The sequence below is a fragment of the Labrus bergylta genome, chromosome 16 (genome assembly GCF_963930695.1).
Source record: "Labrus bergylta chromosome 16, fLabBer1.1, whole genome shotgun sequence".
NCBI lineage: Eukaryota > Metazoa > Chordata > Actinopteri > Labriformes > Labridae > Labrus > Labrus bergylta.
The window spans coordinates 4,780,215-4,852,303 of record NC_089210.1 but is presented as its reverse complement, the minus strand read 5'-3'; the positions used below and the strand labels follow the sequence as shown (position 1 = coordinate 4,852,303).

The following is a 72,089-nucleotide window of genomic DNA, read 5'->3' as shown; positions in this document are numbered from 1 at the left end:
GTTGAGGCCCTAAGTGTCAGGTAGAGTCACCAGCATGGTCTGTATAGACCAAGGCTCGCCAAGAGCCAGGTGCTGGTGGATCTATACTGGCACCGTCCTGCCAGTAAGACGTAGGGGACCCCCAAAGGTCCCCACTGTCAGGACAGGCTTCAATAAGAGTGTTTGAGCTCCCCACTCTCCTCTTTTGGAGCTGGATCTCTATCTTTCTCTCCCTCTTTCTCTCTATCACTCTTTCTTTTCCTCTCAAATCAATAAGCTCTGACTCATAGTGCAGACCCGTGTGAGCTGTCAGAGTACCACTCCCAAAGAGGAGAAGTGGAGCTCAAACACCTGGTTAGATCAGGTTCAGTGTCAGGTAGAGTCACCTCTATACTGGCACTGTCCTGTCAGTAGAAGGCGTAAGAGGGGACCCAGGTGGTCTCCTCTTTACGAGAAAGATATATGTATATATATATATATATATATATATATATAAATAATGGGGCTCTTGCGCCTTTTATGGAGAGAGAGGTCAGTGGATGGAGTTGGAAATCAGGGAGAGAGAGATTAGGGAATGACATGTTCCTTTAATGATGTCATTGAATACGTCATACAACTCTCAAACCGAGGTTTTAAAGAGTAACTAAACCCTAAACCACTTTTTTCAACTCTAAACCTCTGTATTTGAGTATTAAGTAATGTTCTGGATCAACTCAAGTCCAAATCTTGACATTTGAGTACAAAGTATTGAAATTCTAAATATTGTGTTATAAATGTGCATAGTGACTGCTCTTCCGTTTGAAAACATTCTCTGTGGAGTGAATGTGTTACACCCCTGTACAGCGTACTGTAAGGGGAGAAATAAAGAAGAAAGAAACAAACACGTTGTTGCTGGCTTTCATTCAATGGTGTAATGAATGACGCTCAGACAACACGCTCCCCCTGCTGGCGTAAAACCGGAAGTGTAAAACAATAACAAAAGCTTAAGACCAAACCAATCAATTACCGATATGCTTTTAAACTTAACCTTAGCAGCATGAATTAAGATTAAATTATAACTAGCTTTTTAGCATTTTTAAAGGATATACAACATTTTAGAAAGACACTAGTTTTAACATGTATTATTAATTTAACTTAGTGCACAATCTTATATCCATTACATACTCCCCTCCAAAACAAATGTCGTCCCGACATCACCAAAATTAACCATTACCACCTTTATCAAGTGCATGAAACAGCTTTCTAAACTATGCACTAGTTCACACCTTTAGCTTAATCACGTGAGCACTCAAATTTTGTTCAACAGTCCATGAGTAATTTTTATGTGTCTGCAAACTCTCTGCTCTTCAAAAGTCCATGAGAATGTTATATGTATGTGCAAGCACTCAGCTTTTTCAAAAGGTCCATGAGTGTATTAATCTGTACCAAGCATTCTGCTGTTAAACAGTCCATGAAGATATGAATTGTGTGAATGTTGTAGAAGCCTTGCTTCTTTTGCAAACAGTCCATCAATGTATGAAATGTGTATGTATGGAAGCACTTGGCTTTTCAAAAAGTCCATAAGTGTATGTATTGTGTATGAAAAAAAAAAAAAGCTGTTAGCTGTCTTAGCTGTTATCATTTAATGTCCAGGTGCAACAACTGTGTGATAGTTAAAGGGTTGTACCGGGATCATCCACGCGCCTGCTGCTTGCATTGCTCCATGGGACACTGGCAGGTACCAGAACATAGCATTACCTGGGGGCCCAGCGCTGTAACAAACTGGATGGCCCAGCTGATCATATGTGAAGACTTTTGGAGCTCTTCTCTCTCTGACTGGCCGCTGGTGTCCTTGCTCTGTTCCACTGTTGTTATCTGCTGGAGCAGTTGACATCGGTGCTTGCACTCTGTCTTCCAGGACAGATTCTCCGCGTGTTCCCTCATTACCTGATGTCTCCTCTTGCTCCATGACCTCCTCGTGTTGTGATGTCTCTTCTTCATTTAGTGTGTCATCTCTGAGATCAATCTCTTGCTGCATGTCTTGTAGCTGATGATCAACATGCTCTGTGGTTATCCTGAGTTCCCTGTTAGCATCCTCCCTATCTGTATTTACCTGTGGCTGAGTTACGAGAAGTGGCTGCTCCCGGGGCATGTAATAGTAACCACCATCATCATCATCACTTTCATCATCATCGTGTTGTTGTTCCTCTCTGATTCTTCTGTTGTGAGTGTTTGATTTTCTCTTTAACTGAGCTGGTTTCAGTTGGATCTCAAGCGGCAAGTGGTCACATGGCAACAGGAGATTACGGTGCAGAATTCTGCTTCCTCTGCCTTTTCCCTGCTCTGGCAGTACTTCATATATAGGCATATCTTTTCCCACCTGACGAATGACCTTGTGAATGCAATCTTCCCAGTGGTTCCGAAGTTTTCCTGTTCCGCCTCTGGGTGTCATATTTCTTACCAGAACACGGTCTCCTTCATGTAACACTGAACTTCTCACTTTGTTGTCATGGATTCGCTTGCTTCTCTCAGCACATTTCTTTGCATTTTCAGATGTGATCTTATATGCCTCTTGCATCTGTTGTTTCCATTTTCTCATATATTCTTGGTGATCAGGAGTACCTGTCTCCGGAGTCAAGCCGAACAGCAAATCAACATGCAGTCTTGGTGTCCTCCCGAACAGGAGATAGAAAGGAGAAAATCCTGTGACTTCACATCGAGTGCTGTTGTAAGAGTAAATCAGTTTTGGCAGTGACTCTTTCCAATTTGACTTCTGCCTTTCAGTGAGTGTCTTCAACATTTGCAGTAGCGTCCTATTCATCCTCTCGACTTGACCGTTACCCTCAGGCCGGTAAGGTGTCGTTCTTGAGCCCATTACACCACAGTTTTTCTTGAGCTGTGCCATCAACTGATTTTCAAATTCACCTCCCTGGTCGTGGTGAATCCTCAAAGGGAAACCAAACTTCAGTGCGTAATCATTGAAAATCTTGTCAGCACTGTTTTAGCAGATTTTGATGTTGTGGCATAAGCTTGTGCGAATCTTGTGTAATGGTCGACTATCACCAATATATATTCATATCCACCTGTACATTTATCCAGATGCAGAAAGTCAATGGATACTAACTCAAATGGCTGAGTCGTGACGATTGCTGTGAGAGGAGCTCTTGTTTCTCTGAAGGGTTTCTTCTGTTTGAGGCAGGAGCAGCTACGTAACACATAATGCTCTATGTCTCTCTGCATGTGTGGCCAGAAGAAACGATCTTGAACAAGTGACGTTGTGCGTTCCACACCTTGATGTCCCATTTCGTCGTGTAGTTGTCTCAATACAGTGTCTTTGAACTTTCCTGGCAACACGAGTTGTTTTCTGATTGCAGTTTTCCGGTGAAATATTCCATCTTCATCTATGCTGAGTTTCTCCCAGTCGCGGAGAAGACACTTACTCTGCGCACTCATTGACTTTAACTGTGGTCCCACAGGTCTCTTATCTGACTGTTTGCAGCAAATAACAGGGCCAATATTTTGATCCTCTCTTTGAGCTTGACATATAGTTCCTCTTGAAAAAGATGTAGATGTCTCATCATTCACTAATAAACACTCTACAGCCATTACTGAACATGTTGTCTTGAAATCTGTGGTTTCAACTGCTTGTACTGTAGCCTGTACCGAAGGAGAAGACATTTCTTCTGTACATTTCTGCATCATTGCCTCGATGTCGATCGGCATCCTTGAAAGTCCATCAGCATCGCAATTTTCTCTGCCTGGTCGGTATCTGATTGTTAGGTGAAAGTCGGCTAGTTCAGCAACCCACCTATATCCAGTGGCATTCAGCTTGGCTGTAGAAAACACATACGTTAATGGATTGTTGTCCGTATATACAGTGCAAGATGAGCCAATCAGGTAGTCCTGAAACCTTTCTGTCACCGCCCACTTCAAAGCGAGGAATTCCAACTTCCCTGAATGGAGGTGATAGTTTTTCTCTGCTTTGGTCAGGGTGCGAGATGCATACGCTATAACTCGTAGCTTCCCCTCCTGTTCTTGATATAACACAGCACCTAAACCTTGATTAGAAGCATCTGTGTGAAGGATGAATGATCCTCCTTGTCCTTGAGTTGTTTTCCTTCTGTTCTTTGGTTTCCCTTCCAGCAAGGCATACAGAGGTCCGGCTATGCGGGAGAAGTCTCTTATATACTGTCGATAGTAGCTCAGTAGTCCCATGACAGCTCTCAGCTCTCCCACAGTCTTTGGTTTCTTCTCCTTTAAAGCTCTGACAGCAAGCGTATCAGCAGGGTCCATTTTGCTGCCCTCTGCAGATACAATACGTCCTAAATAACGAACCTCACGCTTGAAGACTTCACACTTACTTGGTTTCAACTTTATCCCATGCTGACGTAGTCGCTGTAATACTGTTCTCACATCCTCAACATGGTCCTCAAATGATTTGCTAAAGACAAGCGTGTCATCCAGGTATGGTATGCAGATCTCATCACGCAGCCCTTCCAAACATTCTTCCATACATCGCTGGAAGGCAGCTGGGGCATTCATCAAACCGAAGGGTATTCGAATCCATTCATAAAGACCCCAAGGTGTCACAAAAGCTGTCATAGGTCTGCTTTCTTTAGCCATGAAGCCCTGATGGTAAGCTTTACCTTGATCTAAGAGAGAGAACCAGGAATTTCCACCCAGGCCATCCATGATGTCTTGCACTCTGGGAATCGGTTGGCGATCAGGAAGGGTTTTCTTGTTCACTTCACGGAAGTCAATACACAGCCGCAGAGTTCCATCTTTTTTTCGTACACAAACAACTGGTGATGCATACGGTGAGTTTGACTTCTCCACCCAGCCTTGTGCGATGAGGTCATGCAAGTAATCTTTCATCTCTCTGTAAAGTGGCTTAGGTACAGAGAGGTATGTTTTTGCGACAGGTTCAGTGTCTTTCAGAGATATGCTGAGTTGCAGTTTCTCTATGCAGCCGATATCATCATCTGTTTTTGAGAATGAAGCCGACTCCTCTCTCAACATCTGGTGAGATATCTCCTTCTCGGGTTCGCTGAGGTGGCTCAGATTCACAGGTGGGTCCCATAAATTGTCATTACTGTGTTTCTTTTCAACTCTGATGTGATTCATAGTTGCTGGAGGTGGAGGGCGGCAACCCTCTAGCATGGAAGCTGGATAAACTGCCTGAATCTGCTGCACAGTCCCAATCACAGTCCTTCCTGCCAGCACTATGTCATGGTCTGTAGGATTCTGTACACTAACAGTAATAGATGGTTTATTACCTTTTCCCACTTTTACAAGCGTGTCACAGAATTGAAGTCCCTCAGCCCAGCGTGGGTTCACATCTGGCTCAAAGATAAGTGTTGTATCTTCATCTGGTGCAGACACATTTACATGGCACTCAACTTTGACAGACATGTGTTTCGGTATGTTGATCCTGTCTTTTTTTGTCTTCACAACATATTCATGATTTTGCTCAACACTTACTTGCTGTACAAAGGCTTCTGCTTGGTTTGGCTTGAGATCAGGGAATGCTGCCCTCACTGCGTGACTGAGGCGTTCTCTGTTGTTAGAGCTGGACTGTTTTGATTCACTGTTTATAATGAGATCGATAACATTAGAGCCAATTATGGGACGAAACAGATTGTTACCTTTCATCACAAGTGTTGGAACTATAACTTCTGTGGTGACTGCTTCTCCTGGAGCTAGTCTGAAAGTAATCTCCACCCAGCCTGCATATGGTATATTCTCACCATTTGCTGCCACAATGTCAAGAGTATCTGCACTGTCCAGAATTTCAGAAATGTCTCTCAGTCTCAAGTCTGGTACGTGTTCTTGTTTCCATTGTTTATCCATTATTGTTACTTGGGAACCTGAGTCCCACAAAGCTTGAACTCTTTCATGTTGAATGTAACAGTCGATCACATATTTTTTTCCTACCAGAGGAGCCACTTTTGCTTGTTTTCTTCCTTTTGAGTGAGTGTTCACAGTCATACATGCAAATGGCACACATTTTTCTTGGTGCACAGCCCAACCATTAACTTGACATGACTTAGAACAGTAGAGTTCATTTTTACATGATGCACATTGTTTCAGTCTCATCTCTTCACCTTCTTTCCCACAGTGAGCACAGTGCTGGGACCTCTCTGTATGACTGGTCACTCCCTGTCCCGCGGGAGCGACCTTTCCCCGTTTAAAGGGTCACCTCCAACATGTCTTTGTCCTCTAGCTCGACAACCAGCCAGGAAATGCTCACTGCTGCCGCACCTGAAACAGTGTGTACAGTAGTCCTCAGCTCCCCGCTGTTGACAGCTAAAACATCTCCTCATACGTCTCTGATTTTGTGGTGGGAAGCTGCGCTGTGGGGCAAACTTTTGCTGATACTGTGCAGTCTCACCTCTCTGTCCGGGGCCAGGCGTGTACCAGTATCTCTGGGGCAATTCTTGCATCTGATGACCTGGGAACTGCTGAGCTGATGTGCCATCCAATCCTCTTGTTTGAGGCTGCTGATCTCTATACATGTACTGAGGCTGCTGCATAGACTCTCTTATCAGGGATACTTCGGCTTTAAGATCTTTCAGCAAAGTCATTTCAGACCTCATTTCTTCAAGCTGAGTCAATACAGCTGAGGGAATTTTACCTGAGTTCTGTTGAGTTGATGATTTTTCATTCTTTTCAACAGGAGCAGTGTTGGACTGGGCTGAGTGAATATTTATAGGACGTTGTTGTCCTAACAGCTTCCTTTTATTTTGGCTCTCCGTCTCATAAGCACATGCTGTGTTCATTCGCTCAAGTAACAGTTCATCAGAGATGTCAGTTTGTTCAAGGTATGGTCGAAGGTCACGTTTTATGTTATCATTTTGTAGCCCAGTTAACACAGTGTGAAGAAACATGTTCTGTACTAAACCTGGGTCATATTTGAGGCCTGACTCTGCTTCTTGTGAGGCAAACAAAATCTTTTGTCTGAGGTCAAAAGCACGAATGAGGAAGTTCTGCGGAGTTTCTTTGATGCCTTGAACTTCTGAGGTCAGCTGTTTGTAGAGTTCGGTTGCACTCTTTTCCTGGTAATGAGAACGAAGTATCCGTCTTAATGTGGGTAAGGTCAAGTTAGCTTTTCCCTCTAGGTAGCTACGAATTTGCATGCCAGGGGAGATTGCTTTTATCACGGCATCCACAATCTCAGATTCTGGAACTCCTTTGCTCAGGCCATGTTCGATTTGTCGAGCTAAACTTGAAAAAGTGAGTCTCTCCTTCTGTCCAGGCTCACCAATTTGACCAGATATTTTAAAGTCTTTATGCCAAGGTGGATGACAGTGAGATGCGCTCTGTGTAGATGTTCTGCTAGAAGCCTTGTTGTTGATATCTATATTTTCTTGATCATCTGTTTTCCCGTGCCCCTGTGTTGTCGTCAACTGAAGCTGCAGAGCCTCAATTTCTTTCACTAGCCTTTCCTCTTCTTGATTTCGTTCTCTTTGTTGCTCTGTTAATTGTGTTCCTTGGGCATTTATCTGTCCTGATTTATCTTTCTTTTCAGCTACCTGGAGCTCAGAAATTGTGTCTTGTAGATGTAGTAAGTCAGACATACCTTTGTCCTCCAGTTTCTCTAACTCCGCTCTCTGGATGTGGTTTGAAATGAGTGTGATGAGTGCTGCACGACCCTTGCCAGTGACATGCTCAAATTCTGGGCCTGCGATGAAGAGATTGTCACATAATTCCACCAAAATGGCTCTGGACAGCGCACACAATCCTCCTATTATTTCAAGCTGTAACTTCTCTAACTCTGTTGAATCCATCATTCAACAGAAGAGCTTAGGTGTCTGGGTTAAGTAGTGCCTTTGACCTTTGAGGAGTGGTAGTTGCCCTCCTAGTATGTTGTGATACCTCAGATTGCATGCACACTTTTCTCAGGTGTCGGGATACCACTGCAGCCGGTTCACCTCCTGCTCTCGATGTCTGGTAGATGTAAAAGGGCTGTACGATGCTCTGGGACATCAATCTCGAATAGACACTGGCCCAGGCAACACACAATCCCAGCGGTGCCTCCAAATGTTACACCCCTGTACAGCGTACTGTAAGGGGAGAAATAAAGAAGAAACAAACAAACATGTTGTTGCTGGCTTTCATTCAATGGTGTAATGAATGACGCTCAGACAACACGCTCCCCCTGCTGGCGTAAAACCGGAAGTGTAAAACAATAACAAAAGCTTAAGACCAAACCAATCAATTACCGATATGCTTTTAAACTTAACCTTAGCAGCATGAATTAACATTAAATTATAACTAGCTTTTTAGCATTTTTAAAGGATATACAACATTGTAGAAAGACAGTAGTTTTAACAAGTATTATTAATTTAACTTAGTGCACAATCTTATATCCATTACAACCTCTGTTGTCATGCCAACAGAGGCTAAAACTACAAGGTCCAAGAACAGTAGGCTATATCAGACTAACATTCAGAGGCTAAACATGAAGGCTTAAAGCCAAGGTCATGTTCATGGTAGCAAGATGATAAACCAAAACTTAAAACTCACAGGTTCATATTTTATATTATTTTAGTTAAGTTAACAAACTAAGGCTATAGTTTGAAGGTGTCAGGACATGTTATCATGCTAACAGGTTCAATGCAACAGTATTATACTGAGGCCAAAGCTAAAGAGGGGGGAAGGGGAGGTTAAATCATTTATTACACTCATGACATTAAACAATAAAAGTCCTAGAATGGAAAAGATCTCCGGATTTTTACAAATGTAATTCTATCAGGTGATCTCAGTCAGTGTCTTACTCGTCATGTAGGCTACATCAATATGCTAAATGCAGCTACAATGCCCAGGTATATCAGGATGTCAGTGTTCACTCTATATTTATTTGTGTGTTGCAGTGATGAACAGAAATTTTCAACTTTCATCTGAAAACAAGACGATGGGTGATGTGTGGAGCCGTGAGGAGCGTGAGAAGGCCGAACTGGACCGTTTAATGGAAAGTCTAAAGGATGGTCCAGATCTAGGAGTTAACAAGCACTTAGTGATGTACACCAGTCAGTCGTCTACAGACAACCTCAGACAACATTACGAAACCAGGAAAATGCAAGCGGCCGACTGCGCTGCAGACTGGATTAAGAACCTGGCAGAGAAGCTGGCCGCATTCACTAAGTCTGCTGATATAGCTGGACTTGGAGCACTGGCCATCGCCATCATCATTGACATGGTTTCATTCAGTCCGCCTGAGGAGAGCATTGAAGAGGCTCTGCGATCAGTGTTAGCAGAGGAGAAGACCTCCGAGGTCTGGGATCTGATCGACGAGTGTTTGAAGAGATTCACAATGCACTTTGAGAACAGAAACAAGCTGAGGAGCGACCTTGAGCGGATCGAAAGCCAGCTGAGTCTCGCTCTCACCAAGTTGAAGAACTCCATGGTGAGGGACGGGCACATTTTTAAAAAAATTATTATTATTATTATTATTATTATTATTTTTAATTCAGGTCTAATTACAGATTTTTTTCCTCAACTGTTTTTAGGTCCTTGCTTTAAATTACACATATATTTTTTATCCCTGCATGGGTTATGTACATTTCTTGTATAAGTCTATTTTAATTGCACAGTTTTAAGTTTGATTCATCTAGGGGTATTCTTTAAATCTTTTTTTAATATATATGTATGTGAGGGGGGGCGTCAGTTTTGTAGTTTAATTTGTAGCAAATGTTTCATGTCATGTCTTTGTAACCTGCTACTGGATGCTTTGAATTTCCCTCTGGATCAATAAAGTATCTCTCTATCTATCTATCTATCTATCTATCTATCTATCTATCTATCTATCTATCTATCTATCTATCTATCTATCTATCTATAGGGTTGTGTGAATCAAGTAGACCTAAGTCAATAGAAACACACTTTATACTTAATTAAAAAAAATGATCTTATATACAAATAACATCGCAATTTATCACGCTGTGTTTTGTGAAATTGTAATGGATCCTTTGCATTAGCAACAATTAGGCCTGCTGTTACCATAGCAACATGTAGACCTATTGCAAACATAAAGGTTCTGAATGATAGATTGAAGTGACATTTGTAAAAGAAGTTGACTTTGACAAAACGCTTGTTTTTAATGACTTAAAGTGCGATATACACTCCTCCAAATCAATACAGGCTTACACTGACGACTCAGAAAGTATTCATCCAGCTGTCTACTCTTCTCGCCTTTGCGCTTGCGCAGAGTGCAGTCGTGCTCAGCCCTTGGTCGCGGGCACAGCAGGGTTGAAATTTGAATTGTTTTTGTTTATTTAGAATCTTCAAGCTTAGTAACCATGGGAACACATGAAGACAACAGCGCGTTCGATCCGCGCTGTTCCTTTAATGACGTCATTGAATACGTCATACAACTCTCAAACCGAGGTTATGAATAGGACCCGTGTGAACAGTCAGAGTACCACTTCCAAAGAGGAAATGTGGAGCTCGCCGAGAGCCAGGTGCTGGTGGATCTCTACTGGCACCGTCATGCCAGTTGGGGACCCCCAAAGGTCCCCACTGTCAGGACAGGCTCCAGAGTGCTTGAGCTCTTGTCCTCTTTAGGAGCTGGATTTCTATCTTTCTCTCCCTCTCTCTCTCTATCACTCTTTCTTTTCCTCTCAAATCAATAAGCTCTGACTCATAGTGCAGTTTATTAACTGCTACACAAAATAAGTTCCATTTAGCTGGTTCATGAAATTCAGCATTTAACTTCAATTATTTTCTTTTACTTACTTGTGCTTCTTTTTTTTTTTTATGTATATATATTTATTTTGGGGTTTTTTCTGCCTTTGATGGAGAGATAGGACGGTGGATAGAGTTGGAAATCAGGGAGAGAGATTAGGGAATGACATGTGGGAAAGGAGCCACAGGTTGGATTTCATCCTGGGCCGCCCACTTGGAGGACCTTAGCCTCCATGGGGCGCGCCACTTTTTCTAAAATCAGCTTTGAAGGAGTATTTTTACTTGTATAGCTGGTTCATTTCATTCAGTCGTGTTAGTACTTTCAGCACCAACCCTGACATACATTTGATCCAAAAGGGCTCAGATGTAACTTATTTAGGGGTGTTTAATTAATTCCTTTAAAAGAGAACCCTCAGACAAATGATTAGCTTCAATTATACCCAATATCACTCACTGTGTAACATTAACTCTCTTATCACTTTAGCTCCTCTTTCCATATATTATATTATCAAATAATTAAAGATTTTTGCATTTGAGGTAGACTAATGCTCAGTATTTTTTCTGTGAGTAGGTCTATTACTGCTATAAGTATTGGGATTTTATGATATTTTGACCTTGAACAAAAAAATGTTCCAAATAAAGAAAATGAATCATCTTGAGTAAATTCAGTTTTTCACAAATATTATTATTTCTGCAGTCTTGTCTTTCTTCTATCCTGAAAAGCCTCAGTGTGCATCAACAACTGGTGCAGACATTTGAGCACAGTGACACACATGGAGGAGAACTCTGTTGTTTCTAAGACAGAAGAGCAAACACACAGTAAAAGAGGTGCAGACAGGTCCACAGATTCTACTTTTTGGTACCCATGAATAGACAGCAGGTGCTTGAGTGTTTTACTGTCCTTTTCATTTGTAACAATCACTGTTACCATAGCAACATATATTTCAAACAGAATTAGATATTGATGTGAAAGAAGCAAATGAGTGTTTTTATGACTTTAATTAAGTTACACAATAGTACACAAATAAATGTTATCAAACCTTCATCTCGCTTTGCGCGTGCGCAGAGTGCAGCCGGGTTTAAGTTTTGTAGTTTTGGATTGGGTGTGTGCATCTTGATGAATAGACGATCTGGTAACGTTGTATCTCCATTCATACAAAACGGGAGTGTTATCAGGAGTGTCATGGGCTTATTGTAGCCTATTTACAATTCAACATAAGAGACCTATTTGTTATTTTATTTATAATGATCCTATCTACCTTAGTAACCATGGATTCAAATACACCAAAATACAGCGGCACGTTCGATCCGCGCTGTTCCTTTAATGACGTCATTGAGTACGTCATAAAACTCTCAAACCGAGGTTATAGATAGGACCCGTGTGAGCAGTCAGAGTACCACTTCCAAAGAGGAGATGTGGAGCTCTATCACCTGGCTAGATCCAGGTTGAGGCCCTAAGTGTCAGGTAGAGTCACCAGCATGGTCTGTATAGACCAAGGCTCGCCAAGAGCCAGGTGCTGGTGGATCTATACTGGCACCGTCCTGCCAGTAAGACGTAGGGGACCCCCAAAGGTCCCCACTGTCAGGACAGGCTTCAATAAGAGTGTTTGAGCTCCCCACTCTCCTCTTTTGGAGCTGGATCTCTATCTTTCTCTCCCTCTTTCTCTCTATCACTCTTTCTTTCCCTCTCAAATCAATAAGCTCTGACTCATAGTGCAGACCCGTGTGAGCTGTCACAGTACCACTCCCAAAGAGGAGAAGTGGAGCTCAAACACCTGGTTAGATCAGGTTCAGTGTCAGGTAGAGTCACCTCTATACTGGCACTGTCCTGTCAGTAGAAGGCGTAAGAGGGGACCCAGGTGGTCTCCTCTTTACGAGAAAGAGAGAGAGAGAGAGAGAGAGAGAGAGATATATATATATATATATGAGTACAAAGTATTGAAATTCTAAATATTGTGTTATAAATGTGCATAGTGACTGCTCTTCCGTTTGAAAACATTCTCTGTGGAGTGAATGCCTACGTCAGCAAAACTATAAAATCCTCGTCACTTGACAAACAAGCAACTTAAACACCTTTAAGTTACTGAATGGCACAAAGAGATACAAAGCAGCTTGAGGAATCATTTTTAGACCTGTGAGGATGATACAAATGAAAGGTCATGGTGTTGTGATTACAGATGTAGACTAAAACTAAAGGGCTTCAGTAACCTACATATTATCATGGTAACCACGACACGCTAAAACTTGAGCTTTGAGGTCCCGGGGGGTTATCATGCAAACAGATGAGGCTGGTATAACATGAAGATATTCAAGACAGGCTCTGGCTCTATCATGATCCTATCACACTGATGCACAAAGGACCGTAGACGCGTTGTCATGCCAACAGAGGCTAAAACTACAAGGTCCCAGAACAGTAGGTTATATCAGACTAACATTCAGAGGCTAAACATGAAGGCTTAAAGCCAAGGTCATGTTCATGGTACCAAGATGATAAACCAAAACTTAAAACTCACAGGTTCATATTTTATATTATTCTAGTTAAGTTAACAAACTAAGGCTATAGTTTGAAGGTGTCAGGACATGTTATCATGCTAACAGGTTCAATGCAACAGTATTATACTGAGGCCAAAGCTAAAGAGGGGGGAAGGGGAGGTTAAATCATTTATTACACTCATGACATTAAACAATAAAAGTCCTAGAATGGAAAAGATCTCCGGATTTTTACAAATGTAATTCTATCAGGTGATCTCAGTCAGTGTCTTACTCGTCATGTAGGCTACATCAATATGCTAAATGCAGCTACAATGCCCAGGTATATCAGGATGTCAGTGTTCACTCTATATTTATTTGTGTGTTGCAGTGATAAACAGAAATTTTCAACTTTCATCTGAAAACAAGACGATGGGTGATGTGTGGAGCCGTGAGGAGCGTGAGAAGGCCGAACTGGACCGTTTTGTGAAAAAGCTAAAGGATGGTCCAGATCTAGGAGTTGAGAAGCACTTAGTGATGTACACCAGTCAGTCGTCTACAGACAACCTCAGACAACATTACGAAACCAGGAAAATGCAAGCGGCCGACTGCGCTGCAGACTGGATTAAGAACCTGGCAGAGAAGCTGGCCGCATTCACTAAGTCTGCTGATATAGCTGGACTTGGAGCACTGGCCATCGCCATCATCATTGACATGGTTTCATTCAGTCCGCCTGAGGAGAGCATTGAAGAGGCTCTGCGATCAGTGTTAGCAGAGGAGAAGACCTCCGAGGTCTGGGATCTGATCGACGAGTGTTTGAAGAGATTCACAATGCACTTTGAGAACAGAAACAAGCTGAGGAGCGACCTTGAGCGGATCGAAAGCCAGCTGAGTCTCGCTCTCACCAAGTTGAAGAACTCCATGGTGAGGGACGGGCACATTTTTTTAAAAATTATTATTATTATTATTATTATTTTTAATTCAGGTCTAATTACAGATTTTTTTCCTCAACTGTTTTTAGGTTCTTGCTTTAAATTACATATATATTTTTTATCCCTGCATGGGTTATGTACATTTCTTGTATAAGTCTATTTTTAATTGCACAGTTTTAAGTTTGATTCATCTAGGGGTATTCTTTAAATCTTTTTTTAATATATATGTATGTGAGGGGGGGCGTCAGTTTTGTAGTTTAATTTGTAACAAATGTTTCATGTCATGTCTTTGTAACCTGCTACTGGATGCTTTGAATTTCCCTCTGGATCAATAAAGTATCTATCTCTCTATCTCTCTATCTATCTATCTATCTATCTATCTATCTATCTATCTATCTATCTATCTATAGGGTTGTGTGAATCAAGTAGACCTAAGTCAATAGAAACACACTTTATACTTAATTTAAAAAAATTATCTTATATACAAATAACATCGCAATTTATCACGCTGTGTTTTGTGAAATTGTAATGGATCCTTTGCATTAGCAACAATTAGGCCTGCTGTTACCATAGCAACATGTAGACCTATTGCAAACATAAAGGTTCTGAATGATAGATTGAAGTGACATTTGTAAAAGAAGTTGACTTTGACAAAACGCTTGTTTTTAATGACTTAAAGTGCGATATACACTCCTCCAAATCAATACAGGCTTACACTGACGACTCAGAAAGTATTCATCCAGCTGTCTACTCTTCTCGCCTTTGCGCTTGCGCAGAGTGCGGTCGTGCTCAGCCCTTGGTCGCGGGCACAGCAGGGTTGAAATTTGAATTGTTTTTGTTTATTTAGAATCTTCAAGCTTAGTAACCATGGGAACACAAGAAGACAACAGCGCGTTCGATCCGCGCTGTTCCTTTAATGACGTCATTGAGTACGTCATAAAACTCTCAAACCGAGGTTATGAATAGGACCCGTGTGAACAGTCAGAGTACCACTTCCAAAGAGGAAATGTGGAGCTCGCCGAGAGCCAGGTGCTGGTGGATCTCTACTGGCACCGTCATGTCAGTTGGGGACCCCCAAAGGTCCCCACTGTCAGGCCAGGCTCCAGAGTGCTTGAGTTCTTGTCCTCTTTAGGAGCTGGATTTCTATCTTTCTCTCCCTCTCTCTCTCTATCGCTCTTTCTTTTCCTCTCAAATCAATAAGCTCTGACTCATAGTGCAGTTTATTAACTGCTACACAAAATAAGTTCCATTTAGCTGGTTCATGAAATTCAGCATTTAACTTCAATTATTTTCTTTTACTTACTTATGCTTCTTTTTTTTTTTTTTTATGTATATATATTTATTTTGGGGCTTTTTCTGCCTTTGATGGAGAGATAGGACAGTGGATAGAGTTGGAAATCAGGGAGAGAGATTAGGGAATGACATGTGGGAAAGGAGCCACAGGTTGGATTTCATCCTGGGCCGCCCACTTGGAGGACCTTAGCCTCCATGGGGCGCGCCACTTTTTCTAAAATCAGCTTTGAAGGAGTATTTTTACTTGTATAGCTGGTTCATTTCATTCAGTCGTGTTAGTACTTTCAGCACCAACCCTGACATACATTTGATCCAAAAGGGCTCAGATGTAACTTATTTAGGGGTGTTTAATTAATTCCTTTAAAAGAGAACCCTCAGACAAATGATTAGCTTCAATTATACCCAATATCACTCACTGTGTAACATTAACTCTCTTATCACTTTAGCTCCTCTTTCCATATATTATATTATCAAATAATTAAAGATTTTTGCATTTGAGGTAGACTAATGCTCAGTATTTTTTCTGTGAGTACGTCTATTACTGCTATAAGTATTGGGATTTTATGATATTTTGACCTTGAACAAAAAAAAGGTCCAAATAAAGAAAATGAATCATCTTGAGTAAATTCAGTTTTTCACGAATATTATTATTTCTGCAGTCTTGTCTTTCTTCTATCCTGAAAAGCCTCAGTGTGCATCAACAACTGGTGCAGACATTTGAGCACAGTGACACACATGGAGGAGAACTCTGTTGTTTCTAAGACAGAAGAGCAAACACACAGTAAAAGAGGTGCAGACAGGTCCACAGATTCTACTTTTTGGTACCCATGAATAGACAGCAGGTGCTTGAGTGTTTTACTGTCCTTTTCATTAGTAACAATCACTGTTACCATAGCAACATATATTTCAAACAGAATTAGATATTGATGTGAAAGAAGCAAATGAGTGTTTTTATGACTTTAATTAAGTTACACAATAGTACACAAATAAATGTTATCAAACCTTCTTCTCGCTTTGCGCGTGCGCAGAGTGCAGCCGGGTTTAAGTTTTGTAGTTTTGGATTGGGTGTGTGCATCTTGATGAATAGACGATCTGGTAACGTTGTATCTCCATTCATACAAAACGGGAGTGTTATCAGGAGTGTCATGGGCTTATTGTAGCCTATTTACAATTCAACATAAGAGACCTATTTGTTATTTTATTTATAATGATCCTATCTAGCTTAGTAACCATGGATTCAAATACACCAAAATACAGCGGCACGTTCGATCCGCGCTGTTCCTTTAATGACGTCATTGAGTACGTCATACAACTCTCAAACCGAGGTTATAGATAGGACCCGTGTGAGCAGTCAGAGTACCACTTCCAAAGAGGAGATGTGGAGCTCTATCACCTGGCTAGATCCAGGTTGAGGCCCTAAGTGTCAGGTAGAGTCACCAGCATGGTCTGTATAGACCAAGGCTCGCCAAGAGCCAGGTGCTGGTGGATCTATACTGGCACCGTCCTGCCAGTAAGACGTAGGGGACCCCCAAAGGTCCCCACTGTCAGGACAGGCTTCAATAAGAGTGTTTGAGCTCCCCACTCTCCTCTTTTGGAGCTGGATCTCTATCTTTCTCTCCCTCTTTCTCTCTATCACTCTTTCTTTTCCTCTCAAATCAATAAGCTCTGACTCATAGTGCAGACCCGTGTGAGCTGTCAGAGTACCACTCCCAAAGAGGAGAAGTGGAGCTCAAACACCTGGTTAGATCCAGGTTCAGTGTCAGGTAGAGTCACCTCTATACTGGCACTGTCCTGTCAGTAGAAGGCGTAAGAGGGGACCCAGGTGGTCTCCTCTTTACGAGAAAGATATATGTATATATATATATATATATATATATATATAAATAATGGGGCTCTTGCGCCTTTTATGGAGAGAGAGGTCAGTGGATGGAGTTGGAAATCAGGGAGAGAGAGATTAGGGAATGACATGTTCCTTTAATGATGTCATTGAATACGTCATACAACTCTCAAACCGAGGTTTTAAAGAGTAACTAAACCCTAAACCACTTTTTTCAACTCTAAACCTCTGTATTTGAGTATTAAGTAATGTTCTGGATCAACTCAAGTCCAAATCTCGACATTTGAGTACAAAGTATTGAAATTCTAAATATTGTGTTATAAATGTGCATAGTGACTGCTCTTCCGTTTGAAAACATTCTCTGTGGAGTGAATGTGTTACACCCCTGTACAGCGTACTGTAAGGGGAGAAATAAAGAAGAAAGAAACAAACACGTTGTTGCTGGCTTTCATTCAATGGTGTAATGAATGACGCTCAGACAACACGCTCCCCCTGCTGGCGTAAAACCGGAAGTGTAAAACAATAACAAAAGCTTAAGACCAAACCAATCAATTACCGATATGCTTTTAAACTTAACCTTAGCAGCATGAATTAACATTAAATTATAACTAGCTTTTTAGCATTTTTAAAGGATATACAACATTTTAGAAAGACAGTAGTTTTAACATGTATTATTAATTTAACTTAGTGCACAATCTTATATCCATTACATACTCCCCTCCAAAACAAATGTCGTCCCGACATCACCAAAATTAACCATTACCACCTTTATCAAGTGCATGAAACAGCTTTCTAAACTATGCACTAGTTCACACCTTTAGCTTAATCACGTGAGCACTCAAATTTTGTTCAACAGTCCATGAGTAATTTTTATGTGTCTGCAAACTCTCTGCTCTTCAAAAGTCCATGAGAATGTTATATGTATGTGCAAGCACTCAGCTTTTTCAAAAGGTCCATGAGTGTATTAATCTGTACCAAGCATTCTGCTGTTAAACAGTCCATGAAGATATGAATTGTGTGAATGTTGTAGAAGCCTTGCTTCTTTTGCAAACAGTCCATCAATGTATGAAATGTGTATGTATGGAAGCACTTGGCTTTTCAAAAAGTCCATAAGTGTATGTATTGTGTATGAAAAAAAAAAAAAAAAGTCTTAGCTGTTATCATTTAATGTCCAGGTGCAACAACTGTGTGATAGTTAAAGGGTTGTACCGGGATCATCCACGCGCCTGCTGCTTGCATTGCTCCATGGGACACTGGCAGGTACCAGAACATAGCATTACCTGGGGGCCCAGCGCTGTAACAAACTGGATGGCCCAGCTGATCATATGTGAAGACTTTTGGAGCTCTTCTCTCTCTGACTGGCCGCTGGTGTCCTTGCTCTGTTCCACTGTTGTTATCTGCTGGAGCAGTTGACATCGGTGCTTGCACTCTGTCTTCCAGGACAGATTCTCCGCGTGTTCCCTCATTACCTGATGTCTCCTCTTGCTCCATGACCTCCTCGTGTTGTGATGTCTCTTCTTCATTTAGTGTGTCATCTCTGAGATCAATCTCTTGCTGCATGTCTTGTAGCTGATGATCAACATGCTCTGTGGTTATCCTGAGTTCCCTGTTAGCATCCTCCCTATCTGTATTTACCTGTGGCTGAGTTACGAGAAGTGGCTGCTCCCGGGGCATGTAATAGTAACCACCATCATCATCATCACTTTCATCATCATCGTGTTGTTGTTCCTCTCTGATTCTTCTGTTGTGAGTGTTTGATTTTCTCTTTAACTGAGCTGGTTTCAGTTGGATCTCAAGCGGCAAGTGGTCACATGGCAACAGGAGATTACGGTGCAGAATTCTGCTTCCTCTGCCTTTTCCCTGCTCTGGCAGTACTTCATATATAGGCATATCTTTTCCCACCTGACGAATGACCTTGTGAATGCAATCTTCCCAGTGGTTCCGAAGTTTTCCTGTTCCGCCTCTGGGTGTCATATTTCTTACCAGAACACGGTCTCCTTCATGTAACACTGAACTTCTCACTTTGTTGTCATGGATTCGCTTGCTTCTCTCAGCACATTTCTTTGCATTTTCAGATGTGATCTTATATGCCTCTTGCATCTGTTGTTTCCATTTTCTCATATATTCTTGGTGATCAGGAGTACCTGTCTCCGGAGTCAAGCCGAACAGCAAATCAACAGGCAGTCTTGGTGACCTCCCGAACAGGAGATAGAAAGGAGAAAATCCTGTGACTTCACATCGAGTGCTGTTGTAAGAGTAAATCAGTTTTGGCAGTGACTCTTCCCAATTTGACTTCTGCCTTTCAGTGAGTGTCTTCAACATTTGCAGTAGCGTCCTATTCATCCTCTCGACTTGACCGTTACCCTCAGGCCGGTAAGGTGTCGTTCTTGAGCCCATTACACCACAGTTTTTCTTGAGCTGTGCCATCAACTGATTTTCAAATTCACCTCCCTGGTCGTGGTGAATCCTCAAAGGGAAACCAAACTTCAGTGCGTAATCATTGAAAATCTTGTCAGCAACTGTTTTAGCAGATTTTGATGTTGTGGCATAAGCTTGTGCGAATCTTGTGTAATGGTCGACTATCACCAATATATATTCATATCCACCTGTACATTTATCCAGATGCAGAAAGTCAATGGATACTAACTCAAATGGCTGAGTCGTGACGATTGATGTGAGAGGAGCTCTTGTTTCTCTGAAGGGTTTCTTCTGTTTGAGGCAGGAGCAGCTACGTAACACATAATGCTCTATGTCTCTCTGCATGTGTGGCCAGAAGAAACGATCTCAAACAAGTGACGTTGTGCGTTCCACACCTTGATGTCCCATTTCGTCGTGTAGTTGTCTCAATACAGTGTCTTTGAACTTTCCTGGCAACACGAGTTGTTTTCTGATTGCAGTTTTCCGGTGAAATATTCCATCTTCATCTATGCTGAGTTTCTCCCAGTCGCGGAGAAGACACTTACTCTGCACACTCATTGACTTTAACTGTGGTCCCACAGGTCTCTTATCTGACTGTTTGCAGCAAATAACAGGGCCAATATTTTGATTCTCTCTTTGAGCTTGACATATAGTTCCTCTTGAAAAAGATGTAGATGTCTCATCATTCACTAATAAACACTCTACAGCCATTACTGAACATGTTGTCTTGAAATCTGTGGTTTCAACTGCTTGTACTGTAGCCTGTACCGAAGGAGAAGACATTTCTTCTGTACATTTCTGCATCATTGCCTCGATGTCGATCGGCATCCTTGAAAGTCCATCAGCATCGCAATTTTCTCTGCCTGGTCGGTATCTGATTGTTAGGTGAAAGTCGGCTAGTTCAGCAACCCACCTATATCCAGTGGCATTCAGCTTGGCTGTAGAAAACACATTAAGCACATTAAACACATTAACAAGTTAATGGATTGTTGTCCGTATATACAGTGCAAGATGAGCCAATCAGGTAGTCCCGAAACCTTTCTGTCACCGCCCACTTCAAAGCGAGGAATTCCAACTTCCCTGAATGGAGGTGATAGTTTTTCTCTGCTTTGGTCAGGGTGCGAGATGCATACGCTATAACTCGTAGCTTCCCCTCCTGTTCTTGATATAACACAGCACCTAAACCTTGATTAGAAGCATCTGTGTGAAGGATGAATGATTTGTTGAAATCTGGAAATCCAAGTATTGGTGGTTCAACAAGACAGTCAATCAGTTTTTCCAGTATCTGTTGATGTTTGTCAGTCCATGTGATTGGTTTGTGTGAAGGGACTCCTCTGTGTTTACCTTTCATTCTCCTTGTCCTTGAGTTGTTTTCCTTCTGTTCTTTGGTTTCAGAATCCCCTTCCAGCAAGGCATACAGAGGTCCGGCTATGCGGGAGAAGTCTCTTATATACTGTCGATAGTAGCTCAGTAGTCCCATGACAGCTCTCAGCTCTCCCACAGTCTTTGGTTTCTTCTCCTTTAAAGCTCTGACAGCAAGCGTATCAGCAGGGTCCATTTTGCTGCCCTCTGCAGATACAATACGTCCTAAATAACGAACCTCACGCTTGAAGACTTCACACTTACTTGGTTTCAACTTTATCCCATGCTGATGTAGTCGCTGTAATACTGTTCTCACATCCTCAACATGGTCCTCAAATGATTTGCTAAAGACAAGCGTGTCATCCAGGTATGGTATGCAGATCTCATCACGCAGCCCTTCCAAACATTCTTCCATACATCGCTGGAAGGCAGCTGGGGCATTCATCAAACCGAAGGGTATTCGAATCCATTCATAAAGACCCCAAGGTGTCACAAAAGCTGTCATAGGTCTGCTTTCTTTAGCCATGAAGCCCTGATGGTAAGCTTTACCTTGATCTAAGAGAGAGAACCAGGAATTTCCACCCAGGCCATCCATGATGTCTTGCACTCTGGGAATCGGTTGGCGATCAGGAAGGGTTTTCTTGTTCACTTCACGGAAGTCAATACACAGCCGCAGAGTTCCATCTTTTTTTCGTACACAAACAACTGGTGATGCATACGGTGAGTTTGACTTCTCCACCCAGCCTTGTGCGATGAGGTCATGCAAGTAATCTTTCATCTCTCTGTAAAGTGGCTTAGGTACAGAGAGGTATGTTTTTGCGACAGGTTCAGTGTCTTTCAGAGATATGCTGAGTTGCAGTTTCTCTATGCAGCCGATATCATCATCTGTTTTTGAGAATGAAGCCGACTCCTCTCTCAACATCTGGTGAGCTATCTCCTTCTCGGGTTCGCTGAGGTGGCTCAGATTCACAGGTGGGTCCCATAAATTGTCATTACTGTGTTTCTTTTCAACTCTGATGTGATTCATAGTTGCTGGAGGTGGAGGGCGGCAACCCTCTAGCATGGAAGCTGGATAAACTGCCTGAATCTGCTGCACAGTCCCAATCACAGTCCTTCCTGCCAGCACTATGTCATGGTCTGTAGGATTCTGTACACTAACAGTAATAGATGGTTTATTACCTTTTCCCACTTTTACAAGCGTGTCACAGAATTGAAGTCCCTCAGCCCAGCGTGGGTTCACATCTGGCTCAAAGATAAGTGTTGTATCTTCATCTGGTGCAGACACATTTACATGGCACTCAACTTTGACAGACATGTGTTTCGGTATGTTGATCCTGTCTTTTTTTGTCTTCACAACATATTCATGATTTTGCTCAACACTTACTTGCTGTACAAAGGCTTCTGCTTGGTTTGGCTTGAGATCAGGGAATGCTGCCCTCACTGCGTGACTGAGGCGTTCTCTGTTGTTAGAGCTGGACTGTTTTGATTCACTGTTTATAATGAGATCGATAACATTAGAGCCAATTATGGGACGAAACAGATTGTTACCTTTCATCACAAGTGTTGGAACTATAACTTCTGTGGTGACTGCTTCTCCTGGAGCTAGTCTGAAAGTAATCTCCACCCAGCCTGCATATGGTATATTCTCACCATTTGCTGCCACAATGTCAAGAGTATCTGCACTGTCCAGAATTTCAGAAATGTCTCTCAGTCTCAAGTCTGGTACGTGTTCTTGTTTCCATTGTTTATCCATTATTGTTACTTGGGAACCTGAGTCCCACAAAGCTTGAACTCTTTCATGTTGAATGTAACAGTCGATCACATATTTTTTTCCTACCAGAGGAGCCACTTTTGCTTGTTTTCTTCCTTTTGAGTGAGTGTTCACAGTCATACATGCAAATGGCACACATTTTTCTTGGTGCACAGCCCAACCATTAACTTGACATGACTTAGAACAGTAGAGTTCATTTTTACATGATGCACATTGTTTCAGTCTCATCTCTTCACCTTCTTTCCCACAGTGAGCACAGTGCTGGGACCTCTCTGTATGACTGGTCACTCCCTGTCCCGCGCGAGCGACCTTTCCCCGTTTAAAGGGTCACTTCCAACATGTCTTTGTCCTCTAGCTCGACAACCAGCCAGGAAATGCTCACTGCTGCCGCACCTGAAACAGTGTGTACAGTAGTCCTCAGCTCCCCGCTGTTGACAGCTAAAACATCTCCTCATACGTCTCTGATTTTGTGGTGGGAAGCTGCGCTGTGGGGCAAACTTTTGCTGATACTGTGCAGTCTCACCTCTCTGTCCGGGGCCAGGCGTGTACCAGTATCTCTGGGGCAATTCTTGCATCTGATGACCTGGGAACTGCTGAGCTGATGTGCCATCCAATCCTCTTGTTTGAGGCTGCTGATCTCTATACATGTACTGAGGCTGCTGCATAGACTCTCTTATCAGGGATACTTCGGCTTTAAGATCTTTCAGCAAAGTCATTTCAGACCTCATTTCTTCAAGCTGAGTCAATACAGCTGAGGGAATTTTACCTGAGTTCTGTTGAGTTGATGATTTTTCATTCTTTTCAACAGGAGCAGTGTTGGACTGGGCTGAGTGAATATTTATAGGACGTTGTTGTCCTAACAGCTTCCTTTTATTTTGGCTCTCCGTCTCATAAGCACATGCTGTGTTCATTCGCTCAAGTAACAGTTCATCAGAGATGTCAGTTTGTTCAAGGTATGGTCGAAGGTCACGTTTTATGTTATCATTTTGTAGCCCAGTTAACACAGTGTGAAGAAACATGTTCTGTACTAAACCTGGGTCATATTTGAGGCCTGACTCTGCTTCTTGTGAGGCAAACAAAATCTTTTGTCTGAGGTCAAAAGCACGAATGAGGAAGTTCTGCGGAGTTTCTTTGATGCCTTGAACTTCTGAGGTCAGCTGTTTGTAGAGTTCGGTTGCACTCTTTTCCTGGTAATGAGAACGAAGTATCCGTCTTAATGTGGGTAAGGTCAAGTTAGCTTTTCCCTCTAGGTAGCTACGAATTTGCATGCCAGGGGAGATTGCTTTTATCACGGCATCCACAATCTCAGATTCTGGAACTCCTTTGCTCAGGCCATGTTCGATTTGTCGAGCTAAACTTGAAAAAGTGAGTCTCTCCTTCTGTCCAGGCTCACCAATTTGACCAGATATTTTAAAGTCTTTATGCCAAGGTGGATGACAGTGAGATGCGCTCTGTGTAGATGTTCTGCTAGAAGCCTTGTTGTTGATATCTATATTTTCTTGATCATCTGTTTTCCCGTGCCCCTGTGTTGTCGTCAACTGAAGCTGCAGAGCCTCAATTTCTTTCACTAGCCTTTCCTCTTCTTGATTTCGTTCTCTTTGTTGCTCTGTTAATTGTGTTCCTTGGGCATTTATCTGTCCTGATTTATCTTTCTTTTCAGCTACCTGGAGCTCAGAAATTGTGTCTTGTAGATGGAGTAAGTCAGACATACCTTTGTCCTCCAGTTTCTCTAACTCCGCTCTCTGGATGTGGTTTGAAATGAGTGTGATGAGTGCTGCACGACCCTTGCCAGTGACATGCTCAAATTCTGGGCCTGCGATGAAGAGATTGTCACATAATTCCACCAAAATGGCTCTGGACAGCGCACACAATCCTCCTATTATTTCAAGCTGTAACTTCTCTAACTCTGTTGAATCCATCATTCAACAGAAGAGCTTAGGTGTCTGGGTTAAGTAGTGCCTTTGACCTTTGAGGAGTGGTAGTTGCCCTCCTAGTATGTTGTGATACCTCAGATTGCATGCACACTTTTCTCAGGTGTCGGGATACCACTGCAGCCGGTTCACCTCCTGCTCTCGATGTCTGGTAGATGTAAAAGGGCTGTACGATGCTCTGGGACATCAATCTCGAGTAGACACTGGCCCAGGCAACACACAATCCCAGCGGTGCCTCCAAATGTTACACCCCTGTACAGCGTACTGTAAGGGGAGAAATAAAGAAGAAAGAAACAAACACGTTGTTGCTGGCTTTCATTCAATGGTGTAATGAATGACGCTCAGACAACACGCTCCCCCTGCTGGCGTAAAACCGGAAGTGTAAAACAATAACAAAAGCTTAAGACCAAACCAATCAATTACCGATATGCTTTTAAACTTAACCTTAGCAGCATGAATTAACATTAAATTATAACTAGCTTTTTAGCATTTTTAAAGGATATACAACATTTTAGAAAGACAGTAGTTTTAACATGTATTATTAATTTAACTTAGTGCACAATCTTATATCCATTACAACCTCTGTTGTCATGCCAACAGAGGCTAAAACTACAAGGTCCAAGAACAGTAGGCTATATCAGACTAACATTCAGAGGCTAAACATGAAGGCTTAAAGCCAAGGTCATGTTCATGGTACCAAGATGATAAACCAAAACTTAAAACTCACAGGTTCATATTTTATATTATTTTAGTTAAGTTAACAAACTAAGGCTATAGTTTGAAGGTGTCAGGACATGTTATCATGCTAACAGGTTCAATGCAACAGTATTATACTGAGGCCAAAGCTAAAGAGGGGGGAAGGGGAGGTTAAATCATTTATTACACTCATGACATTAAACAATAAAAGTCCTAGAATGGAAAAGATCTCCGGATTTTTACAAATGTAATTCTATCAGGTGATCTCAGTCAGTGTCTTACTCGTCATGTAGGCTACATCAATATGCTAAATGCAGCTACAATGCCCAGGTATATCAGGATGTCAGTGTTCACTCTATATTTATTTGTGTGTTGCAGTGATGAACAGAAATTTTCAACTTTCATCTGAAAACAAGATGATGGGTGATGTGTGGAGACGTATGCAGGAGCTGTTCAGGGAGCATGAGAAGGCCGAACTGGACCGTTTTGTGAAAAAGCTAAAGGATGGTCCAGATCTAGGAGTTGAGAAGCACTTAGTGATGTACACCAGTCAGTCGTCTACAGACAACCTCAGACAACATTACGAAACCAGGAAAATGCAAGCGGCCGACTGCGCTGCAGACTGGATTAAGAACCTGGCAGAGAAGCTGGCCGCATTCACTAAGTCTGCTGCTATAGCTGGACTTGGAGCACTGGCCATCGCCATCATCATTGACATGGTTTCATTCAGTCCGCCTGAGGAGAGCATTAAAGAGGCTCTGCGATCAGTGTTAGCAGAGGAGAAGACCTCCGAGGTCTGGGATCTGATCGACGAGTGTTTGAAGAGATTCACAATGCACTTTGAGAACAGAAACAAGCTGAGGAGCGACCTTGAGCGGATCGAAAGCCAGCTGAGTCTCGCTCTCACCAAGTTGAAGAACTCCATGGTGAGCGACGGGCACATGTCGAATCAGTCTTTAAAGGTGTGGGTGAATGGAGCAGCCTTCCACATCGAGATGCTGATTCACCTGGAGAGACTCGGAGAGAATCAAACCTGCAACCCGATACAGAGTCTCATCGCAGTGTACCAAAGAGATCTGGACACACTTTTTGAAAAACACAAGGAAATGGTAAAGGGAAAGACAAACAGACTCGATTTACTTGACCCTTTTATCAAGGTTATGCAGGTTGAAGATTCAAAGTATTATTTTCTGGATTTAGGTGTCGACTACGAGAAATACTTTGAGGCATATTATGATCACAGGTACCACAGACAGAAGCTTAATATTCAGGAGTATTTCAGTGATTTAGGACAGAATCTGCCACAGCTGGTTCGTCTTACAGGCTCCTTCAGTGTCAACTGAGAGCTCAACCAACAGAAAAAAAACACATTGAGTTGAACCAAACTGTGACAGGACACACGCTGTGGTAATGAAGCCTGGTCATGGTCCCAAGACATTTTACTCAATCTTCTTGTTGATGTCTCTACCATCACTGGACTCTGTATCAGTATTTGGACTTTGATTTATCAAATTGCATTTCAATTTGATTCCTGATCATTTCTATTGTGACTCATCGTGCCCCTGATGATCTTTTCAATCAAGCTCTCGTGATCTTTTGTATGATTTGACTCACTTAAATCTTCCATCGTCTTGAGGATTTTTTCTCTGTTCCATAGCTCTTTCGATTTGGACTTCTTTGGATCTGATGTGTTGTTTTTGACTGATTTGTTTTCTAGTTGGACATGCCAGTTCTTTGATAATGTTTAAAGTAAGCTAATCATTTGGACGACTCAGTTCTTCGGCCTCAATCTCAAGGATGTCCTTAAAATTGGGGCGGCAGTAGCTCAGTCTGTAGGGACTCGGGTTGGAAACCGGAGGGTCGCCGGTCCAAGTCCTGGTGCGGACCAAACATGGAAGTTGGTCTGGTAGCTGGAGAGGTACCAGATCACTTCCTGAGCACTGCTGAGGTGCCCTTGAGCAAGGCACCAAACCCCCTCCCCACCACCAGCTCAGGAGCGCCCGCTGTGGGCCGCTCCGTCACTCTGACATCTCTCCATTAGTGCATGTCCATAGGATCCTGTTTGTGCATGTGTGTATATATTTCAGCCTATGTGTGTGTTGCATGACTTACAGAGTGTAAAAACAGAACTTTCCCCTTGCGGGGATCAATAAAAGTAAAATCTTAATCTTAAATCTTCAAATGTAATGGGTTATTAAGACTCTCTTGTTCTATCTGTGTTTGAAATTTCAGTTTTAAAATGTGACATATTATGTGCGATAATAAATGAATCTGCCAAATTCTCTGATTCAGACCTGCATCTGTCAGTATAATGTAAATCCTGTCTTCTTTTTTAACCTTTTATTTAAACCCTCACTCTTCCATTTTCCCTTCTTTTCGTCTCTCTCTGCAGATCCATGTGAAGTGGTTTTTTTTGTGATTACTGATATAACACACATATATATCTGACATTTTTCTTGGATCATTTCATATCCTGTTAGAACAGGAAGCTGTGAAATATCCAATTTAACACAAAGCAGAATGTAACAGTTTCCTTAGAAGAATTTGACCGAGATTTAAAATCTCAAACATTATTTTTGGGTTAGGATAGCTTGATGCAGGTGTCAGTGTCTTGTGGTGCAGTTGACCAGCAGGGGGCAGCATCAGACTTTCTGTGTTGCACATTATATTTGAGAGGTTTATAGACTTAAAGGTATCATAAACAAGATTATAGTTTGGGTTCAAGTTCATCAACACCTGCTCAGCAGTCTTTTGGGTGAAAGAGGAACTGTTTTGGGTTTTTTTGGCAGGAAGTCCAGAAGGTTGACTTCTCCCACTTGATCTTTGTGTTGATCTGTTTATTACTTTCATTTTCTTGGATCAGTTTTAAGCTGATAGGAAAGCTTCCCCAGAGTTTAATTGGACCTGGGGTCACATCGGGACAAATCTTTCTGAGCTGAAGTGAATCTTTTTTTAAGAAACGTTTAGCCACTGATCAGATCAGATACTTATTTGTAGCGTGTTGTAAAATGTATATTGCTTTATAGCATTCATGTGTTGTTATATTATGACATAATGTCTTCACATCTGTAGTGTTATGTGGTTTTGAGTTACAATGGATGCCTTAAGTCTGAAATCTTCTGCAGTCTATTCATCCACTACGCTGAGCTAACAGCTAACTGTAAAGGGTGGGATCTGTCTATCTGTCTTCCTGTCTGTCATATGTAACTCAATAACATTTGACTCGATCCACTGCATCCTTAGCAAGCCTTTTGCTGTGGACCTCAGGAAGTGTAGTTTTAAATTTAGTACCATTTGGGCAGATGGTTACATGTCCAGGTGAGGAAGAAACCAATGTGGGCTTATCTCAAAACCTCATCTTAAAACATAAACAAATTATTTAAAAAACATAAAAAATACAAACTTAATATTACAAATCAAATACATATTAGCCTACTATTTAGTCTATTCACCTTTTTCATCCATTGCCAGAGCACTTTATAGGTAATTCTATAGGCTACGTTTTTATAAGAACAGTAAGTGAATCTCGTTTAACAAGCCTTCAGTCTAATCTCTGAAAAGTCTTTACCAAGTCTTTGGAAATAGTCACATAGCTCCTTATGGAAAACGTTGAAAGTAGGCTCTTTAGATATTTACTCTTGTGAATAAAACTTTCCCAAGCAGTATTCTAGCCTACATAAATGGCCAAATCATACTTTGGTCTTCCTCAAAATCACTAAAAATTATCCTATCTAGCTTAGTAACCATGGATTCAAATACACCAAAATACAGCGGCACGTTCGATCCGCGTCCTGCCAGTAAGACGTAGGGGACCCCCAAAGGGCCCCACTGTCAGGACAGGCTTCAATAAGAGTGTTTGAGCTCCCCACTCTCCTCTTTTGGAGCTGGATCTCTATCTTTCTCTCCCTCTCTCTCTCTATCGCTCTTTCTTTTCCTCTCAAATCAATAAGCTCTGACTCATAGTGCAGTTTATTAACTGCTACACAAAATAAGTTTCATTTAGCTGGTTCATGAAATTCAGCAGTTAACTTCAATTATTTTCTTTTACTTACTTATGCTTCTTTTTTTTTCTTTTTTAAAGAAGGCTTTTTGTGCCTTTGATGGAGAGAGAGGACAGTGGATAGAGTTGGAAATCAGGGAGAGAGAGAGAGAGCGGGGAATGACATGCAGGAAAGGAGCCACAGGTTGGTTTCAACCTGGGCTGCCCGCTTGGAGGATGTGGCGCTCCACCTCATTATCACTTTAGCTCCTCTTTCCATATATTATATTATCAAATAATTAAAGATTTTTGCATTTGAGGTAGACTAATGCTCAGTATTTTTTCTGTGAGTAGGTCTATTACTGCTATAAGTATTGGGATTTTATGATATTTTGACCTTGAACAAAAAAAAGGTCCAAATAAAGAAAATAAATCATCTTGAGTAAATTCAGTTTTTCACAAATATTATTATTTCTGCAGTCTTGTCTTTCTTCTATCCTGAAAAGCCTCAGTGTGCATCAACAACTGGTGCAGACATTTGAGCACAGTGACACACATGGAGGAGAACTCTGTTGTTTCTAAGACAGAAGAGCAAACACACAGTAAAAGAGGTGCAGACAGGTCCACAGATTCTACTTTTTGGTACCCATGAATAGACAGCAGGTGCTTGAGTGTTTTACTGTCCTTTTCATTTGTAACAATCACTGTTACCATAGCAACATATATTTCAAACAGAATTAGATATTGATGTGAAAGAAGCAAATGAGTGTTTTTATGACTTTAATTAAGTTACACAATAGTACACAAATAAATGTTATCAAACCTTCTTCTCGCTTTGCGCGTGCGCAGAGTGCAGCCGGGTTTAAGTTTTGTAGTTTTGGATTGGGTGTGTGCATCTTGATGAATAGACGATCTGGTAACGTTGTATCTCCATTCATACAAAGCATCACCGACACATGCAGGTGAAGTAAATCCTACCTGAACGCACGCGGGCTCCCTGCACGTTAACTCATACTGGAGTCTGTCTGTTTGTTCTTATCACGCCTCGGTCTGTTGATGTTTTTGTATTCCGGAGGACAGTTAGCTCTGTTTTAGCCTCTCTGCTGCAGATCTGCTGAGATTCTTTTTTTAATTTTGCCCCCACAGTCAACACACAGGAGCACGTGACCAGCCCGCGAGGAAGAGCAGTGCTGCAGCTGCAACACACACACACACACACACACACACACACACACACACACACACACACACACACACACACACACACACACACACACACACACACACACACACACACACAGAGCTGCTTCTCATGCAACACAGCCTCTGTTCAAGTGTCCCACTAATACTATCGACTGATATCTACACTGCAGCATTACCTGTGAGAACATGGCATCTCTTTAATGATCACCTCATTTACTTAAACAGCACCTTTAATTTAATGTTTGCACTGCCTGTTATTTAATGTCTGTTTTTGATCATTTTGCACTATCTGCTTTTTAAACTTTGCTGTACATACATAAACAACACACCTTAAGAAGGTCAACACCTTTTTTTTATAATTATTATGATTATTATTATTGTTTTGTATTATTATTATTATCATTTATAATTATATTTTATTTGTATTTTTTTAAAATTATTATTATTATTATTATTATTATTATTATTATTATTTTTAATTCAGGTCTAATTACAGATTTTTTTCCTCAACTGTTTTTAGGTTCTTGCTTTAAATTACACATATATTTTTTATCCCTGCATGGGTTATGTACATTTCTTGTATAAGTCTATTTTAATTGCACAGTTTTAAGTTTGATTCATCTAGGGGTATTCTTTAAATCTTTTTTTAATATATATGTATGTGAGGGGGGGCGTCAGTTTTGTAGTTTAATTTGGAACAAATGTTTCATGTCATGTCTTTGTAACCTGCTACTGGATGCTTTGAATTTCCCTCTGGATCAATGAAGTATCTATCTATCTATCTATCTATCTATCTATCTATCTATCTATCTATCTCTCTATAGGGTTGTGTGAATCAAGTAGACCTAAGTCAATAGAAACACACTTTATACTTAATTAAAAAAAATTATCTTATATACAAATAACATCGCAATTTATCACGCTGTGTTTTGTGAAATTGTAATGGATCCTTTGCATTAGCAACAATTAGGCCTGCTGTTACCATAGCAACATGTAGACCTATTGCAAACATAAAGGTTCTGAATGATAGATTGAAGTGACATTTGTAAAAGAAGTTGACTTTGACAAAACGCTTGTTTTGAATGACTTAAAGTGCGATATACACTCCTCCAAATCAATACAGGCTTACACTGACGACTCAGAAAGTATTCATCCAGCTGTTTACTCTTCTCGCCTTTGCGCTTGCGCAGAGTGCAGTCGTGCTCAGCCCTTGGTCGCGGGCACAGCAGGGTTGAAATTTGAATTGTTTTTGTTTATTTAGAATCTTCAAGCTTAGTAACCATGGGAACACATGAAGACAACAGCGCGTTCGATCCGCGCTGTTCCTTTAATGACGTCATTGAATACGGCATACAACTCTCAAACCGAGGTTATGAATAGGACCCGTGTGAACAGTCAGAGTACCACTTCCAAAGAGGAAATGTGGAGCTCGCCGAGAGCCAGGTGCTGGTGGATCTCTACTGGCACCGTCATGCCAGTTGGGGACCCCCAAAGGTCCCCACTGTCAGGACAGGCTCCAGAGTGCTTGAGTTCTTGTCCTCTTTAGGAGCTGGATTTCTATCTTTCTCTCCCTCTCTCTCTCTATCGCTCTTTCTTTTCCTCTCAAATCAATAAGCTCTGACTCATAGTGCAGTTTATTAACTGCTACACAAAATAAGTTCCATTTAGCTGGTTCATGAAATTCAGCATTTAACTTCAATTATTTTCTTTTACTTACTTATGCTTCTTTTTTTTTATGTATATATATTTATTTTGGGGCTTTTTCTGCCTTTGATGGAGAGATAGGACAGTGGATAGAGTTGGAAATCAGGGAGAGAGAGATTAGGGAATGACATGTGGGAAAGGAGCCACAGGTTGGATTTCATCCTGGGCCGCCCACTTGGAGGACCTTAGCCTCCATGGGGCGCGCCACTTTTTCTAAAATCAGCTTTGAAGGAGTATTTTTACTTGTATAGCTGGTTCATTTCATTCAGTCGTGTTAGTACTTTCAGCACCAACCCTGACATACATTTGATCCAAAAGGGCTAACTTATTTAGGGGTGTTTAATTAATTCCTTTAAAAGAGAACCCTCAGACAAATGATTAGCTTCAATTATACCCAATATCACTCACTGTGTAACATTAACTCTCTTATCACTTTAGCTCCTCTTTCCATATATTATATTATCAAATAATTAAAGATTTTTGCATTTGAGGTAGACTAATGCTCAGTATTCTTTCTGTGAGTAGGTCTATTACTGCTATAAGTATTGGGATTTTATGATATTTTGACCTTGAACAAAAAAAAGGTCCAAATAAAGAAAATAAATCATCTTGAGTAAATTCAGTTTTTCACAAATATTATTATTTCTGCAGTCTTGTCTTTCTTCTATCCTGAAAAGCCTCAGTGTGCATCAACAACTGGTGCAGACATTTGAGCACAGTGACACACATGGAGGAGAACTCTGTTGTTTCTAAGACAGAAGAGCAAACACACAGTAAAAGAGGTGCAGACAGGTCCACAGATTCTACTTTTTGGTACCCATGAATAGACAGCAGGTGCTTGAGTGTTTTACTGTCCTTTTCATTAGTAACAATCACTGTTACCATAGCAACATATATTTCAAACAGAATTAGATATTGATGTGAAAGAAGCAAATGAGTGTTTTTATGACTTTAATTAAGTTACACAATAGTACACAAATAAATGTTATCAAACCTTCTTCTCGCTTTGCGCGTGCGCAGAGTGCAGCCGGGTTTAAGTTTTGTAGTTTTGGATTGGGTGTGTGCATCTTGATGAATAGACGATCTGGTAACGTTGTATCTCCATTCATACAAAACGGGAGTGTTATCAGGAGTGTCATGGGCTTATTGTAGCCTATTTACAATTCAACATAAGAGACATATTTGTTATTTTATTTATAATGATCCTATCTAGCTTAGTAACCATGGATTCAAATACACCAAAATACAGCGGCACGTTCGATCCGCGCTGTTCCTTTAATGACGTCATTGAGTACGTCATACAACTCTCAAACCGAGGTTATAGATAGGACCCGTGTGAGCAGTCAGAGTACCACTTCCAAAGAGGAGATGTGGAGCTCTATCACCTGGCTAGATCCAGGTTGAGGCCCTAAGTGTCAGGTAGAGTCACCAGCATGGTCTGTATAGACCAAGGCTCGCCAAGAGCCAGGTGCTGGTGGATCTATACTGGCACCGTCCTGCCAGTAAGACGTAGGGGACCCCCAAAGGTCCCCACTGTCAGGACAGGCTTCAATAAGAGTGTTTGAGCTCCCCACTCTCCTCTTTTGGAGCTGGATCTCTATCTTTCTCTCCCTCTTTCTCTCTATCGCTCTTTCTTTTCCTCTCAAATCAATAAGCTCTGACTCATAGTGCAGACCCGTGTGAGCTGTCAGAGTACCACTCCCAAAGAGGAGAAGTGGAGCTCAAACACCTGGTTAGATCAGGTTCAGTGTCAGGTAGAGTCACCTCTATACTGGCACTGTCCTGTCAGTAGAAGGCGTAAGAGGGGACCCAGGTGGTCTCCTCTTTACGAGAAAGGAGGGACCTCCTGGGTCCCGTCTTATCCCGTAAAGGGGGGCCCAGGAAGGTCCCACACTGGCAGAATAGGTTATAACAGGAGTGTCTGAGCTCCCCACTCTCCTCTTTAGGAGCTGGATCTCTATCTTTCTCTCCCTCTCTCCCTCTTTCTCTCTATCACTCTTTCTTTTCCTCTCAAATCAATAAGCTCTGACTCATAGTGCAGTTTTGCTACACAAAATAAGTTCCATTTAGCTGGTTCATGAAATTCAGCATTTAACTTCAATTATTTTCTTTTACTTACTTATGCTTCTTTTTTTTTCTTTTTTAAAGAAGGCTTTTTGTGCCTTTGATGGAGAGAGAGGACAGTGGATAGAGTTGGAAATCAGAGAGAGAGAGAGAGAGAGAGAGAGCGGGGAATGACATGCAGGAAAGGAGCCACATGTCACGTGTTTACTTCATTGTATTTTTACTGACATTCTCAGTATCATGCTTCTGATGTTTGTTGTTTTTTGTTTAATTTTATATTCCCCCCCAACTGCTAATCTATCACTTCACCCTCCAGCCCGTCTCAAACATTATTTTTGGGTTTGGATATCTTGATGCAGGTGTCAGTGTCTTTTGACCAGTGCAGTATAACAGTTGACCAGCAGGGGGCGGCATCAGACTTTCTGTTTCTGTGTGGTTTTGAGTTACAATGGATGCCTTAAGTCTGAAATCTTCTGCAGTCCATTCATCCACTACACTGAGCTAACAGCTAACTGTAAAGGGTGGGATCTGTCTATCTGTCTTCCTGTCTGTCATATGTAACTCAATAACATTTGACTCGATCCACTGCATCCTTAGCAAGCCTTTTGCTGTGGACCTCAGGAAGTGTAGTTTTAAATGTAGTACCATTTGGGCAGATGGTGGCACCATAAGTTATTCTGTTCTTACCCCCTCCAAGAAGGCCCTTCTGCACTGGCTTTATTTTAGAAAAAGAGGTTACATGCACTACTGTTACAAACTCTATTCATGGTGGTTGTAACATTACTGATTGTAAGTCCACCTCAAAATTGGGATTTAAGTGTGGCTGTTCGGCACTGGTGGTGAGCAAAAAGATGTCAGGAGGCAGAAGTCAATGCAAAATGAAGTGATTGATTTATTAACCAAAAATAGCACCAAACAAAAGTCCCGGGTAACCTAATAAAACAAGATTACGTAAACCAAACGAAACCACAGCCTCACAGCAAGCTGCCACTAACCAAACAACCACCTTTCCCCCCCCCAGACTCTGGCTTTATACAAGAAAACCCCAACTGGCCTCACTTTGTCTGATTAAGCTCAGGTGATTTCACTCAGCCTAATCACTCTGCAGGCCAGTGTAGGGAAGGTGGGAGCAGGTGAAAGGTATGGGACAACCTTTTCACATTTCCCCCTCCCCTGAAAGCTCGCCATCAGGATGGCGAGACAGGAAGTCGGCCACAACATTGTCCCTTCCAGGTCGATAATGGACCCTGAATCTGTAAGGCTGCATCTCAAGAGCCCATCTTGAAATGCGGTTGTTTGAGTCTTTCATTTTATGAAGCCACTGCAGGCCTCTGTGATCTGTCTCCAGAATAAAGTCTCTGCCTAGCAGATAGTATTTAAAGGTCTCTAACGCCCACTTGATGGCCAGACACTCAAGCTCAATAGCCGAGTACCTTGTCTCTCTTGGCCACAATTTCCGGCTGGCATAAGCAACCGGCTTCTGGGCAGTCCCTTCACCCTGAAGCAGGACAGCCCCCAGACCCACCCCTGAGGCATCAGTTTGCACGACGAAGGGTTGGCTGAAGTCTGGGCTCTGCAATACTGGATCATCACAGAGTGCCCCCTTCAGGTCAAGGAAAGCCAGTTCATGCTTTCCTTCCCATGGCAGTTGATTAGGGCTGGACTTCCTGGTAAGGTCAGTTAAAGGAGCTGCTCGTGTGGCAAATTGGGGAACAAAGCGTCGATACCACCCAGCCAGGCCAAGAAAAGACCTCAGCTCCTTCTTGGTACCGGGACGTGGACAATCCTTCACTGCCTGCACCTTGTCCTGTTGAGGTCGTATCACACCACGGCCCAGCAAATAGCCCAGGTACTTTGCTTCTGGTTGGGCTAGGGAACACTTTTTGGGCTGAACTGTCAGACCGGCCTGCTTGAGCCTCTGTAGAATTTCTCCCAGATGCCGCAGGTAAGCAGCTGAGAAGGATTCTGTCCCCTCCAAGACTCTGTCCATGAGTCGCTGAAACGTGGCTGGGGCCCCATGCAGACCAAAGGGCATGACCGTAAACTGGAAAAGGCCTTGGGAAGTTCTGAAAGCAGTGTACTGCCGGGCCTTTGGAGCCAGCGGCACCTGCCAATACCCCTTGCATAGATCGAGTGTGCTGATGTACTGGGCCTGTCCAACACGCTCAATAAGGTCATCCAGCCTTGGGGTGGGATAGGCATCAAACTTTGACTGAGCATTAAGTTTACGAAAGTCAATGCAAAATCTAATAGTGCTATCTTTTTAAAGTACTAGCACTACAGGACTGCTCCACTCACTGTGAGATTTTTCAATTACACCCAGTGTCATCATTAACTCCAGCTCCTTCTTCAGGGCTGGCAGCAACCTCTCTGGAATCCGGTACATTTTCTCGCGGACAGGAGAAGGATCTTCCAGGATAATGTTATGTTCCACTATGTTGGTGTAACCTGGTTTGTCTTTAAGCAACTCTGGAGGAACAATGGCTAGCAGCTCACTCTGCATTTGTGGGGTGAGATGAGCAAGGTCCAACTGAATTTGAGTCTCATCTTGATTTGGCAAAAACTGATCAGTTTGGTCCTCCTCCGTCTTTACAGCTCTGACCAGAAGCTGCTGGCTAGACTGACTGGGCTTTGGTACCCATTCTTTAAGGAGATTGACATGATAAGTCTGCTTCTTCCGACGACGTTGGGGCATGTCAAGTTCATAAGTCGCAGGACCCATCTTCCTCAGAACTTTAAAAGGCCCCTGCCACTTGGCTAGCAGCTTGTTGTCTGTGGTTGGTAGAAGCAGCAGGACCTCTTGCCCCGGCTGGAAAACTCTGACCTTTGTCTTTTTGTCAAACATCTCTTTTTGTCTCTTCTGGGCTTGCTCCATATTAGCCTGAACCCTGGTTGCCATCTGCTCCATCTTTTCCCTCATTTTAAGGACGTACTGGAGGACAGGTACTGGCTTCAAACCACTGGATGGCTCCCAGGTGTCTCTTAGCACATCAAGAGGTCCTCTCACTCGCCTTCCATACAGGAGTTCAAAGGGCGAATAGCCGGTTGAGGCATGAGGGACTTCCCTGTAAGAGAAAAGCAGCGGCAGCCAACAGTCCCAGTCTTTTCCATCTTCAGCCACAAACTTCCTCAACATCGCCTTCAGTGTCTGATTGTATCTCTCCACTAACCCGTCAGTCTGGGGGTGGTAAGGGGTGGTCTTAATACTTTTAACCCCCAACAAGCTATACACCTGCTTTAATGTCTGAGATAGAAAAGCAGCACCCTGGTCTGTCACTATCTCCCTGGGAATGCCTACTCTGGAAAACAGCTGTAAGAGAATAGGTGCCATGGCCCTTGCTGTAATTCGCTTCAGCGGGAAAGCTTCAGGATAGCGGGTGGCATAGTCACATATTACCAGTATGTATCTATAGCCTGACCTAGACCTTTCTAGAGGCCCTACAATGTCCATACCTATCCTAGAAAATGGAACATCAATTATTGGCATGGGCAGCAGTGGAAACTGCTGTACTTTCTTGCAACTGGACAATTGACACTCATGACAGGTTTTACACAACATTTGAACATCAGTGTACAAACCAGGCCAAAAGAATTTACAGGAAATACGGTCCAATGTTTTAACACTGCCCAAATGACCTGCCCAAGGTATGCTGTGGCCCAACATCAATACCTTGTCCCTCAAGCTTTCTGGCACTACAAGCTGCTCGGCTGCCCCCCTTTCTGGCTGATGGTACAGTAACCCCTTGCGCATCAGAAAACTCTCCCCCGTTAAGGAGGGGGATACCCCCGTGCTCACACCATCTATCACAGTGACCTTGCTGAAAGCACTTTGTAACGTGTTGTCTTCCCTCTGAAGCTGGCTTAAATCCCCAGGAACATCCCACCACTGCCACCAAATGTAACATTACTGATTGTAAGTCCACCTCAAAATTGGGATTTAAGTGTGGCTGTTCGGCACTGGTGGTGAGCAAAAAGATGTCAGGAGGCAGAAGTCAATGCAAAATGAAGTGATTGATTTATTAACCAAAAATAGCACCAAACAAAAGTCCCGGGTAACCTAATAAAACAAGATTACATAAACCAAACGAAACCACAGCCTCACAGCAAGCTGCCACTAACCAAACAACCACCTTTCCCCCCCCCAGACTCTGGCTTTATACAAGAAAACCCCAACTGGCCTCACTTTGTCTGATTAAGCTCAGGTGATTTCACTCAGCCTAATCACTCTGTTTCTAAGACAGAAGAGCAAACACACAGTAAAAGAGGTGCAGACAGGTCCACAGATTCTACTTTTTGGTACCCATGAATAGACAGCAGGTGCTTGAGTGTTTTACTGTCCTTTTCATTAGTAACAATCACTGTTACCATAGCAACATATATTTCAAACAGAATTAGATATTGATGTGAAAGAAGCAAATGAGTGTTTTTATGACTTTAATTAAGTTACACAATAGTACACAAATAAATGTTATCAAACCTTCTTCTCGCTTTGCGCGTGCGCAGAGTGCAGCCAGGTTTAAGTTTTGTAGTTTTGGATTGGGTGTGTGCATCTTGATGAATAAACGATCTGGTAACGTTGTATCTCCATTCATACAAAACGGGAGTGTTATCAGGAGTGTCATGGGCTTATTGTAGCCTATTTACAATTCAACATAAGAGACCTATTTGTTATTTTATTTATAATGATCCTATCTAGCTTAGTAACCATGGATTCAAATACACCAAAATACAGCGGCACGTTCGATCCGCGCTGTTCCTTTAATGACGTCATTGAGTACGTCATACAACTCTCAAACCGAGGTTATAGATAGGACCCGTGTGAGCAGTCAGAGTACCACTTCCAAAGAGGAGATGTGGAGCTCTATCACCTGGCTAGATCCAGGTTGAGGCCCTAAGTGTCAGGTAGAGTCACCAGCATGGTCTGTATAGACCAAGGCTCGCCAAGAGCCAGGTGCTGGTGGATCTATACTGGCACCGTCCTGCCAGTAAGACGTAGGGGACCCCCAAAGGTCCCCACTGTCAGGACAGGCTTCAATAAGAGTGTTTGAGCTCCCCACTCTCCTCTTTTGGAGCTGGATCTCTATCTTTCTCTCCCTCTTTCTCTCTATCGCTCTTTCTTTTCCTCTCAAATCAATAAGCTCTGACTCATAGTGCAGACCCGTGTGAGCTGTCAGAGTACCACTCCCAAAGAGGAGAAGTGGAGCTCAAACACCTGGTTAGATCAGGTTCAGTGTCAGGTAGAGTCACCTCTATACTGGCACTGTCCTGTCAGTAGAAGGCGTAAGAGGGGACCCAGGTGGTCTCCTCTTTACGAGAAAGATATATATATATATATATATATATATATATATATATATATATATATATATATATATATATATATATATAAATAATGGGGCTCTTGCTCCTTTTATGGAGAGAGAGGTCAGTGGATAGAGTTGGAAATCAGGGAGAGAGAGATTAGGGAATGACATGTTCCTTTAATGATGTCATTGAATAAGTCATACAACTCTCAAACCGAGGTTTTAAAGAGTAACTAAACCCTAAACCACTTTTTTCAACTCTAAACCTCTGTATTTGAGTATTAAGTAATGTTCTGGATCAACTCTTTTAAAAAAATTATTATTATTATTATTATTATTATTATTATTATTATTATTTTTAATTCAGGTCTAATTACAGATTTTTTTTCCTCAACTGTTTTTAGGTTCTTGCTTTAAATTACACATATATTTTTTATCCCTGCATGGGTTATGTACATTTCTTGTATAAGTCTATTTTAATTGCACAGTTTTAAGTTTGATTCATCTAGGGGTATTCTTTAAATCTTTTTTTAATATATATGTATGTGAGGGGGGGGCGTCAGTTTTGTAGTTTAATTTGTAACAAATGTTTCATGTCATGTCTTTGTAACCTGCTACTGGATGCTTTGAATTTCCCTCTGGATCAATAAAGTATCTATCTATCTATCTATCTATCTATCTATCTATCTATCTATCTATCTATAGGGTTGTGTGAATCAAGTAGACCTAAGTCAATAGAAACACACTTTATACTTAATTAAAAAAAATGTATCTTATATACAAATAACATCGCAATTTATCACGCTGTGTTTTGTGAAATTGTAATGGATCCTTTGCATTAGCAACAATTAGGCCTGCTGTTACCATAGCAACATGTAGACCTATTGCAAACATAAAGGTTCTGAATGATAGATTGAAGTGACATTTGTAAAAGAAGTTGACTTTGACAAAACGCTTGTTTTTAATGACTTAAAGTGCGATATACACTCCTCCAAATCAATACAGGCTTACACTGACGACTCAGAAAGTATTCATCCAGCTGTTTACTCTTCTCGCCTTTGCGCTTGCGCAGAGTGCAGTCGTGCTCAGCCCTTGGTCGCGGGCACAGCAGGGTTGAAATTTGAATTGTTTTTGTTTATTTAGAATCTTCAAGCTTAGTAACCATGGGAACACATGAAGACAACAGCGCGTTCGATCCGCGCTGTTCCTTTAATGACGTCATTGAATACGTCATACAACTCTCAAACCGAGGTTATGAATAGGACCCGTGTGAACAGTCAGAGTACCACTTCCAAAGAGGAAATGTGGAGCTCGCCGAGAGCCAGGTGCTGGTGGATCTCTACTGGCACCGTCATGCCAGTTGGGGACCCCCAAAGGTCCCCACTGTCAGGACAGGCTCCAGAGTGTTTGAGCTCTTGTCCTCTTTAGGAGCTGGATTTCTATCTTTCTCTCCCTCTCTCTCTCTATCGCTCTTTCTTTTCCTCTCAAATCAATAAGCTCTGACTCATAGTGCAGTTTATTAACTGCTACACAAAATAAGTTCCATTTAGCTGGTTCATGAAATTCAGCATTTAACTTCAATTATTTTCTTTTACTTACTTATGCTTCTTTTTTTTTCTTTTTTAAAGAAGGCTTTTTGTGCCTTTGATGGAGAGAGAGGACAATGGATAGAGTTGGAAATCAGGGAGAGAGATTAGGGAATGACATGTGGGAAAGGAGCCACAGGTTGGATTTCATCCTGGGCCGCCCACTTGGAGGACCTTAGCCTCCATGGGGCGCGCCACTTTTTCTAAAATCAGCTTTGAAGGAGTATTTTTACTTGTATAGCTGGTTCATTTCATTCAGTCGTGTTAGTACTTTCAGCACCAACCCTGACATACATTTGATCCAAAAGGGCTCAGATGTAACTTATTTAGGGGTGTTTAATTAATTCCTTTAAAAGAGAACCCTCAGACAAATGATTAGCTTCAATTATACCCAATATCACTCACTGTGTAACATTAACTCTCTTATCACTTTAGCTCCTCTTTCCATATATTATATTATCAAATAATTAAAGATTTTTGCATTTGAGGTAGACTAATGCTCAGTATTTTTTCTGTGAGTAGGTCTATTACTGCTATAAGTATTGGGATTTTATGATATTTTGACCTTGAACAAAAAAAAGGTCCAAATAAAGAAAATAAATCATCTTGAGTAAATTCAGTTTTTCACAAATATTATTATTTCTGCAGTCTTGTCTTTCTTCTATCCTGAAAAGCCTCAGTGTGCATCAACAACTGGTGCAGACATTTGAGCACAGTGACACACATGGAGGAGAACTCTGTTGTTTCTAAGACAGAAGAGCAAACACACAGTAAAAGAGGTGCAGACAGGTCCACAGATTCTACTTTTTGGTACCCATGAATAGACAGCAGGTGCTTGAGTGTTTTACTGTCCTTTTCATTTGTAACAATCACTGTTACCATAGCAACATATATTTCAAACAGAATTAGATATTGATGTGAAAGAAGCAAATGAGTGTTTTTATGACTTTAATTAAGTTACACAATAGTACACAAATAAATGTTATCAAACCTTCTTCTCGCTTTGCGCGTGCGCAGAGTGCAGCCGGGTTTAAGTTTTGTAGTTTTGGATTGGGTGTGTGCATCTTGATGAATAGACGATCTGGTAACGTTGTATCTCCATTCATACAAAGCATCACCGACACATGCAGGTGAAGTAAATCCTACCTGAACGCACGCGGGCTCCCTGCACGTTAACTCATACTGGAGTCTGTCTGTTTGTTCTTATCACGCCTCGGTCTGATGATGTTTTTGTATTCCGGAGGACAGTTAGCTCTGTTTTAGCCTCTCTGCTGCAGATCTGCTGAGATTCTTTTTTTAATTTTGCCCCCACAGTCAACACACAGGAGCACGTGACCAGCCCGCGAGGAAGAGCAGTGCTGCAGCTGCAACACACACACACACACACACACACACACACACACACACACACACACACACACACACACACACAGAGCTGCTTCTCATGCAACACAGCCTCTGTTCAAGTGTCCCACTAATACTATCGACTGATATCTACACTGCAGCATTACCTGTGAGAACATGGCATCTCTTTAATGATCACCTCATTTACTTAAACAGCACCTTTAATTTAATGTTTGCACTGCCTGTTATTTAATGTCTGTTTTTGATCATTTTGCACTATCTGCTTTTTAAACTTTGCTGTACATACATAAACAACACACCTTAAGAAGGTCAACACCTTTTTTTTATAATTATTATGATTATTATTGTTTTGTATTATTATTATTATCATTTATAATTATATTTTATTTGTATTTTTTTTAAATTATTATTATTATTATTATTATTATTATTATTATTATTATTATTATTATTATTATTATTTTTAATTCTGGTCTAATTACAGATTTTTTTCCTCAACTGTTTTTAGGTTCTTGCTTTAAATTACACATATATTTTTTATCCCTGCATGGGTTATGTACATTTCTTGTATAAGTCTATTTTAATTGCACAGTTTTAAGTTTGATTCATCTAGAGGTATTCTTTAAATCTTTTTTTAATATATATGTATGTGAGGGGGGGGGGGGGGGGGCGTCAGTTTTGTAGTTTAATTTGGAACAAATGTTTCATGTCATGTCTTTGTAACCTGCTACTGGATGCTTTGAATTTCCCTCTGGATCAATAAAGTATCTATCTATCTATCTATCTATCTATCTATCTATCTATCTATCTATCTATCTATCTATCTCTCTATCTATCTATCTATCTATCTATAGGGTTGTGTGAATCAAGTAGACCTAAGTCAATAGAAACACACTTTATACTTAATTAAAAAAAATTATCTTATATACAAATAACATCGCAATTTATCACGCTGTGTTTTGTGAAATTGTAATGGATCCTTTGCATTAGCAACAATTAGGCCTGCTGTTACCATAGCAACATGTAGACCTATTGCAAACATAAAGGTTCTGAATGATAGATTGAAGTGACATTTGTAAAAGAAGTTGACTTTGACAAAACGCTTGTTTTTAATGACTTAAAGTGCGATATACACTCCTCCAAATCAATACAGGCTTACACTGACGACTCAGAAAGTATTCATCCAGCTGTCTACTCTTCTCGCCTTTGCGCTTGCGCAGAGTGCAGTCGTGCTCAGCCCTTGGTCGCGGGCACAGCAGGGTTGAAATTTGAATTGTTTTTGTTTATTTAGAATCTTCAAGCTTAGTAACCATGGGAACACATGAAGACAACAGCGCGTTCGATCCGCGCTGTTCCTTTAATGACGTCATTGAATACGTCATACAACTCTCAAACCGAGGTTATGAATAGGACCCGTGTGAACAGTCAGAGTACCACTTCCAAAGAGGAAATGTGGAGCTCGCCGAGAGCCAGGTGCTGGTGGATCTCTACTGGCACCGTCATGTCAGTTGGGGACCCCCAAAGGTCCCCACTGTCAGGACAGGCTCCAGAGTGCTTGAGTTCTTGTCCTCTTTAGGAGCTGGATTTCTATCTTTCTCTCCCTCTCTCTCTCTATCGCTCTTTCTTTTCCTCTCAAATCAATAAGCTCTGACTCATAGTGCAGTTTATTAACTGCTACACAAAATAAGTTCCATTTAGCTGGTTCATGAAATTCAGCATTTAACTTCAATTATTTTCTTTTACTTACTTATGCTTCTTTTTTTTTATGTATATATATTTATTTTGGGGCTTTTTCTGCCTTTGATGGAAAGATAGGACAGTGGATAGAGTTGGAAATCAGGGAGAGAGAGATTAGGGAATGACATGTGGGAAAGGAGCCACAGGTTGGATTTCATCCTGGGCCGCCCACTTGGAGGACCTTAGCCTCCATGGGGCGCGCCACTTTTTCTAAAATCAGCTTTGAAGGAGTATTTTTACTTGTATAGCTGGTTCATTTCATTCAGTCGTGTTAGTACTTTCAGCACCAACCCTGACATACATTTGATCCAAAAGGGCTCAGATGTAACTTATTTAGGGGTGTTTAATTAATTCCTTTAAAAGAGAACCCTCAGACAAATGATTAGCTTCAATTATACCCAATATCACTCACTGTGTAACATTAACTCTCTTATCACTTTAGCTCCTCTTTCCATATATTATATTATCAAATAATTAAAGATTTTTGCATTTGAGGTAGACTAATGCTCAGTATTTTTTCTGTGAGTAGGTCTATTACTGCTATAAGTATTGGGATTTTATGATATTTTGACCTTGAACAAAAAAATGTTCTAAATAAAGAAAATAAATCATCTTGAGTAAATTCAGTTTTTCACAAATATTATTATTTCTGCAGTCTTGTCTTTCTTCTATCCTGAAAAGCCTCAGTGTGCATCAACAACTGGTGCAGACATTTGAGCACAGTGACACACATGGAGGAGAACTCTGTTGTTTCTAAGACAGAAGAGCAAACACACAGTAAAAGAGGTGCAGACAGGTCCACAGATTCTACTTTTTGGTACCCATGAATAGACAGCAGGTGCTTGAGTGTTTTACTGTCCTTTTCATTAGTAACAATCACTGTTACCATAGCAACATATATTTCAAACAGAATTAGATATTGATGTGAAAGAAGCAAATGAGTGTTTTTATGACTTTAATTAAGTTACACAATAGTACACAAATAAATGTTATCAAACCTTCATCTCGCTTTGCGCGTGCGCAGAGTGCAGCCGGGTTTAAGTTTTGTAGTTTTGGATTGGGTGTGTGCATCTTGATGAATAGACGATCTGGTAACGTTGTATCTCCATTCATACAAAACGGGAGTGTTATCAGGAGTGTCATGGGCTTATTGTAGCCTATTTACAATTCAACATAAGAGACCTATTTGTTATTTTATTTATAATGATCCTATCTAGCTTAGTAACCATGGATTCAAATACACCAAAATACAGCGGCACGTTCGATCCGCGCTGTTCCTTTAATGACGTCATTGAGTACGTCATACAACTCTCAAACCGAGGTTATAGATAGGACCCGTGTGAGCAGTCAGAGTACCACTTCCAAAGAGGAGATGTGGAGCTCTATCACCTGGCTAGATCCAGGTTGAGGCCCTAAGTGTCAGGTAGAGTCACCAGCATGGTCTGTATAGACCAAGGCTCGCCAAGAGCCAGGTGCTGGTGGATCTATACTGGCACCGTCCTGCCAGTAAGACGTAGGGGACCCCCAAAGGTCCCCACTGTCAGGACAGGCTTCAATAAGAGTGTCTGAGCTCCCCACTCTCCTCTTTAGGAGCTGGATCTCTATCTTTCTCTCCCTCTTTCTCTCTATCACTCTTTCTTTTCCTCTCAAATCAATAAGCTCTGACTCATAGTGCAGTTTATTAACTGCTACACAAAATAAGTTCCATTTAGCTGGTTCATGAAATTCAGCATTTAACTTCAATTATTTTCTTATACTTACTTATGCTTCTTTTTTTTTCTTTTTTAAAGAAGGCTTTTTGTGCCTTTGATGGAGAGAGAGGACAGTGGATAGAGTTGGAAATCAGAGAGAGAGAGAGAGAGAGAGCGGGGAATGACATGCAGGAAAGGAGCCACATGTCAAGTGTTTACTTCATTGTATTTTTACTGACATTCTCAGTATCATGCTTCTGATGTTTGTTGTTTTTTGTTTAATTTTATATTCCCCCCTACCTGCTAATCTATCACTTCACCCTCCAGCCCGTCTCAAACATTATTTTTGGGTTTGGATATCTTGATGCAGGTGTCAGTGTCTTTTGACCAGTGCAGTATAACAGTTGACCAGCAGGGGGCGGCATCAGACTTTCTGTTTCTGTGTGGTTTTGAGTTACAATGGATGCCTTAAGTCTGAAATCTTCTGCAGTCCATTCATCCACTACGCTGAGCTAACAGCTAACTGTAAAGGGTGGGATCTGTCTATCTGTCTTCCTGTCTGTCATATGTAACTCAATAACATTTGACTCGATCCACTGCATCCTTAGCAAGCCTTTTGCTGTGGACCTCAGGAAGTGTAGTTTTAAATGTAGTACCATTTGGGCAGATGGTGGCACCATAAGTTATTCTGTTCTTACCCCCTCCAAGAAGGCCCTTCTGCACTGGCTTTATTTTAGAAAAAGAGGTTACATGCACTACTGTTACAAACTCTATTCATAAAGGCTAAACCTATTTCCTTCAATTTACTTGCATTTTAAAACGTTTTTTTCTTTTTTAATCTTTAATAATTATATTTTTATATATTCTATATCTTTTTTTTTTGGGGGGGGGGGGGTGGTTATGCCTTTATTTGATAGGACAGTGGGTAGAGTAGGACCTAGGGGTGAGCGAGAGAGTGGGGAAAAGTGTAAAGGAGACCAGGTCAGACTAGAACCCAGAGAGAATGTCCCAGGTCCTCCAGCAGTCTATAGCAGCACATGCGTTGTGATCTCGAGAAAACAACCACAATTTACTTGTTATCATGACATTAAAGACTTAAATGAGATGTATGGAGGTCCAGTTTGGGCTTCCATAATTATTAGTTAATTTGCACATTGCTGAAAGAAATGTCACACCAACAAAAAAGTCACATGTCCAGGTGAGGAAGAAACCAATGTGGGCTTATCTCAAAACCTCATCTTAAAACATAAACAAATTATTTAAAAAACATAAAAATACAAAAAGAATAATACAAATCAAATACATATTAGCCTACTATTTAGTCTATTCACCTTTTTCATCCATTGCCAGAGCACTTTATAGGTAATTCTATAGGCTACTTTTTTATAAGAACAGTAAGTGAATCTCGTTTAACAAGCCTTCAGTCTAATCTCTGAAAAGTCTTTACCAAGTCTTTGGAAATAGTCACATAGCTCCTTATGGAAAACGTTGAAAGTAGGCTCTTTAGATATTTACTCTTGTGTATGAAACTTTCCCAAGCAGTATTCTAGCCTACATAAATGGCCAAATCATACTTTGGTCTTCCTCAAAATCACTAAAAATTATCCTATCTAGCTTAGTAACCATGGATTCAAATACACCAAAATACAGCGGCACGTTCGATCCGCGCTGTTCCTTTAATGACGTCATTGAGTACGTCATACAACTCTCAAACCGAGGTTATAGATAGGACCCGTGTGAGCAGTCAGAGTACCACTTCCAAAGAGGAGATGTGGAGCTCTATCACCTGGCTAGATCCAGGTTGAGGCCCTAAGTGTCAGGTAGAGTCACCAGCATGGTCTGTATAGACCAAGGCTCGCCAAGAGCCAGGTGCTGGTGGATCTATACTGGCACCGTCCTGCCAGTAAGACGTAGGGGACCCCCAAAGGTCCCCACTGTCAGGACAGGCTTCACTAAGAGTGTTTGAGCTCCCCACTCTCCTCTTTTGGAGCTGGATCTCTATCTTTCTCTCCCTCTTTCTCTCTATCACTCTTTCTTTTCCTCTCAAATCAATAAGCTCTGACTCATAGTGCAGACCCGTGTGAGCTGTCAGAGTACCACTCCCAAAGAGGAGAAGTGGAGCTCAAACACCTGGTTAGATCAGGTTCAGTGTCAGGTAGAGTCACCTCTATACTGGCACTGTCCTGTCAGTAGAAGGCGTAAGAGGGGACCCAGGTGGTCTCCTCTTTATGAGAAAGATATATATATATATATATATATATATATATATATATATATATATATATATATATATATATTGGGGCTCTTGCGCCTTTTATGGAGAGAGAGGTCAGTGGATGGAGTTGGAAATCAGGGAGAGAGAGATTAGGGAATGACATGTTCCTTTAATGATGTCATTGAATACGTCATACAACTCTCAAACCGAGGTTTTAAAGAGTAACTAAACCCTAAACCACTTTTTTCAACTCTAAACCTCTGTATTTGAGTATTAAGTAATGTTCTGGATCAACTCAAGTCCAAATCTCGACATTTGAGTACAAAGTATTGAAATTCTAAATATTGTGTTATAAATGTGCGTAGTGACTGCTCTTCCGTTTGAAAACATTCTCTGTGGAGTGAATGCCTACGTCAGCAAAACTATAAAATCCTCGTCACTTGACAAACAAACAACTTAAACACCTTTAAGTTACTGAATGGCACAAAGAGATACAAAGCAGCTTGAGGAATCATTTTTAGACCTGTGAGGATGATACAAATGAAAGGTCATGGTGTTGTGATTACAGATGTAGACTAAAACTAAAGGGCTTCAGTAACCTACATATTATCATGGTAACCACGACACGCTAAAACTTGAGCTTTGAGGTCCCGGGGGGTTATCATGCAAACAGATGAGGCTGGTATAACATGAAGATATTCAAGACAGGCTCTGGCTCTATCATGATCCTATCACACTGATGCACAAAGGACCGTAGACACGTTGTCATGCCAACAGAGGCTAAAACTACAAGGTCCAATGTAACGGAGTTAAAATGCACTTTATTTTTGAGTACAGTTTACAATTTATACTTGAGATTTCATTTATAATTTATTTCTGTTAAGTATTTGTGAATTTTATCTTAACGAGTTATGTATATTTACTGTTATTTTATCAAATTTATGTTTCCTTTGAGTTCCTTTGAGTGTTTTTTTTGGCACTTTGCGGCTTCTGTACCTCCTGGGTTACCGTAGCTCCTTCCATCTGTCCCTCAGTGCCGTTTTGCATTGCTGAGGGTGAGTTGTATGTAAAAACGTTGCTGCATCATTACCTTATTTACTGTGGAAAATAAGTGATTTAAGTTGTAATGTTCAGTTTATTTTATAAACTGATAGTAATACGATGTTAATCAGTCATTCTGTTTAGGTTTTGAGAGTTTTATATCACTTTGGAGACTGTTTTAATGTAGCGGTTTTGGCGCGAATTGTGTGATATCCTACAGCGCCTGTGTCACGTGATTGACGTGCCGCAGATATTCTCAGTTAAAATAATATTTATTTTGCATGTGTAGGAGCAGAGGTGCAGAAAACGAATGTCCAGAAGGCACATTGAATGTTCTTTTGTCTTCTGCAGGTATGTTTTTCCTTGTATTTTCATACTTTCTGTTTCGTTTTACAGCCGCATGTTGTCGTTTATTTTGTCCACTAGGTGTCACTGTTTTACCATTTGGTTTACTGTTTCTCATGTTTTTTTAATGAGATTTATTGTTAATATACACTGTAAAACCGAAGTTTTTCAGCCATTTGTAGCAGCTCTTGGTTATAAATATTTACATATAGTTAAAATATTGAAATGATGATTGTAATATATTTCTATGTAATATAAATGTGTTTTGAGCTCACACAGTGCCGTTTTGCATTGCTGAGGGAGCAGAGGTGCAGAAAACAAATGTCCAGAAGGCACATTGAATGTTCTTTTGTCTTCTGCAGAAAATAAAAGCTGGAAAACAGTCAAAGTCTGGTTTTCTTCACTCCCCTGACCACATCCGTTACACCAAGAACAGTAGGTTATATCAGACTAACATTCAGAGGCTAAACATGAAGGCTTAAAGCCAAGGTCATGTTCATGGTACCAAGATGATAAACCAAAACTTAAAACTCACAGGTTCATATTTTATATTATTTTAGTTAAGTTAACAAACTAAGGCTATAGTTTGAAGGTGTCAGGACATGTTATCATGCTAACAGGTTCAATGCAACAGTATTATACTGAGGCCAAAGCTAAAGAGGGGGGAAGGGGAGGTTAAATCATTTATTACACTCATGACATTAAACAATAAAAGTCCTAGAATGGAAAAGATCTCCGGATTTTTACAAATGTAATTCTATCAGGTGATCTCAGTCAGTGTCTTACTCGTCATGTAGGCTACATCAATATGCTAAATGCAGCTACAATGCCCAGGTATATCAGGATGTCAGTGTTCACTCTATATTTATTTGTGTGTTGCAGTGATGAACAGAAATTTTCAACTTTCATCTGAAAACAAGACGATGGGTGATGTGTGGAGACGTATGCAGGAGCTGTTCAGGGAGCATGAGAAGGCCGAACTGGACCGTTTTGTGAAAAAGCTAAAGGATGGTCCAGATCTAGGAGTTGAGAAGCACTTAGTGATGTACACCAGTCAGTCGTCTACAGACAACCTCAGACAACATTACGAAACCAGGAAAATGCAAGCGGCCGACTGCGCTGCAGACTGGATTAAGAACCTGGCAGAGAAGCTGGCCGCATTCACTAAGTCTGCTGCTATAGCTGGACTTGGAGCACTGGCCATCGCCATCATCATTGACATGGTTTCATTCAGTCCGCCTGAGGAGAGCATTAAAGAGGCTCTGCGATCAGTGTTAGCAGAGGAGAAGACCTCCGAGGTCTGGGATCTGATCGACGAGTGTTTGAAGAGATTCACAATGCACTTTGAGAACAGAAACAAGCTGAGGAGCGACCTTGAGCGGATCGAAAGCCAGCTGAGTCTCGCTCTCACCAAGTTGAAGAACTCCATGGTGAGCGACGGGCACATGTCGAATCAGTCTTTAAAGGTGTGGGTGAATGGAGCAGCCTTCCACATCGAGATGCTGATTCACCTGGAGAGACTCGGAGAGAATCAAACCTGCAACCCGATACAGAGTCTCATCGCAGTGTACCAAAGAGATCTGGACACACTTTTTGAAAAACACAAGGAAATGGTAAAGGGAAAGACAAACAGACTCGATTTACTTGACCCTTTTATCAAGGTTATGCAGGTTGAAGATTCAAAGTATTATTTTCTGGATTTAGGTGTCGACTACGAGAAATACTTTGAGGCATATTATGATCACAGGTACCACAGACAGAAGCTTAATATTCAGGAGTATTTCAGTGATTTAGGACAGAATCTGCCACAGCTGGTTCGTCTTACAGGCTCCTTCAGTGTCAACTGAGAGCTCAACCAACAGAAAAAAAACACATTGAGTTGAACCAAACTGTGACAGGACACACGCTGTGGTAATGAAGCCTGGTCATGGTCCCAAGACATTTTACTCGATCTTCTTGTTGATGTCTCTACCATCACTGGACTCTGTATCAGTATTTGGACTTTGATTTATCAAATTGCATTTCAATTTGATTCCTGATCATTTCTATTGTGACTCATCGTGCCCCTGATGATCTTTTCAATCAAGCTCTCGTGATCTTTTGTATGATTTGACTCGCTTAAATCTTCCATCGTCTTGAGGATTTTTTCTCTGTTCCATAGCTCTTTCGATTTGGACTTCTTTGGATCTGATGTGTTGTTTTTGACTGATTTGTTTTCTAGTTGGACATGCCAGTTCTTTGATAATGTTTAAAGTAAGCTAATCATTTGGACGACTCAGTTCTTCGGCCTCAATCTCAAGGATGTCCTTAAAATTGGGGCGGCAGTAGCTCAGTCTGTAGGGACTCGGGTTGGAAACCGGAGGGTCGCCGGCTCAAGTCCTGGTGCGGACCAAACATGGAAGTTGGTCTGGTAGCTGGAGAGGTGCCAGATCACTTCCTGAGCACTGCTGAGGTGCCCTTGAGCAAGGCACCAAACCCCCTCCCCACCACCAGCTCAGGAGCGCCCGCTGTGGGCCGCTCCGTCACTCTGACATCTCTCCATTAGTGCATGTCCATAGGATCCTGTTTGTGCATGTGTGTATATATTTCAGCCTATGTGTGTGTTGCATGACTTACAGAGTGTAAAAACAGAACTTTCCCCTTGCAGGGATCAATAAAAGTAAAATCTTAATCTTAAATCTTAAAATGTAATGGGTTATTAAGACTCTCTTGTTCTATCTGTGTTTGAAATTTCAGTTTTAAAATGTGACATATTATGTGCGATAATAAATGAATCTGCCAAATTCTCTGATTCAGACCTGCATCTGTCAGTATAATGTAAATCCTGTCTTCTTTTTTAACCTTTTATTTAAACCCTCACTCTTCCATTTTCCCTTCTTTTCGTCTCTCTCTGCAGATCCATGTGAAGTGGGTTTTTTTGTGATTACTGATATAACACACATATATATCTGACATTTTTCTTGGATCATTTCATATCCTGTTAGAACAGGAAGCTGTGAAATATCCAATTTAACACAAAGCAGAATGTAACAGTTTCCTTAGAAGAATTTGACCGAGATTTAAAATCTCAAACATTATTTTTGGGTTAGGACAGCTTGATGCAGGTGTCAGTGTCTTGTGGTGCAGTTGACCAGCAGGGGGCAGCATCAGACTTTCTGTGTTGCACATTATATTTGAGAGGTTTATAGACTTAAAGGTATCATAAACAAGATTATAGTTTGGGTTCAAGTTCATCAACACCTGCTCAGCAGTCTTTTGGGTGAAAGAGGAACTGTTTTTTTTTTTTTTGGCAGGAAGTCTTGGCATCCTTAAAGACTCCTCCCACCCTGCCCACAGACTGTTTACCCTCCTGCCCTCCGGTAGGCGCTTCAGAAGCCTCCGGACCAGAACCAGCAGACTGAGGAACAGCTTTTTCCCCAGAGCTGTTTCTCTACTGAACTCTACCCCCCGAACTCTGAACTCTGTCTCTCTCTCTCTCTCTCCGCCCCCTGCTGACCCCCCCCCCTTTCCCCTGCATATCACCTCACACCCATCATCCCCCCACCACTCCTCCTGGTCACACACACACATCTCTCATCCACCTGTATTATTGTATTATAGTATGTTCATATTATGTCCATATTCTTTATATTATCTGTAAACTAGTATAGCATGCTCACTGCACCTTAATCTGTATATTATAATCCTAAGAATACACTTATATTTATAGCATTTATTTATATTTATAGCATCCCATTAATCCAGCCATCCATATATACCTAATAATTCACTTTTTTTAGTCTACATCTGTAAATTTTGTAATTACTGTACATAGCACAGATTCTTGCACTTTCTGCTTATTTGCACTTCTGGTGAGATGCCAAACCTCATTTCGTTACTCTATACTTGTGTATGTGTAATGACAATAAAGTTGAATCTCAATGTCATCTCATCTCAAGTCCAGAAGGTTGACTTCTCCCACTTGATCTTTGTGTTGATCTGTTTTTAACTTTCATTTTCTTGGATCAGTTTTAAGCTGATTGGAAAGCTTCCCCAGAGTTTAATTGGACCTGGGGTCACATCGGGACTGAAGTGTCTGATGTAACCAGGACAGAGATAATATAAGTTTACAATGGGTGCGTCTGGAGATAGTATCTGAAGGAGATTTAGGAGTCCCCTTAGGTGGAATGTTTAAATTGAGGTGTTGTATAGGAGTATTGCCATATATGGTTGTGTAACTTGATGTTTTTATGACGAAAAGCAGATGTTTAGATGCATATAAGCAATTGTCTCTGTGTGTTCGACAGAGATCATTATTGGCTTCTTGATCCTCCTGGTCAGACGTGACCAGTGACTCTGTTTCTTGCTTAAATAAAATTATACTCTTTGAAAGCAAGTCAGTGTCAACGGCGAATTTCTTCATCATCAAACATATCAACAACAAGGAAATCCACATCGGGACAAATCTTTCTGAGCTGAGGTGAATCTTTTTTTAAGAAACGTTTAGCCACTGATCAGATCAGATACTTATTTGTAGCGTGTTGTAAAATGTATATTGCTTTATAGCATTCATGTGTTGTTATATTATGACATAATGTCTTCACATCTGTAGTGTTATGTGGTTTTGAGTTACAATGGATGCCTTAAGTCTGAAATCTTCTGCAGTCCATTCATCCACTACGCTGAGCTAACAGCTAACTGTAAAGGGTGGGATCTGTCTATCTGTCTTCCTGTCTGTCATATGTAACTCAATAACATTTGACTCGATCCACTGCATCCTTAGCAAGCCTTTTGCTGTGGACCTCAGGAAGTGTAGTTTTAAATGTAGTACCATTTGGGCAGATGGTTACATGTCCAGGTGAGGAAGAAACCAATGTGGGCTTATCTCAAAACCTCATCTTAAAACATAAACAAATTATTTAAAAAACATAAAAAATACAAACTTAATATTACAAATCAAATACATATTAGCCTACTATTTAGTCAATTCACCTTTTTCATCCATTGCCAGAGCACTTTATAGGTAATTCTATAGGCTACTTTTTTATAAGAACAGTAAGTGAATCTCGTTTAACAAGCCTTCAGTCTAATCTCTGAAAAGTCTTTACCAAGTCTTTGGAAATAGTCACATAGCTCCTTATGGAAAACGTTGAAAGTAGGCTCTTTAGATATTTACTCTTGTGAATAAAACTTTCCCAAGCAGTATTCTAGCCTACATAAATGGCCAAATCATACTTTGGTCTTCCTCAAAATCACTAAAAATTATCCTATCTAGCTTAGTAACCATGGATTCAAATACACCAAAATACAGCGGCACGTTCGATCCGCGTCCTGCCAGTAAGACGTAGGGGACCCCCAAAGGGCCCCACTGTCAGGACAGGCTCCAATAAGAGTGTTTGAGCTCCCCACTCTCCTCTTTAGGAGCTGGATCTCTATCTTTCTCTCCCTCTTTCTCTCTATCGCTCTTTCTTTTCCTCTCAAATCAATAAGCTCTGACTCATAGTGCAGTTTATTAACTGCTACACAAAATAAGTTCCATTTAGCTGGTTCATGAAATTCAGCAGTTAACTTCAATTATTTTCTTATACTTACTTATGCTTCTTTTTTTTTCTTTTTTAAAGAAGGCTTTTTGTGCCTTTGATGGAGAGAGAGGACAGTGGATAGAGTTGGAAATCAGGGAGAGAGAGAGAGCGGGGAATAATAATAATAATAATAATAATAACTTTATTTATATAGCACCTTTTAAAAACACAGGTTTACAAAGTGCTTTGTCAAACAGCAAGAACAAAGCAAACTAAACCAAACACAGAAAAACATTAACAACAGTAAGAATATAACAGATGCAAAATACCAAAAATAATTCAAAACAATTCAACAGAAAAGAACCCAAAGTGCACGATACACAACCAGACATATATAACCCAACCATCATAAGAACCATCATAAGAACCATCATAAGAACCCAGGAACACAAGAACCCAACAACATGAGCTGAGACCAAGAGGACCAAAGATTTAAAAAGATGTAAGAAACTAAGAGATAAAAGCAAATAAAAAGCAATGAGAAGGTAAGCGCAGTAAAAGAAATAAAAACAAGTGGTTAAAGGATCAAAAAAACCCAAAACTATAATATTAATAAAAATAAAAATTAACTATAAATACGAAACATAAATAGACAAAGTAAGTAAGATAAGAAATGACCAAGTTAAAACACAAGAGGAGATTAAGATATGAGCATAAATACGAGATAAGACCATAAATAAAAGACAGTAAGAAGTAGAAGAAGATAAAAATAGTAAAACCAGTAAGAGAAGACATTAAGAAGAAGACATCACATAAAAGCAAGTCTGTAAAAGTATGTTTTAAGAAGGGATTTAAAAGAATTGAGGGAATCTGCAAGTCTTATCTCCTCAGGGAGGTCGTTCCAAAGTCGAGGGGCCCTGACTGAAAAGGCCCGGTCACCTTTAGTTTTAAGTATCGACTTTGGAACGACCAGGAGGCTCCCACCCGAGGATCTAAGACTGCAGGCTGGCTCATATGGTGTCAGTAACTCTGTTATATAGCTTGGAGCCAGCCCCGTCCGTGCTTTAAAAGTAATGAGTAAAATCTTAAAATCGATTCTAGAACGTACAGGAAGCCAGTGTAATGAAGCTAAAATTGGAGTGATGTGATGTCGTCTGTTACAACCAGTAAGAAGCCTAGCTGCTGCATTTTGGACCAGCTGGAGGCGAGACAGTGACTTATTTGTGATTCCGGAAAAGAGGGAGTTACAGTAGTCAAGTCGGGAGAAGATGAGGGCGTGGATGATCTTTTCAAGGTCTCGTTGGGTTAGGATTGTTTTAATTTTGGAGATGGTGCGTAGATGGAAGAAGCTTGATCGGACAACTGTTTTGATATGGGATTCAAAGGTGAGATTGCAATCGAATGTTACTCCTAGATTTCTGGCGGTGGGTTGGACATTGGTGAATAAGGGACCGAGGATGCTCTTTGAGATATGAGTGGTGTTTGGCGGGTTGAATACTATGATTTCAGATTTAGAATTGTTCAGTTGGAGAAAGTTTTGCGCCATCCAGCAGTTGATATCGTTTAGGCAGTTTCTGACAGCAGCTAGGCTCCTAGGGTCCTCAGGTCTCAAAGGAAGGTATATCTGTGTGTCGTCTGCGTAGCAGTGAAAGGAGACATTGTGGCGTTCAATTATTTGGCCAAGAGGCAGCATATAAATGGAGAATAAAATGGGACCTAAAACCGAACCTTGCGGTACACCACAGGTAATGTTAGAGGTAGAGGAGGAGTAGTTACCGATGGTGACCGAGAAGGTTCTTTCTAAAAGATAAGAGTAAAACCAGCTAAGTGCAGTATCCTTTAAACCAACCCAATGTCTGAGACGATCAGTTAAAATTGTGTGATCAACAGTATCAAAAGCTGCGCTAAGATCTAAAAGAATTAAAATTGTGCCCTCCCCTCTATCTGTTGCTAAAAGAAGGTCATTGGTTACCTTGAGGAGGGCAGTCTCTGTGCTGTGACAAGCTCTGAAACCGGATTGGAATTTCTCAAAGAGGTTATTTTCAGTCATAAAAGATAAAAGTTGTGTTGAAACCACCTTTTCTAAAACTTTTGATAAAAATGGAAGTTTTGAGATTGGTCTAAAATTGTTAAAATCAGTGGGATCAAGGTTGGGTTTCTTTAAAAGTGGTTGGACCACAGCATGTTTAAAAGCAGAGGGGACTACACCTTCCGCCAAGGAACTATTAATAATGGATAAAATACTGGGTCCAACTGTGTTAAAAACCTCTTTGAGAAATGTTGTGGGAATAAAATCAAGGCTGCACGTAGCTGATTTCATATGGGTTAAAATTTCAGATAAAAAGGTGAAGGACACCGGCTCAAAACTGCTAAAATAACTGTTAAGTTCCCTGCTGGTGTCTAAAATACGGTCTGGGGGGATGATTTGTTGCCTAATGTCCTAAAATTCTGGGGTTAGAATGATTGGCTAAAATCAGATTAGAATAAAATGCTGCTCTTGCGTCCTTAACTTCCTTTTGGTATTGTATCATTGAATCTCTCCATATTTCATAAAATACATGCAAGCCTGTTTTTTTCCATTTTCGTTCTTTCCTTCTGCAGTCTCTTTTTAGATCCTGAGTCAGTTCGTTTAGCCATGGCTGTGGGACTCTGTTAGGTTTTTTGTCTTTATAGGGAGCAACAGAGTCCAGCACAGTTTGACAGGTGAGATTAAAAGAGGAGACCAGCTCCTCTGTGTTAAAATGTTGGTAAAAGGCAGTTGAAGAGACAGAAATAAAAAGCTCCTTAAACTTGCTAGCAGACGTAGAGTTAAAAACCCTGCTGTGGACAGGTGCCTTGCTAATAAAAGGTGGCTGAGATAGAACCACTCTGAATAAAACCAGTTTGTGGTCTGACACACAGATATCCTTTGTCTCAAAGTTGTTAGGGCAGAGACCGCTGTATAAAACAAGATCAAGTGTGTGGCCCTTAGAGTGAGTGGGTTCCTGTATTGCCTGAGTAAGGTTAAAAGATTCTAGACTATCCATAAAATCACCCGCAAGGGACTGAGAGGGGCAACAGACATGTATGTTAAAATCACCTAAAACAAGGATTTTATCATACTTAGAAATAAAATGTGATAGAAACTCTGAAAACTCTGCAATAAAAACATTGTTAGGTCTGGGTGGTCTGTAGATGATTAAAATTAGCACAGGATCTTTTAAGTTAACAATAAAACCAAGATGCTCAAATGATGTAAAATGAGTGTGAATAATTGGAGAGCATTTAAAATCTTTTCTATGAATAACAGCAACCCCCCCTTCCGGCCTGACATCCTGGGCTGATGAAGGTGAGTGAAATCAGGGGGGGTTGCTTCAATCAGAGGACTGCAATCTCCCATGGTCAACCAGGTCTCAGTGACAATAAAAAAGTCAAGATTATTATGATTTATAAAATCAAGGCAGATAAAAGATTTATTATTAAGGGATCTGATATTTAAAAGACCAAAGTTAGCTGAAGTGCAATTAAAGGTTGGTTGTGGAAGAGGTTGGAGGCGTACTTGGGTGAGATTGGAGTGGTTACAGTAATTGACAGGTGACAGATGTTGATGAGACAGTCTACAGGTGACGTGTACAGGGATAGTGAATTCAGTGCTGTGGTCTGTGACAGTAGAGAGTGTATGACAGTTATTGGAGGACAGAGAAGAAGGAGAAAAAGAGTGACACCAGGTGTGAGGAGTGGGGGAGGGGCTTGCTGTGAGTAGATTGTTCTGAGGTGAAACAGGTGAGAGGGGATTGGAAGTGGGTGTGTGCTCAGATGGATGTCATACAGGTGTTAAGGACTGGACAGCGTGCTGGATATTAGCGGACAATATCGGACATGCAGGAAAGGAGCCACAGGTTGGTTTCAACCTGGGCTGCCTGCTTGGAGGATGTGGCGCTCCACCTCGTTATCACTTTAGCTCCTCTTTCCATATATTATATTATCAAATAATTAAAGATTTTTGCATTTGAGGTAGACTAATGCTCAGTATTTTTTCTGTGAGTAGGTCTATTACTGCTATAAGTATTGGGATTTTATGATATTTTGACCTTGAACAAAAAAAAGGTCCAAATAAAGAAAATGAATCATCTTGAGTAAATTCAGTTTTTCACAAATATTATTATTTCTGCAGTCTTGTCTTTCTTCTATCCTGAAAAGCCTCAGTGTGCATCAACAACTGGTGCAGACATTTGAGCACAGTGACACACATGGAGGAGAACTCTGTTGTTTCTAAGACAGAAGAGCAAACACACAGTAAAAGAGGTGCAGACAGGTCCACAGATTCTACTTTTTGGTACCCATGAATAGACAGCAGGTGCTTGAGTGTTTTACTGTCCTTTTCATTTGTAACAATCACTGTTACCATAGCAACATATATTTCAAACAGAATTAGATATTGATGTGAAAGAAGCAAATGAGTGTTTTTATGACTTTAATTAAGTTACACAATAGTACACAAATAAATGTTATCAAACCTTCATCTCGCTTTGCGCGTGCGCAGAGTGCAGCCGGGTTTAAGTTTTGTAGTTTTGGATTGGGTGTGTGCATCTTGATGAATAGACGATCTGGTAACGTTGTATCTCCATTCATACAAAACGGGAGTGTTATCAGGAGTGTCATGGGCTTATTGTAGCCTATTTACAATTCAACATAAGAGACCTATTTGTTATTTTATTTATAATGATCCTATCTAGCTTAGTAACCATGGATTCAAATACACCAAAATACAGCGGCACGTTCGATCCGCGCTGTTCCTTTAATGACGTCATTGAGTACGTCATACAACTCTCAAACCGAGGTTATAGATAGGACCCGTGTGAGCAGTCAGAGTACCACTTCCAAAGAGGAGATGTGGAGCTCTATCACCTGGCTAGATCCAGGTTGAGGCCCTAAGTGTCAGGTAGAGTCACCAGCATGGTCTGTATAGACCAAGGCTCGCCAAGAGCCAGGTGCTGGTGGATCTATACTGGCACCGTCCTGCCAGTAAGACGTAGGGGACCCCCAAAGGTCCCCACTGTCAGGACAGGCTTCAATAAGAGTGTTTGAGCTCCCCACTCTCCTCTTTTGGAGCTGGATCTCTATCTTTCTCTCCCTCTTTCTCTCTATCACTCTTTCTTTCCCTCTCAAATCAATAAGCTCTGACTCATAGTGCAGACCCGTGTGAGCTGTCAGAGTACCACTCCCAAAGAGGAGAAGTGGAGCTCAAACACCTGGTTAGATCAGGTTCAGTGTCAGGTAGAGTCACCTCTATACTGGCACTGTCCTGTCAGTAGAAGGCGTAAGAGGGGACCCAGGTGGTCTCCTCTTTACGAGAAAGATATATATATATATATATATATATAAATATATATATATATATATATATTGGGGCTCTTGCGCCTTTTATGGAGAGAGAGGTCAGTGGATGGAGTTGGAAATCAGGGAGAGAGAGATTAGGGAATGACATGTTCCTTTAATGATGTCATTGAATACGTCATACAACTCTCAAACCGAGGTTTTAAAGAGTAACTAAACCCTAAACCACTTTTTTCAACTCTAGACCTCTGTATTTGAGTATTAAGTAATGTTCTGGATCAACTCAAGTCCAAATCTCGACATTTGAGTACAAAGTATTGAAATTCTAAATATTGTGTTATAAATGTGCATAGTGACTGCTCTTCCGTTTGAAAACATTCTCTGTGGAGTGAATGCCTACGTCAGCAAAACTATAAAATCCTCGTCACTTGACAAACAAACAACTTAAACACCTTTAAGTTACTGAATGGCACAAAGAGATACAAAGCAGCTTGAGGAAAAATTTTTACACCTGTGAGGATGATACAAATTAAAGGTCATGGTGTTGTGATTACAGATGTAGACTAAAACTAAAGGGCTTCAGTAACCTACATATTATCATGGTAACCACGACACGCTAAAACTTGAGCTTTGAGGTCCCGGGGGGTTATCATGCAAACAGATGAGGCTGGTATAACATGAAGATATTCAAGACAGGCTCTGGCTCTATCATGATCCTATCACACTGATGCACAAAGGACCGTAGACGCGTTGTCATGCCAACAGAGGCTAAAACTACAAGGTCCAATGTAACGGAGTTAAAATGCACTTTATTTTTGAGTACAGTTTACAATTTATACTTGAGATTTCATTTATAATTTATTTCTGTTAAGTATTTGTGAATTTTATCTTAACGAGTTATGTATATTTACTGTTATTTTATCAAATTTATGTTTCCTTTGAGTTCCTTTGAGTGTTTTTTTTTGGCACTTTGCGGCTTCTGTACCTCCTGGGTTACCGTAGCTCCTTCCATCTGTCCCTCAGTGCCGTTTTGCATTGCTGAGGGTGAGTTGTATGTAAAAACGTTGCTGCATCATTACCTTATTTACTGTGGAAAATAAGTGATTTAAGTTGTAAAGTTCAGTTTATTTTATAAACTGATAGTAATACGATGTTAATCAGTCATTTTGTTTAGGTTTTGAGAGTTTTATATCACTTTGGAGACTGTTTTAATGTAGCGGTTTTGGCGCGAATTGTGTGATATCCTACAGCGCCTGTGTCACGTGATTGACGTGCCGCAGATATTCTCAGTTAAAATAATATTTATTTTGCATGTGTAGGAGCAGAGGTGCAGAAAACGAATGTCCAGAAGGCACATTGAATGTTCTTTTGTCTTCTGCAGGTATGTTTTTCCTTGTATTTTCATACTTTCTGTTTCGTTTCACAGCCGCATGTTGTCGTTTATTTTGTCCACTAGGTGTCACTGTTTCACCATTTGGTTTACTGTTTCTCATGTTTTTTTAATGAGATTTATTGTTAATATACACTGTAAAACCGAAGTTTTTCAGCCATTTGTAGCAGCTCTTGGTTATAAATATTTACATATAGTTAAAATATTGAAATGATGATTGTAATATATTTCTATGTAATATAAATGTGTTTTGAGCTCACACAGTGCCGTTTTGCATTGCTGAGGGAGCAGAGGTGCAGAAAACAAATGTCCAGAAGGCACATTGAATGTTCTTTTGTCTTCTGCAGAAAATAAAAGCTGGAAAACAGTCAAAGTCTGGTTTTCTTCACTCCCCTGACCACATCCGTTACACCAAGAACAGTAGGTTATATCAGACTAACATTCAGAGGCTAAACATGAAGGCTTAAAGCCAAGGTCATGTTCATGGTACCAAGATGATAAACCAAAACTTAAAACTCACAGGTTCATATTTTATATTATTTTAGTTAAGTTAACAAACTAAGGCTATAGTTTGAAGGTGTCAGGACATGTTATCATGCTAACAGGTTCAATGCAACAGTATTATACTGAGGCCAAAGCTAAAGAGGGGGGAAGGGGAGGTTAAATCATTTATTACACTCATGACATTAAACAATAAAAGTCCTAGAATGGAAAAGATCTCCGGATTTTTACAAATGTAATTCTATCAGGTGATCTCAGTCAGTGTCTTACTCGTCATGTAGGCTACATCAATATGCTAAATGCAGCTACAATGCCCAGGTATATCAGGATGTCAGTGTTCACTCTATATTTATTTGTGTGTTGCAGTGATGAACAGAAATTTTCAACTTTCATCTGAAAACAAGACGATGGGTGATGTGTGGAGACGTATGCAGGAGCTGTTCAGGGAGCATGAGAAGGCCGAACTGGACCGTTTTGTGAAAAAGCTAAAGGATGGTCCAGATCTAGGAGTTGAGAAGCACTTAGTGATGTACACCAGTCAGTCGTCTACAGACAACCTCAGACAACATTACGAAACCAGGAAAATGCAAGCGGCCGACTGCGCTGCAGACTGGATTAAGAACCTGGCAGAGAAGCTGGCCGCATTCACTAAGTCTGCTGCTATAGCTGGACTTGGAGCACTGGCCATCGCCATCATCATTGACATGGTTTCATTCAGTCCGCCTGAGGAGAGCATTAAAGAGGCTCTGCGATCAGTGTTAGCAGAGGAGAAGACCTCCGAGGTCTGGGATCTGATCGACGAGTGTTTGAAGAGATTCACAATGCACTTTGAGAACAGAAACAAGCTGAGGAGCGACCTTGAGCGGATCGAAAGCCAGCTGAGTCTCGCTCTCACCAAGTTGAAGAACTCCATGGTGAGCGACGGGCACATGTCGAATCAGTCTTTAAAGGTGTGGGTGAATGGAGCAGCCTTCCACATCGAGATGCTGATTCACCTGGAGAGACTCGGAGAGAATCAAACCTGCAACCCGATACAGAGTCTCATCACAGTGTACCAAAGAGATCTGGACACACTTTTTGAAAAACACAAGGAAATGGTAAAGGGAAAGACAAACAGACTCGATTTACTTGACCCTTTTATCAAGGTTATGCAGGTTGAAGATTCAAAGTATTATTTTCTGGATTTAGGTGTCGACTACGAGAAATACTTTGAGGCATATTATGATCACAGGTACCACAGACAGAAGCTTAATATTCAGGAGTATTTCAGTGATTTAGGACAGAATCTGCCACAGCTGGTTCGTCTTACAGGCTCCTTCAGTGTCAACTGAGAGCTCAACCAACAGAAAAAAAACACATTGAGTTGAACCAAACTGTGACAGGACACACGCTGTGGTAATGAAGCCTGGTCATGGTCCCAAGACATTTTACTCGATCTTCTTGTTGATGTCTCTACCTTCACTGGACTCTGTATCAGTATTTGGACTTTGATTTATCAAATTGCATTTCAATTTGATTCCTGATCATTTCTATTGTGACTCATCGTGCCCCTGATGATCTTTTCAATCAAGCTCTCGTGATCTGTTGTATGATTTGACTCACTTAAATCTTCCATCGTCTTGAGGATTTTTTCTCTGTTCCATAGCTCTTTCGATTTGGACTTCTTTGGATCTGATGTGTTGTTTTTGACTGATTTGTTTTCTAGTTGGACATGCCAGTTCTTTGATAATGTTTAAAGTAAGCTAATCATTTGGACGACTCAGTTCTTCGGCCTCAATCTCAAGGATGTCCTTAAAATTGGGGCGGCAGTAGCTCAGTCTGTAGGGACTCGGGTTGGAAACCGGAGGGTCGCCTGTCCAAGTCACGATGCGGACCAAACATGGAAGTTGGTCTGGTAGCTGGAGAGGTGCCAGATCACTTCCTGAGCACTGCTGAGGTGCCCTTGAGCAAGGCACCAAACCCCCTCCCCACCACCAGCTCAGGAGCGCCCGCTGTGGGCCGCTCCGTCACTCTGACATCTCTCCATTAGTGCATGTCCATAGGATCCTGTTTGTGCATGTGTGTATATATTTCAGCCTATGTGTGTGTTGCATGACTTACAGAGTGTAAAAACAGAACTTTCCCCTTGCGGGGATCAATAAAAGTAAAATCTTAATCTTAAATCTTAAAATGTAATGGGTTATTAAGACTCTCTTGTTATATCTGTGTTTGAAATTTCAGTTTTAAAATGTGACATATTATGTGCGATAATAAATGAATCTGCCAAATTCTCTGATTCAGACCTGCATCTGTCAGTATAATGTAAATCCTGTCTTCTTTTTTAACCTTTTATTTAAACCCTCACTCTTCCATTTTCCCTTCTTTTCGTCTCTCTCTGCAGATCCATGTGAAGTGGGTTTTTTTGTGAAGTGGGTTTTTTTGTGATTACTGATATAACACACATATATATCTGACATTTTTCTTGGATCATTTCATATCCTGTTAGAACAGGAAGCTGTGAAATATCCAATTTAACACAAAGCAGAATGTAACAGTTTCCTTAGAAGAATTTGACCGAGATTTAAAATCTCAAACATTATTTTTGGGTTAGGATAGTTTGATGCAGGTGTCAGTGTCTTGTGGTGCAGTTGACCAGCAGGGGGCAGCATCAGACTTTCTGTGTTGCACATTATATTTGAGAGGTTTATAGACTTAAAGGTATCATAAACAAGATTATAGTTTGGGTTCAAGTTCATCAACACCTGCTCAGCAGTCTTTTGGGTGAAAGAGGAAATGTTTTGGGTTTTTTTGGCAGGAAGTCCAGAAGGTTGACTTCTCCCACTTGATCTTTGTGTTGATCTTTTTTTAACTTTCATTTTCTTGGATCAGTTTTAAGCTGATAGGAAAGCTTCCCCAGAGTTTAATTGGACCTGGGGTCACATCGGGACAAATCTTTCTGAGCTGAAGTGAATCTTTTTTTAAGAAACGTTTAGCCACTGATCAGATCAGATACTTATTTGTAGCGTGTTGTAAAATGTATATTGCTTTATAGCATTCATGTGTTGTTATATTATGACATAATGTCTTCACATCTGTAGTGTTATGTGGTTTTGAGTTACAATGGATGCCTTAAGTCTGAAATCTTCTGCAGTCCATTCATCCACTACGCTGAGCTAACAGCTAACTGTAAAGGGTGGGATCTGTCTATCTGTCTTCCTGTCTGTCATATGTAACTCAATAACATTTGACTCAATCCACTGCATCCTTAGCAAGCCTTTTGCTGTGGACCTCAGGAAGTGTAGTTTTAAATGTAGTACCATTTGGGCAGATGGTTACATGTCCAGGTGAGGAAGAAACCAATGTGGGCTTATCTCAAAACCTCATCTTAAAACATAAACAAATTATTTAAAAAACATAAAAATACAAAAAGAATATTACAAATCAAATACATATTAGCCTACTATTTAGTCTATTCACCTTTTTCATCCATTGCCAGAGCACTTTATAGGTAATTCTATAGGCTACTTTTTTATAAGAACAGTAAGTGAATCTCGTTTAACAAGCCTTCAGTCTAATCTCTGAAAAGTCTTTACCAAGTCTTTGGAAATAGTCACATAGCTCCTTATAGAAAACGTTGAAAGTAGGCTCTTCAGATATTTACTCTTGTGAATAAAACTTTCCCAAGCAGTATTCTAGCCTACATAAATGGCCAAATCATACTTTGGTCTTCCTCAAAATCACTAAAAATGATCCTATCTAGCTTAGTAACCATGGATTCAAATACACCAAAATACAGCGGCACGTTCGATCCGCGCTGTTCCTTTAATGACGTCATTGAGTACGTCATACAACTCTCAAACCGAGGTTATAGATAGGACCCGTGTGAGCAGTCAGAGTACCACTTCCAAAGAGGAGATGTGGAGCTCTATCACCTGGCTAGATCCAGGTTGAGGCCCTAAGTGTCAGGTAGAGTCACCAGCATGGTCTGTATAGACCAAGGCTCGCCAAGAGCCAGGTGCTGGTGGATCTATACTGGCACCGTCCTGCCAGTAAGACGTAGGGGACCCCCAAAGGTCCCCACTGTCAGGACAGGCTTCAATAAGAGTGTTTGAGCTCCCCACTCTCCTCTTTTGGAGCTGGATCTCTATCTTTCTCTCCCTCTCTCTCTCTATCACTCTTTCTTTTCCTCTCAAATCAATAAGCTCTGACTCATAGTGCAGTTTATTAACTGCTACACAAAATAAGTTTCATTTAGCTGGTTCATGAAATTCAGCATTTAACTTCAATTATTTTCTTATACTTACTTATGCTTCTTTTTTTTTCTTTTTTAAAGAAGGCTTTTTGTGCCTTTGATGGAGAGAGAGGACAGTGGATAGAGTTGGAAATCAGAGAGAGAGAGAGAGAGAGAGAGAGAGAGAGAGTGGGGAATGACATGCAGGAAAGGAGCCACAGGTTGGTTTCAACCTGGGCTGCCCGCTTGGAGGATGTGGCGCTCCACCTCGTTATCACTTTAACTCCTCTTTCCATATATTATATTATCAAATAATTAAAGATTTTTGCATTTGAGGTAGACTAATGCTCAGTATTTTTTCTGTGAGTAGGTCTATTACTGCTATAAGTATTGGGATTTTATGATATTTTGACCTTGAACAAAAAAAAGGTCCAAATAAAGAAAATAAATCATCTTGAGTAAATTCAGTTTTTCACAAATATTATTATTTCTGCAGTCTTGTCTTTCTTCTATCCTGAAAAGCCTCAGTGTGCATCAACAACTGGTGCAGACATTTGAGCACAGTGACACACATGGAGGAGAACTCTGTTGTTTCTAAGACAGAAGAGCAAACACACAGTAAAAGAGGTGCAGACAGGTCCACAGATTCTACTTTTTGGTACCCATGAATAGACAGCAGGTGCTTGAGTGTTTTACTGTCCTTTTCATCAGTAACAATCACTGTTACCATAGCAACATATATTTCAAACAGAATTAGATATTGATGTGAAAGAAGCAAATGAGTGTTTTTATGACTTTAATTAAGTTACACAATAGTACACAAATAAATGTTATCAAACCGTCTTCTCGCTTTGCGCGTGCGCAGAGTGCAGCCGGGTTTAAGTTTTGTAGTTTTGGATTGGGTGTGTGCATCTTGATGAATAAACGATCTGGTAACGTTGTATCTCCATTCATACAAAACGGGAGTGTTATCAGGAGTGTCATGGGCTTATTGTAGCCTATTTACAATTCAACATAAGAGACCTATTTGTTATTTTATTTATAATGATCCTATCTAGCTTAGTAACCATGGATTCAAATACACCAAAATACAGCGGCACGTTCGATCCGCGCTGTTCCTTTAATGACGTCATTGAGGACGTCATACAACTCTCAAACCGAGGTTATAGATAGGACCCGTGTGAGCAGTCAGAGTACCACTTCCAAAGAGGAGATGTGGAGCTCTATCACCTGGCTAGATCCAGGTTGAGGCCCTAAGTGTCAGGTAGAGTCACCAGCATGGTCTGTATAGACCAAGGCTCGCCAAGAGCCAGGTGCTGGTGGATCTATACTGGCACCGTCCTGCCAGTAAGACGTAGGGGACCCCCAAAGGTCCCCACTGTCAGGACAGGCTTCAATAAGAGTGTCTGAGCTCCCCACTCTCCTCTTTTGGAGCTGGATCTCTATCTTTCTCTCCCTCTTTCTCTCTATCACTCTTTCTTTTCCTCTCAAATCAATAAGCTCTGACTCATAGTGCAGACCCGTGTGAGCTGTCAGAGTACCACTCCCAAAGAGGAGAAGTGGAGCTCAAACACCTGGTTAGATCCAGGTTCAGTGTCAGGTAGAGTCACCTCTATACTGGCACTGTCCTGTCAGTAGAAGGCGTAAGAGGGGACCCAGGTGGTCTCCTCTTTACGAGAAAGGAGGGACCTCCTGGGTCCCGTCTTATCCCGTAAAGGGGGGCCCAGGAAGGTCCCACACTGGCAGGATAGGTTCTAACAGGAGTGTTTGAGCTCCCCACTCTCCTCTTTTGGAGCTGGATCTCTATCTTTCTCTCCCTCTTTCTCTCTATCACTCTTTCTTTTCCTCTCAAATCAATAAGCTCTGACTCATAGTGCAGTTTTGCTACACAAAATAAGTTCCATTTAGCTGGTTCATGAAATTCAGCATTTAACTTCAATTATTTTCTTATACTTACTTATGCTTCTTTTTTTTTCTTTTTTAAAGAAGGCTTTTTGTGCCTTTGATGGAGAGAGAGGACAGTGGATAGAGTTGGAAATCAGAGAGAGAGAGAGAGAGCGGGGAATGACATGCAGGAAGGGAGCCACATGTCACGTGTTTACTTCATTGTATTTTTACTGACATTCTCAGTATCATGCTTCTGATGTTTGTTTTTTTTTGTTTAATTTTATATTCCCCCCCTCAACTGCTAATCTATCACTTCACCCTCCAGCCCATCTCAAACATTATTTTTGGGTTTGGATATCTTGATGCAGGTGTCAGTGTCTTTTGACCAGTGCAGTATAACAGTTGACCAGCAGGGGGCGGCATCAGACTTTCTGTTTCTGTGTGGTTTTGAGTTACAATGGATGCCTTAAGTCTGAAATCTTCTGCAGTCCATTCATCCACTACGCTGAGCTAACAGCTAACTGTAAAGGGTGGGATCTGTCTATCTGTCTTCCTGTCTGTCATATGTAACTCAATAACATTTGACTCGATCCACTGCATCCTTAGCAAGCCTTTTGCTGTGGACCTCAGGAAGTGTAGTTTTAAATGTAGTACCATTTGGGCAGATGGTGGCACCATAAGTTATTCTGTTCTTACCCCCTCCAAGAAGGCCCTTCTGCACTGGCTTTATTTTAGAAAAAGAGGTTACATGCACTACTGTTGTAAACTCTATTCATGGTGGTTGTAACATTACTGATTGTAAGTCCACCTCAAAATTGGGATTTAAGTGTGGCTGTTCGGCACTGGTGGTGAGCAAAAAGATGTCAGGAGGCAGAAGTCAATGCAAAATGAAGTGATTGATTTATTAACCAAAAATAGCACCAAACAAAAGTCCCGGGTAACCTAATAAAACAAGATTACGTAAACCAAACGAAACCACAGCCTCACAGCAAGCTGCCACTAACCAAACAACCACCTTTCCCCCCCCCCAGACTCTGGCTTTATACAAGAAAACCCCAACTGGCCTCACTTTGTCTGATTAAGCTCAGGTGATTTCACTCAGCCTAATCACTCTGCAGGCCAGTGCAGGGAAGGTGGGGGCAGGTGAAAGGTATGGGACAACCTTTTCACATTTCCCCCTCCCCTGAAAGCTCGCCATCAGGATGGCGAGACAGGAAGTCGGCCACAACATTGTCCCTTCCAGGTCGATAATGGACCCTGAATCTGTAAGGCTGCATCTCAAGAGCCCATCTTGAAATGCGGTTGTTTGAGTCTTTCATTTTATGAAGCCACTGCAGGCCTCTGTGATCTGTCTCCAGAATAAAGTCTCTGCCTAGCAGATAGTATTTAAAGGTCTCTAACGCCCACTTGATGGCCAGACACTCCAGCTCAATAGCCGAGTACCTTGTCTCTCTTGGCCACAATTTCCGGCTGGCATAAGCAACCGGCTTCTGGGCAGTCCCTTCACCCTGAAGCAGGACAGCCCCCAGACCCACCCCTGAGGCATCAGTTTGCACGACGAAGGGTTGGCTGAAGTCTGGGCTCTGCAATACTGGATCATCACAGAGTGCCCCCTTCAGGTCAAGGAAAGCCAGTTCATGCTTTCCTTCCCATGGCAGTTGATTAGGGCTGGACTTCCTGGTAAGGTCAGTTAAAGGAGCTGCTCGTGTGGCAAATTGGGGAACAAAGCGTCGATACCACCCAGCCAGGCCAAGAAAAGACCTCAGCTCCTTCTTGGTACCGGGACGTGGACAATCCTTCACTGCCTGCACCTTGTCCTGTTGAGGCCGTATCACACCACGGCCCAGCAAATAGCCCAGGTACTTTGCTTCTGGTTGGGCTAGGGAACACTTTTTGGGCTGAACTGTCAGACCGGCCTGCTTGAGCCTCTGTAGAATTTCTCCCAGATGCCGCAGGTGATCCTCCCATGTCAGACTGAAAATGACAATGTCATCTAGGTAAGCAGCTGAGAAGGATTCTGTCCTCTCCAAGACTCTGTCCATGAGTCGCTGAAACGTGGCTGGGGCCCCATGCAGACCAAAGGGCATGACCGTAAACTGGAAAAGGCCTTGGGAAGTTCTGAAAGCAGTGTACTGCCGGGCCTTTGGAGCCAGCGGCACCTGCCAATACCCCTTGCATAGATCGAGTGTGCTGATGTACTGGGCCTGTCCAACACGCTCAATAAGGTCATCCAGCCTTGGGGTGGGATAGGCATCAAACTTTGACTGAGCATTAAGTTTACGAAAGTCAATGCAAAATCTAATAGTGCTATCTTTTTAAAGTACTAGCACTACAGGACTGCTCCACTCACTGTGAGATTTTTCAATTACACCCAGTGTCATCATTAACTCCAGCTCCTTCTTCAGGGCTGGCAGCAACCTCTCTGGAATCCGGTACATTTTCTCGCAGACAGGAGAAGGATCTTCCAGGATAATGTTATGTTCCACTATGTTGGTGTAACCTGGTTTGTCTTTAAGCAACTCTGGAGGAACAATGGCTAGCAGCTCACTCTGCATTTGTGGGGTGAGATGAGCAAGGTCCAACTGAATTTGAGTCTCATCTTGATTTGGCAAAAACTGATCAGTTTGGTCCTCCTCCGTCTTTACAGCTCTGACCAGAAGCTGCTGGCTAGACTGACTGGGCTTTGGTACCCATTCTTTAAGGAGATTGACGTGATAAGTCTGCTTCTTCCGACGACGTTGGGGCATGTCAAGTTCATAAGTCGCAGGACCCATCTTCCTCAGAACTTTAAAAGGCCCCTGCCACTTGGCTAGCAGCTTGTTGTCTGTGGTTGGTAGAAGCAGCAGGACCTCTTGCCCCGGCTGGAAAACTCTGACCTTTGTCTTTTTGTCAAACATCTCTTTTTGTCTCTTCTGGGCTTGCTCCATATTAGCCTGAACCCTGGTTGCCATCTGCTCCATCTTTTCCCTCATTTTAAGGACGTACTGGAGGACAGGTACTGGCTTCAAACCACTGGATGGCTCCCAGGTGTCTCTTAGCACATCAAGAGGTCCTCTCACTCGCCTTCCATACAGGAGTTCAAAGGGCGAATAGCCGGTTGAGGCCTGAGGGACTTCCCTGTAAGAGAAAAGCAGATACGGCAGCCAACAGTCCCAGTCTTTTCCATCTTCAGCCACAAACTTCCTCAACATCGCCTTCAGTGTCTGATTGTATCTCTCCACTAACCCGTCAGTCTGGGGGTGGTAAGCGGTGGTCTTAATACTTTTAACCCCCAACAAGCTATACACCTGCTTTAATGTCTGAGATAGAAAAGCAGCACCCTGGTCTGTCACTATCTCCCTGGGAATGCCTACTCTGGAAAACAGCTGTAAGAGAATAGGTGCCATGGCCCTTGCTGTAATTCGCTTCAGCGGGAAAGCTTCAGGATAGCGGGTGGCATAGTCACATATTACCAGTATGTATCTATAGCCTGACCTAGACCTTTCAAGAGGCCCTACAATGTCCATACCTATCCTAGAAAATGAAACATCAATTATCGGCATGGGCAGCAGTGGAAACTGCTGTACTTTCTTGCAACTGGACAATTGACACTCATGACACGTTTTACACAACATTTGAACATCAGTGTACAAACCAGCCCAAAAGAATTTACAGGAAATACGGTCCAATGTTTTAACACTGCCCAAATGACCTGCCCAAGG

The 72,089-nt window shown here is 41.3% G+C and overlaps 2 protein-coding genes across 4 annotated transcripts; both read left to right on the top strand.

The window, feature by feature from the left end:
• Window positions 1-49,310: 49,310 nt before the first annotated feature.
• LOC136183088 (uncharacterized) lies at window positions 49,311-52,366 on the top strand. 2 transcript variants are annotated; one of them, XM_065965096.1, is made up of 2 exons: window positions 49,311-49,589; window positions 50,466-52,366. In XM_065965096.1, exons 1-2 carry the CDS (start codon window positions 49,520-49,522, stop codon window positions 51,428-51,430), a joined length of 1,035 nt encoding a protein of 344 aa, XP_065821168.1. In that variant the 5' UTR covers window positions 49,311-49,519; the 3' UTR covers window positions 51,431-52,366. The 2 variants fall into 2 exon arrangements, with proteins under 2 accessions (XP_065821168.1, XP_065821167.1); XM_065965095.1 differs by lacking the exon at window positions 49,311-49,589 and adding an exon at window positions 49,599-50,018.
• A 9,171-nt stretch (window positions 52,367-61,537) lies between these two features.
• Window positions 61,538-64,572, top strand: LOC136183093 (uncharacterized). Of its 2 annotated transcripts, none has more exons than XM_065965104.1 (2): window positions 61,538-61,781; window positions 62,658-64,572. In XM_065965104.1, exons 1-2 carry the CDS (start codon window positions 61,712-61,714, stop codon window positions 63,620-63,622), a joined length of 1,035 nt encoding a protein of 344 aa, XP_065821176.1. In that variant the 5' UTR covers window positions 61,538-61,711; the 3' UTR covers window positions 63,623-64,572. The 2 variants fall into 2 exon arrangements, with proteins under 2 accessions (XP_065821176.1, XP_065821175.1); XM_065965103.1 differs by lacking the exon at window positions 61,538-61,781 and adding an exon at window positions 61,871-62,210.
• Window positions 64,573-72,089: the final 7,517 nt, after the last annotated feature.

What these genes read in the sequence shown, in the direction of transcription:
- LOC136183088 (XM_065965095.1), top strand. Translation starts at nt 49,925, where the DNA reads ATGTTCTTTTGTCTTCTGCAGAAAATAAAAGCTGGAAAACAGTCAAAG. An exon ending in CATCCGTTACACCAAGAACA is followed by an intron (nt 50,019 to 50,465) that starts GTAGGTTATATC and finishes TGTGTGTTGCAG; the next exon opens with TGATGAACAGAAATTTTCAA.
- LOC136183093 (XM_065965103.1), top strand. Translation starts at nt 62,117, where the DNA reads ATGTTCTTTTGTCTTCTGCAGAAAATAAAAGCTGGAAAACAGTCAAAG. An exon ending in CATCCGTTACACCAAGAACA is followed by an intron (nt 62,211 to 62,657) that starts GTAGGTTATATC and finishes TGTGTGTTGCAG; the next exon opens with TGATGAACAGAAATTTTCAA.